This window comes from Nicotiana tabacum, chromosome 3 (genome assembly GCF_000715075.1).
Source record: "Nicotiana tabacum cultivar K326 chromosome 3, ASM71507v2, whole genome shotgun sequence".
In the NCBI taxonomy this organism is placed as follows: Eukaryota; Viridiplantae; Streptophyta; class Magnoliopsida; order Solanales; family Solanaceae; genus Nicotiana; species Nicotiana tabacum.
In genome coordinates this window covers 198,122,945-198,195,033 of record NC_134082.1, presented here as the reverse complement: position 1 = coordinate 198,195,033, position 72,089 = coordinate 198,122,945, and the positions used below count along the sequence as shown (strand labels likewise).

General features: G+C 38.8%; 1 protein-coding gene across 1 annotated transcript; it reads left to right on the top strand.

Moving 5' to 3' along the window:
* Nucleotides 1-25,190: 25,190 nt before the first annotated feature.
* LOC107817916 (light-induced protein, chloroplastic-like) lies at nucleotides 25,191-27,744 on the top strand. Its single transcript, XM_075250381.1, has 3 exons — nucleotides 25,191-25,759; nucleotides 26,907-27,102; nucleotides 27,198-27,744. The coding sequence occupies exons 1-3, from the start codon at nucleotides 25,305-25,307 to the stop codon at nucleotides 27,510-27,512; spliced, it is 966 nt and encodes a 321-aa protein (XP_075106482.1). The 5' UTR covers nucleotides 25,191-25,304; the 3' UTR covers nucleotides 27,513-27,744.
* Nucleotides 27,745-72,089: the final 44,345 nt, after the last annotated feature.

The window sequence follows — 72,089 nt, the reverse complement described above, 5'->3', positions numbered from 1 at the left end:
TCCCGAGGGGCTGGTACTGTTCTGAGATGTTGCCCGAGGGGCAGTTTTGTTGATATTGTGCCCGAGGGGCGAACTTCTATTTGTTTACTTACCTGTCAATTACTTGTTTTACTTGTTAAAAAGGGATTTTACTCGATTCTTCACTGTCTACTAGTTTTAAATGATTTTACTGCTTCGGTATAGAATGCCTTGTATTTTACGTGTTTTCTTACTTTCAGTCATTATTTATATTTATTACTCACTGAGTTAGAGTACTTACTTTAGTCCCTGCACCATGTGTGCAGATTTAGGCGTAGCAGGTCCTGCTCCTGAGTGTTGATCCTTCCAGTCCAGGCGGTGTTTCGGAGTCTACGAGGTAGTTGTTGGCGTCCGCAGCCCCCATGTCTCCCTTATCTTATTATTTCTAAGTTCTTCAAACAGTTGTACCAGATATTGTATTTAGTAGACTCGTATCAGGATCCTTAGTTACTCATGACTTGTGACACCCCAGTTAGGGTTGTGTCGAGTTGGAAATTCTGCTTTGTTATCTCTATTTCCACTAATTGTGCTATTATATCATGTTTGAACTATTCTTATGCTATTTAACTGCTTAAAAGGACGAAATATGTTAGACTGGCTAGCCTTGTCTTCATGAGAGGCGCCATCATAACCGGGGTCGGGGTTAGGGTCGTGACAACTCTACTTGACCCTACATGAACCCGGAACACACCTCGCGAACGCGTAGGCTTAATTGCTTGAAACTTCAAATGATTGTTGACTCTACGCGAACGAGATGCCCTTGTCGCGAACGCGTAGCCTTAAACTCATGAACCTTCGCGAACGCGGGAACTACATCGTGAATGCGAAGAACACCCAACTTCCCCTCTCAACATCCTTTCGCGAACGCGAGGGCCTTCTCGCAAATGCGATGAAAGAATTCTCTCCAACAAAATACCAGAAAATCTGCCAACTTCCAAAACCAAGAATTGGTCCGTTAACCACCCGAAACTCGCCTGAAGCCCTCGGGACCTTAACCAAATATGCCATCACATACCATAACATTAGTCAAACTTAGTCGAGCCTTCGAATCACTCAAAACAATACCAAAACACCAAATCATCCTCGGATTCAAGCCTAAGAACTTAGAAACTTTTAAATTCCACAAACAACGTTGAAACCTATCAAATCACCTCTAAATGACCTGAACCTTTGCACACACATCACAAATGACACTACGGACCTACTCCAATTTTCGGAATTCCATTCTGACCCCGATATCAAGATTTTCACTGCCGACCGAAAACTCCAAATTTCCAATTTCGCCAATTCACGCCAATTTCTACCACGGACCTCCAATTTACATTCCGAACATGCTCCTAAGTCCAAAATAACCTAACGGAGCTATTTGAACCATCAAAATTCACATTCGAGACCTTCTACACATAAGTCAATATCCGGTTGACTTTTCCAGCTTAAGCTCCTAAATTAGAGACTAAGTGTCTCATTCCACTCCAAGACCACTCCGAACCCGAACCAACCAATACGATACGATGAAATATAGCTGAGAAACATTTAAAGAAGCAGAAATGGGAGAAACGGGGCTGTAACTCATGAAACGACCGGTCGGGTCGTTACTAAGCCCAAACTATTTACCTTTTAATACCCATGCCCAAACTATTTAATGTTATTACCCATGTGACCCAGACTATTTACCCGGCCCACCTATTTCACATGGCCCTAGCTACCCACTGTCTTTAATGCCTGCTCTTTGTCCTTTAACACTAGACTAGAGAACCCAACCCACCTATTTCACCTGGCCCAAGATACCCACCGTCTTTAATGCCTTATCTTCGTCCTTTAACACTAGACTAGAGAAAAGTTTCCAAATCCCATAGCCAAAGCATGAGAACCCATATTTCACCCAGATTCGAGTTTTTAATTTTTTCTTCAGATTTCGTTCTATCTCTTCGTCTAGTAGTAATTTTTGTGTAATTTTTGCTTCTGAAAGTACATTTTAGTGAAAGTGGATTTTCAAAATCATAGAATTTTTGTGTTTTTCTTTGTACTTTTGTGAATCAATGTCTATGGGTTGTTGTTTTTACTATGGGTCGGAAGCATTGTGCGCGTAGATGGTGGCTCCGTGGACAAAATCATTCTTCAACCCAAGTAGCTGCTGGATCCGTTGCTTGAGCCAAGTCCAGTCCTAGTTTTTCATAAATTTCTGATTCTCAGTCTATGTTTAGTCGTATTCCTAGCAGTAGTCATGTTGAAAACACAATTGAAAATGTAGAATTAGAGGGTGGAAAAGGCAATAATATTAATGCTTCGTCAGTCGATGGAACTCCCTACAAGTCATTACCCTACACAAATTCCGAACCAGTTATAGCAGGTGTTGCTGTGAATGATAAGTGAAAAGGTAATGTTGTTGAGGATTCTGAGTTAGGGGAAAGCCGACTTGAATTCGTGCCTAAAATAGAGACTCAACCAGTAGATATTGATTGTAACGATGATTCTCAGTTAAAGAAGAAAAAAATTGGTGTCGCACACAAGAGGATAATTTTCTTAAAATTAGGATCTGTGCTTTTGAATGTATAGTACATTGTTATTTTTTGATTTTCTAGTATGCTTTTGTATTATATTATAGTTATAGTTAAGTTAATTCTATTTCTTAATTAATTTATATGATCATGTTTTGCATTGTTGAGATTCCCTTGTGCCTATAAACATAGTGTATGTATGTTATTTGATATTTTTTATAGTTATAGACAGTTGTTGAAATAACTCCGTACAATTATATACCCTGTTAGTATAGCTATATACTATCATATGCTTTTGGATCCTTTTTTAGCTGTCTTCGCTATTTTTTTTCCTTTAATATTATTAGTATCATACAATATCTTGAAAATACTTTATAGCTGCATACCTTTATTCTTTTTCTCTTTGTTCATATCTGTTATGTACTAGTAGTATAGTCATTTATAGCTGCCGAAAATTAGCTAGTAGAATTATATACCCTGTGTCACGACCCAAACCCCGCTCCGGTCATGATGGCGCCTCTCGTGAAGACAAGGCCAGCCAACAAACCCATATCACCTTTTCAAAAATAGTTAAACATTAATAAACAGTTTAAATATGATTTAATGATATAATTAACGGAAGCACAACCTGACACAACCTAACCGGGGTGTCACAAGTCACGAGCATCTACTAGGGTATAAATACAACTGAAAGCCTGGAGTGTACAAATACAAACTAATGAAATGAGGAGAGAGAAAAGCAGTGTTGCGAACGCCGGCAGCTACCTTGCTAAACCTTGATGACTCTGCCTCCGATCAGCCAAAACATACCTGAATCTGCACACAAGGTGCAGGGAGTAATGTGAGTACTCCGACTCAGTGAGTAATAATAATAAATAAAGACTGAAGGCAAGAAATCACGCAAAAACACAAGGTATTCAATACAGAAGCAGTAAAATCACTTTAAATAGTAAAGCAGTGAGAAATCAAGTGAAAATCCTTTTTTTCAACAAGTAAAGCAAGTAATTTACAAGTGAGTAACAAAAATGATAGAAATGTAAACGGCCCCTCGGGCAAAACATGTACAACAAACTGCCCCTCGGGCATAATATCAACAGAACCAGCCCCTCGGGCTCAATATCAGAGCAGTGCTAGCCCCTCGGGCTCAATATCAGAACAGTAACAGCCTCTCGGGCTCAATATCAGATCAGTAACAGCCCCTCGGGCTCACTCTCAGAATAGTATCAGCCCCTCGGGCTACCTCACAATCACTCATATCAGCCCCTCGGGCATAGTATCAATCACTCAGAACAATGGGTACTCGCGCTCACTGTGGGTGTGCAGACTCCGGAGGGGCCCCTTACGGCCCAAGCGCTATATCAAGCCACCTCGTGGAATCATCACTCAGCATATCCTCACATCACTCAAGCCACCACGTGGCATATAAAGTATCTCAGGCCCTCGGCCTCATATCACTCGGCCTCACATCACTCAAGCCACCACATGGCATATAAAGTATCTCAGGCCCTCAGCCTCATATCACTCGGCATATCCTCACATATGGCCCTCGGCCTCACTCAGTCCGGAAATCATCATAAGCCCCTCGGGCATTTGTAAAACAGTAGTTCTCAGCCCAAAATACCATTTAGAAATATCATTTAAGTTTTCAAATCTGCATAAAAGCGGTTGAATTTGTAAAACAATAATTATAAACAGGACTGAGTTTAAATATAAGTCAAAACAGTGAGGAAATAGTGATAAAAATTCTCGAAGGATTCAAATAATTGGCACGAAGCCCAAGTATGACAATCAGCTCAAATCATGATGATAACAAATAAGTTTCAATCAAATATGCGTAAAATCATCAATCGGGATGGACCAAGTCACAATCCCCGGCAGTAAAAGACCCCGCGCTCATCATCCAGCGCGTGTCTCACCTCAATATAACACTACGATGTGCAAATCCGGGGTTTCAAACCCTCAGAACATCATTTACAATCATTACTCACCTCGAACCGGCTAATCCTTTAGCTCGCGATGCCTTTGTCTCTCAAATCGACCTCCGAATCCTCGAATCTAGCCACAATAATTCGATTCAGTTAATAAAAATTATAGGAATTAATTCCAAATGAAATTCTACATTTTCCATTAAAAATCTGAAATTGCACTCAAAATTCGTCCGTGGGGTCCGCATCTCGGAATATGACAAAAGTCACGAAATATGAACACACATCCAATTACGAGTCCAACCAAACAAATTTTACCAAAATCCGACATCGGATTGGCTTTCAAATCTTAAAAATTCATCTTTATGGAATTTTAGAAAATTCCTCCATTTCTCTTCAAATATTAATAATCTAACGCCAAAAATGAAGATTTATTCATGAACTAAAATAACAATGGATTCAAGAACACTTACCCCAAGAATTCTCGTGATTTCTCGCTTAAAATTGCCCAAAACCCGAGCTTGGCAGTCAAAAAAATGACCAAAAACCGGACTGCTGAACTTAAAACTGTCCAGAATTTTGGGGTACTGTTCATACGTTTTTACTGTTCACGTACTGTTCACGTGCACTGTACATGGGTACTGTTCACGCAGGTGCAGTCACTGTTCACACGTGCGAAAAATGCAGAAACTGCCCAGAAAATTGCAGCTGCTTTTCTTTTCACTAAAAAAGCTCTAACTCCATCATACAAACTCGGAATTCGATGATTATTGTTCCTATGAATCACAAATAATAATACGAACATAGCCCTTCAGTCGAAACTCAATTCGGAGCTCATTTGCTCAGTTCAATACCTATTTCGCTCGTTAAACAATTAACCCATGCTTCGTGTCAAAAACCCAATCGCGGCTTGATGAAATTAGACCAAACTTTTTGGATCAGTCCTATAATTCATTATCAAAATTCCGGAAGTCTCGAAATCAAATTTCGATCTCTAGAACTAAAAATGGACCTTTGGATCATTACATGCTTATGCTTAAAACGGCAAAATCTTCCAAAACTCTTCCAAAACATATCCGAGCTTCATGGGACCCCGACCAAACATGCCAACACACCCCATAACATAATTCAAACTTGTTCCAACCTTCGGAACGCTCAAAACAACATCAAAACATCAAATCACCCTCGGATTCAAGCCTAAGAATTCCAAAACTTCCGAAATCCAAATTCGATCAAAAAGTCGACCAAACGACGTCCAAATGACCTGAAATTTTGCACACATATAACAAATGACATAACAAAGCTACAGCCACTCTCGGAATTCCATTCCGATCAAAATCTCACCTATCAACCGGAATTCACCAAAATATTAACTTTGCCAATTCAAGCCAAATCCTTCCACGGACTTCCAAAATGCACTCCGATCGCGCTCCTAAGTCATAAATCACCCAACGAAGCTATCCAAATCATAAAATTTCCAATCCGAGCTCATATACAAATAAGTCAACTCTTAGTCAAACATTTCAAATTCAAAGCTTTCAACTGAGACTGTTCCTTCAAATTCATTCTAATTTTTCCTGAAAACCAAAACCAACGATCTACATTAGTCATAATACGTTACACGGGGCAAGTCATGCCCGGGAACTGGCGATCAAAGTGCAAAAGTTCAAAACTACCGGTCGGGTCGTTACATCCTCCCCCACTTAAACACATGTTCGTCTTTGAACGTACCTAGAGCTGTTCTAAAATCCCACCAATCACTGAATAACCTCACCATACATTTAGCCGGGGGTTATCCCATGTCACCCTATCTCATATAGGTCCGATAACACCGTTTAACTAAAATTACACAATCCAATCTAGCCCATAAACCATAGAACCACATTTTCACTTCTGAAACCATCAATACGATCAAAACCTCACACCTATACTTTGAATAGACCCGAACTAGCTGTAGTAACCCATGCCTACAACCTCGAGAGCAATCCCATGATATACCATATAACTCTAACGCTCGCAGCAATAACTTCTATTCACAGCAGCTGCCCATAACAACCAAATACCGATAGAAAACCTCTTATCAGCTAAAGTCTCATTCCAACACTTTCATATACTGCCAACGATAAATGAAACACGCAATAAACCATAACCATTTCTCAGATCAACCATTCATGAAGCCATTTCTCCTTTGGCAATTACCATAGCAAATTTTTTTTTTGAACCGAACCTCGATGTTTACCCATCAAACATACTGAAATCGAATCCGTTTATTTTCATTAATGATCCCAACGATCTCCTCTGACCCAACACACTACCCTGGTGACATGTCACACCAATAAAGGCCTAAGCCACATCTAGTATAATACGTGCACCAATAAGCAACGGTCCGAACATACTCAAATCATGAGAATGACTCAAATAAAAGAGTTGTACCTCAAGCTCACCAGTACCACCACAACGCAAGGCTAAGAACCCGTCTCACATCATAGAATAGGACACACGAATCTAACCCGCAAGGTCATATCTCCACATAGCAACGCTACAATGCGCCATCCTATCCAAACACTGCTCCACATGGGACACCTCAAGTCACTATGCTCGAAATTGACAACTACGCACAATTTGACGTCTGGAACCAAAGCAAATCATTACACCAACGGTGAAACAAGTAACATATACCACGCAAACCCGATAGGACGTAACCGATACACCATTCACCGAGCAACACCCGATTACTCTTCCTGCTCGACTTCCACTATGAACCCCATTAGAACCGCACCATATGTGCCCATAACCAATAAATCATAATGTCTCACAACACAGAAAGGCAACTCATAGATCTCCCCAGATCACTAATAAGATCAATAACGGTCGAATCAACCTATCCCTCAACAATACAATTCGGGGCCAACCAAGCCGACTCGAGCTAGAACACGCATCCATATTGGCCTGCCGACGAACTCCTTACCAAAGAAGCCTAAAGTTGATCCTTTAACTACCATTACTCCTGCCGGAGCCATACGATACGGTGCCCGGCATCACATAAATACTGAAATCCACAACCTCGCCCGACGACATGCCCGGCCACAAGAAACACTTCCGGAAAGTCTCTCAACACCGGAACTGAATCAATGGTAGAAACCTCTGCACTGACATCTATCACGAAGGCCCAATTAAGAAAAGCAATCCTTCCCAGCTGTCCGTTGGGTCTATCAAATATAAACCACTCCACTAGAACATAACCCGACGCACATCGCCACTCAACCTTTAGCATTTCCAACCTAGCCCATAACGCAATAGTCCAGAATAACCCAACACTGAGACGATCAGTCTACATCTCCAACATCACATCCAAAATCTAACATACCAAGCAAAGAAAAATCCATTCGGGCCTCCAAATCTCGGTAGTCACTAAACAGTGCTGATACACACGATCTACAATCACAACATAGCCTTAATTTGAGAACTTCCGTCTCCACGTCCATATGGCACATGAATCACCATATCTTATCCCAATTTCGTCATCCGAATATATGCCACACCTCTAATACCCAATCATTCCACTATAGATATTCTAAAATTTCCTTGTGCCACCAAGCAAACCCGAATATCACCAGTCGATCTAAAAAGAAGGTGCCGCAATACTACCGAAGTGCTATCAACTTAATAACATTGCCCTTTTACTAAAACATAGACTCTCGTCAAATCATTTCCAATTAGCAGTACCATTTCTTAATCATCTGAGGCTACCTGCTGCCTTAGAGTTTTATGAACTTCCTTTCAGAACTGAACTGTAACTCATCTAGCCAAGAACTTCCATTGATCCCATCTAGAAGAAAAATCATTACATATCTTATGCTTCTCACACTCGGAGAAATTACACCTCTCCAACCACGGTAGAAATCAATAAAAACTCTCCCAATTCCATTTGCACAAATTCAACTGCCAGGACTGAATACTTCTAACTAGACCAAGCTAAGCAAGCCATCAAAACCCAAGAGAATTGTTGCAAAATAGCTGTAGGAACTCATTACCTCGAACACACACAAGGAATTAATCATATCCTTACCATACCGATTTGGTCTACTATCAAGATACCCCATCTATCTAAATTCCTTCTGATTCATCTTCAACTTGATATTCCTTCTTGTTGTAGCACCACAATTTCCTCAACCTAGGCTTATCACACGAAACCCAAGCATAAAGCTACACCGTCTAAGGCTCCTAAGCCGCTGAATACTCTTTAAGTGTTCCCCAAAGCCATTACCTTCACCTTCCCCATACTGATATATAGAGTCCCATAATTAATATAGAAAATACCACAAGTCTTGCCATCTTCCACTGAAAACTTAGTTTCTATCCATAAGTACAACTTAGAAGCCTCCAATTATTGCATGTAGAGTTTTGAACACAATAGGACCATTCTCTAGAGTCATCCACACTACTCAAACCGTAGTTAGATTGATTAAACGAACCAAACAACCTGTGTTTCATTAGCACACCGACACTGCAGAATGTGACCTCATTCCAATATAACTAAGCAACTTCTTGCCCTATGCACCGAGCATTCCTTACCAACCACAACTCAAGTCATTCCCCGATTCTCCTACACCCATAAAGCATAACATAGCCTTTATTGAAATTTCCTTTACTCGAGCCATAACTGATTCACAAATGCGCCTCGAATTGGGACCATTAGAGCACATAACCGTGCAATCAACTATTTAATAGCGGACTCCCCCACTTGGCTCAAAGCCATAGGTCAAACACACACCATAACTTATAACACATACGCTTTATTGCTGCCATAATACCATAGTGAGATTAACTCAATCCTTCATAAGCTCGTGGAACACAGACCATCTGGTACTTCATATCTTCTATAAATCTCGTATTTACTCTCATAACAATTAAACCCACTCTCTAAAGCGACCCAAATTAAATTCACATATATATTTCACTTTTAAATAGGATCTTCTAACAGACAACATAAAGATCACACAACTCCAGAACACTTTGCAGGAGATAACCCACCTGCTTCGCCTTAACTAACATTTATGTATACCTTCCAGCATCATAAACTGTACGCAGTCACTTAGTCTTCCTGAGTCTAAACTCATACCGCAACATGAATTTTTTTTTTTTACTTCACTCACAATTGGGAAACATGAAAAGATTCTTCACACGCCTATAACTCGGGGCTATACCTCGAATCAATATGGAATTCAAGTACCTAATAGTTCTTCTATCCTCCAGCAGACCCTTCGGTTCGTTTCCAAATCATATGGATACATCTCGCAGTACTAACATACTCATCACATAGTTACTCAACCGTCACTTCCACTAATAGGGACAATACCGAACATATAAGTTCAAAATACTTGCTCACACAATCAGCACCTCGGTGCTCAAGCCATAGGCAAATATCCGGCCTCAGGTCCTTCAGACTGGCCCAACATCAACTTACAGAGATCACACATCGCCCCTCGATCGGGAAATCACAAACCATCAAGGCACATCTGATACTGAGCGCTCATGCGCGCATACGAACGCGTGGAAGGAATTCAAAGAGTTACATTTCAAGCTGAATCAAAGGACACACGATAAGAATTCAAGAATGTGAAGTTTTCCTAAAGGTTCTGCAGCCTCTCGAGGATAAATACAGACGTCTCCGTACCGATCCGCGAGACTCTACTAAACCTGCTCATGACTTGTGAGACCTATGTAACCAAGGCTCTAATACCAACTTGTCACGACCCAAACCCTGCTCTGGTCGTGATGGCGCCTCTCGTGAAGACAAGGCCAGCCAACAAACCCATATCGCCTTTTCAAAAATAGTTAAACATTAATAAACAGTTTAAATATGATTTAATGATATAATTAACGGAAGCACAACCCGACACAACCTAACCGGGGTGTCACAAGTCACGAGCATCTACTAGGGTATAAATACAACTGAAAGCCTGGAGTGTACAAATACAAACTAATGAAATAAGGAGAGAGAAAGGCAGTGCTGCGAACGCCAGCAGCTACCTTGCTAAGCCTTGATGACTCTGCCTCCGATCAGCCAAAACATACCTGAATCTGCACACAAGGTGCAGGGAGTAATGTGAGTACTCCGACTCAGTGAGTAATAATAATAAATAAAGACTGAAGGCAAGAAATCACGCAAAAACACAAGATATTCCATACTGAAGCAGTAAAATCACTTTAAATAGTAAAGCAGTGAGAAATCAAGTGAAAATCCCTTTTTTCCAACAAGTAAAGCAAGTAGTTTACAAGTGAGTAACAAAAATGATAGAAATTAAACGGCCCCTCGGGCAAAACATGTACCACAAACTGCCCCTCGGGCATAATATCAACAGAACCAGCCCCTCGGGCTCAATATCAGAATAGTGCCATCCCTCGGGCTCAATATCAGAACAGTGCCATCCCCTCGGGCTCAATATCAGAACAGTAACAGCCCCTCGGGCTCAATATCAGATCAGTAACAGTCCCCTCGGGCTACCTCACAATCACTCATATCAGCCCCTCGGGCATAGTATCAATCACTCAGAACAATGGGTACCCGCGCTCACTGTGGGTGTGCAGACTCCGGAGGGGCCCCTTACGGCCCAAGCGCTATATCAAGCCACCTCGTGGCATCATCACTCAGCATATCCTCACATCACTCAAGCCACCGCGTGGCATATAAAGTATCTCAGGCCCTCGGCCTCATATCACTCGGCCTCACATCACTCAAGCCACCGCGTGGCATAAAAGTATCTCAGGCCCTCAGCCTCATATCACTCGGCATATCCTCACATATGGCCCTCGGCCTCACTCAGTCCGGAAATCATCATAAGCCCCTCGGGCATTTGTAAACCAGTAGTTCTCAGCCCAAAATACCATTTAGAAATATCATTTGAGTTTTTAAATCTGCATAAAAGCGGTTGAGTTTGTAAAACAATAATTATAAACAAGACTGAGTTTAAATATAAGTCAAAACAGCGAGGAAATAGTGATAAAAATTCCCGAAGGATTCAAATAATTGGCACGAAGCCCAAGTATGACAATCAACCCAAATCATGATGATAACAAATAAGTTTCAATCAAATATGCATAAAATCATCAATCGAGATGGACCAAGTCACAATCCCCGGCAGTAAAAGACCCCGCGCTCATCATCCAACGCGTGTCTCACCTCAATATAGCACTACGATGTGCAAATCCGGTGTTTCAAACCCTCAGAACATCATTTACAATCATTACTCACCTCGAACCGGCTAATCCTTTAGCTCGCGATGCCTTTGTCTCTCAAATCGACCTCCGAATCCTCGAATCTTGCCACAATAATTCGATTCAGTTAATAAAAATTATAGGAATTAATTCCATATGAAATTCTACATTTTCCATTAAAAATTCGAAATTGCACTCAAAATTCGCCCGTGGGGTCCACATCTCGGAATATGACAAAAGTCACGGAATATGAACACCCATCCAACCACGAGTCCAACCAAACAAATTTTACCAAAATCCGACATCGGATTGGCTTTCAAATCTTAAAAATTCATCTTTATGGAATTTTAGAAAATTCCTCCATTTCTCTTCAAATATTAATAATCTAACGCCAAAAATTGAAGATTTATTCATGAAATAAAATCACAAGGGATTCAAGAACACTTACCCCAAGAATTCTCGTGATTTCTCGCTCAAAATTGCCCAAAACCCGAGCTTGGCAGTCAAAAAAAATGACCAAAAACCGGACTGCTGGACTTAAAACTGTCCAGAATTTTGGGGGTACTGTTCATACGTTTTTACTGTTCACGCGTACTGTACATGGGTACTGTTCACACCGGTGGGGTCACTGTTCACACGTGCGAAAAATGTAGAAATTACCCAGAAAATTGCAGCAGCTTTTCTTTTCACTAAAAAAGCTATAACTCCATCATACGAACTCGGAATTCAATGATTCTTGTTCATATGAGTCACAAATAATAATACGAATATAGCCCTTTAGTCGAAACTCAATTCGAAGCTCATTTGCTCAGTTCAATACCCATTTTGCTCGTTAAACAATTAACTCATGTTTCGTGTCAAAAACCCAATCGCGGCTTGATGAAATTAGACCAAACTTTCTGGATTAGTCCTATAATTAGACCATATTGGTATCATATGGTAATATGGACCTTTTCTTCTACCATATTGGTGTCAAACATTTCAAATTCAAAGCTTTCAACTGAGACTGTTCCTTCAAATTCATTCTAATTTTTCCTGAAAACCAAAACCAACGATCTACATCAGTCATAATACGTTACACGGGGCAAGTCATGCCCGGGAACTGGCGATCAAAGTGCAAAAGTTCAAAACTACCGGTCGGGTCGTTACACCCTGTTGGTATAGTTTTATACCGTATTGGTATCATATAGTAGTTGTAATATTTTTAGTTATTTTAGTTGCATTTTTAAGTGAATTCTATTTCTAAAATTATTTTATATGAACATGTTTTGTAGTGTTGGGATTTTCTTGTGCCTATGGACATAGATTATAAACCAAAAGTCGATTGGGATACCAACTGCCATGTTATTCGTCAATTGAAAGAGAATTTATTAAAGACGCAACTTCGGATGTTTAAGAAAACATGCTTTAAATATTTTTTGAATCTGCCACCAGTTATTGTGCAGATTCGGGTTATGCACCATTTGCTTATTAGAGAAGTACATCATGAGGTGAAAAATGAGATGCGGTTTGTAGAGAGTGATTCTAAGTTGCCCTTTGATTTGGGTGAATTTGCACTTGTTACTGGGCTGAAATGTAAGGGTGACACAAGTATAGATAGCGTAAAAGAGAATAGATTGATTTCAAAATATTTTGGGACTGCATCCGTGACATTGGCTCAACTAGCAGACTGTTTTACGAAGAAGAAATGGGAAACAAATATGCGTTGAAGATAGCAGTTCTTTATTTTGTGAACAGCTTCTTACTTTCTCAACTCAAAACAAAGGTTATTTTACGGTCTTACATTGACTTAGTTGAGTGCGGTGATTTTAATAATTATCCCTGGGGTATAGATGTTTATAACGCTACAATCGACTCGTGTTCCAACAAGTTTCAAGATAAGCCTTCTTTTTATAGACTCGATGGCTTCCTGTTGGCTTTACAGATTTGGTTGTATGAATGCTGCCCAAGTTTGGATGGTCACTTTGCTGATCATAATGGAAACAAACTTCCACGAATTTTGAATTGGGCGTAGTCATGGGTCAAATACCGAATGAGCGAGTTGCTTTGCAAATGTCTAACTTGCAACGCGAGCAGGTAATTTTTTCATATTTTTATTGCCTCTCTTAATGTTTTGGTACAGTAGTTTAGTCACGGATAGTTGTAGAAATATCCCAGATTAATGATATACTTTGTTGGTATACATGTACACCATATTGGTATCATATGGTAATATGGATCATTTCTGCTACTTATACTTTTGTTACTACTTATAATTTTAAATTTCTCATTCTTTTATTGCATCTTTTAATGTTTTTATACAGTAGTTTACTCACAAGTAGTTGTAGCAATATCTCATATCAATGATATACTCTGTTGGCATATATGTATACCATATTGGTATCATATGGTAATATGGACCTTTTCTTCTACTTATAGTTTTATTGGTACTTATACTTTTAATTTTCTCATACTTTTATTACATCTTTTAATATTTTTGGTACAGTAATTTAGTCACAGTTAGTTGTTGCAATATCCCAGAGCAGTGATATACTTTGTTGGTATACATGTATACCATATTGGTATCATATGGTAATAGGGATCTTTTATCTTTCCATACTTTATAATCATTTCTATTTCTAACTAGTGTGCTTAATAATTGCAGCTAAAGAACATCACCCAACTAAAGCTGAGAAGCAACTATTTGATGTGTGTGGTCTAAACTTTGAAATTGAAGTTGATTGCACTAGCAACGCCTAATAACTTTCAGGTTTTTGGCACTCAATTGCCAAAGACACAAAGTATGCATAAAAGTACTAGAGGTGATTCCGAACCTACCAATGGCGAGGTAACGAAGGAGTTATAAGTTTTGAAGCTTTTGTAGAGACCAGGTTTGAGGAGGTGCTTGCAGCTATTGGTAGGCAGTCTATGAAACCAGAGGAAAATTCAGCGGTATTAATCTTTTATATAATATAATGCTATAGTATATTGTTCAAAGATGCAAAATATGCTTATAGGATACTATTTCATTCTTTACTTTTAGTGCACATAGTATTCTTGTAATATACATAATAATAAAATTGGTATTTTCTCATTTTCAGCATAAGCAACAGGATAATGATCCTTACTTTCGTGAGATGCATAATAATTATGACCAGTTTGAAAGGGGCCACGGTGGGAATGATCTTGTAGTTATTGGAGATAGCACGCCCAAAGCGCCTTCTATTATGTAAATTACAAATTTGATTTTTTTTTGCTGTTGTTTTTTGAAAATAGTACTCTTGCTTATACTTTTATATGTTTATTGTCTGGTTTTGGTGGGGTTGGTCGAGATGGAGGTGCCAGTGGTGTCAATGTGAAGAACGTCACATCAAGGCATGACGTAGTTAATGATGATTTGCATTCTGGTAAAATGTTGTATATGTAATTTTTTAATTCTTTTTTTATTTATTTAACTCTATGTATTTGTGCGTTCACTAACCTTTTTAAACTTTTTTCAGCCCCCTTCGTAAATGAGCATGATCTTGGCTTGGATTCCAACTTTGAATTGTCCGCATTTGCAATTGATCAAATCACTGCCATTACACAACAAGCAAAATATAAGCACCCATCTTTATTTAAATAGTGATGCAGATAATGCTTTTATGTGTTCAGCATCTCGGGTTAATGGTGTTGGTCAAGTGGATGTTGGTGGTAATAATGTGAATTTGCCTTCTAGTAATATCTTCTATATATAACTTTTCATTTTTTTTTAAAAAATATTCTTAACTTTCTATATTTGTTGATTCACTAGCATTTTCTAATTTAAGCTTCATGTCGACACGGAGGTGATCTTGACTTGGATTCTGATTTTGAATATACTGATTCTCAACTTGATCTAATTGCTGCCATTACACAAAGAGGGAGATGTAATGTAAATCAATCTGGAAATAAATTGACAACTCGTGATGTAAATAAGTGTAAACCTGATCAGCCGGTATCAAGAACTATTGTCCAGACACAAACATATATTAAAACAACTCCTGCAGTTTTCACACAGAGAAGGCGCCCTGCAGCTGTAAAACATTCGCCGTATAGGAATAACTAACAATCTGGTGTTAGTGCAGGGGGATCCTCGAAGGTTATCAAAGGAAGATTTTCATTTGTAAATGACATTTCAGTGGTTGTTGATTATAAGCTTACGACTGCATTCTCAAACTTTGTCGAAGCAAACATGCAATTGGGATAGTGCCTATTCATTTTCATGTACTTTTGTTTTCATGTTTTCTTAAATTTTGTTGATATATTTCTTATCCATATCTTCTTTTATACGAAATAGGGAAGTACATTTACCTGGTGATCAAAAGTTGGACCCTTATTTTGACTTTGAAGTTGAACAGATTGATGATAAGATATTTTTTCATATATTAAACTATTCCGGTAGGCCGCTGTCTAGTTCGGTATGTGTACTGCTTTTTATTTTTGTTGTTGTAGTATTTCATTCATATTGTTAGTGTTAGTCATATTTTCTTCCTCTCTTTTTTGCAGCACTTGAATATTATATTCTACTACCTTAGGAAGAAGGCGAAATATGGAATTAATATGCCAATCAAAGTCACAATTACAAATACTCTTTTTAATAATAGTCATTCAAAGGGTTTTTACCAAATTCGTAAAAGGTGGGAAACAAGATCATTTGATTGATAGATCAGACGATATCATGGAGTACATGTAAGGATTTAGGATGTATTGCAACACTCCATGGCACCAGGTTTATCATGTCCTCTTTTCAATTAATTTGGCAAAAAAGTGGCATTGGATATCGGGGTGTGTATCATTCTACAAGAGATATTTTTACATATATGACTCGCTACGTATTCGAAAGCCCAAAAAAGCTATTCAAAAGGTGGCAGAGGCATATGATGTGTTGATCCCCCTGTTTCTACTTAGCATTGAATTTTATAACCAAAGAAGTGACATTGTAGTACAAAATGGTCTGCACATGGGAAAGGAGTTGACTGATCCTTTTGAGATTGAACTGATTACAAATCTTCCAACACAACAAAATTCGTAAGAATAGTTATTTTTTTTACTTTGCTTTCCTCATTAATATTAACATTTTTCACTACTAATCGATTTTTATATTCTATTCATTTATTTTATTTCAGAGATTGTGGAGTATATGTTCCGTGCTTTGCTGAGTATATTATTGAAGATCTTCCAATCCCTGTTGTCAATTTTGATGTAGATGGTCTTTGAGCTAGGTTTGGTATACTGTTGTGGCACTATGGGAGGAACAAGAAGTTGCATGGCGAATCAAGTGAATTTGAGGCTCCAGTGGCAACAAAAAAGACTCGTAGAAAGAACTGCAAGAAGTAGTATAGGTGTCTTTATGGTTTTAGTTAATCGTAGCATGAAACATTTGCAGGATTTTAATAGTTTTTGGTGAAGTATGGTATTTTTCATTATTAGATTGTAAAAATGCTAGCTTTTAAAAGTGTTTTTAACGAATACAATTGTAATAGTATTATATGTTGCTATAACTGTTTTAATGTTGAAATTTATCTTCAGTTTGTTTTATTAGGCTTTTCTTAGGCTTCTTCCATAAAGTTGTTGGTTTATTATGGGTGCCTTTCGGATACAGAATTTTGTCAGCACTTGAAGTCAAGTCATTAGTGCAGAACATAGTTGTTATAGCAGCACAGTTAGTTCCTACTCCTACTGCCATTTGTAGTAGGAGGAGCATTATTAGTTCGCTATAATACACCAGCAGAAGCGTGGGGTAGTTATTTTGAGATACCCGTTTGTTTATTAAATGGATAGAGGATTGTAATTATTTAGTGGGTAGAATTCTTTTATGAGTAAAGAAGGGTAAATAGTTTCACTTTTGTAGGTACTCATGTCTTTTCCCCACTCCAGAGGGATGAAATTCAGCCCGCCAGTGCCTTTAAGTACCTCATACACAAAGTCAGGTAAAAATAGCACGGGCTAGCTAGTTTTCGGACTAGTAATTGAAAAATAGCCAGCGTTTGCAAAGTCTTTAAAAATAGCCACTATTTTGCTGCAACACAGAAAGTTCCAGCATAATATACTGGAGATTGGTGCACCTGTGTATGAACTTCCAGCATATTATGTTGGAACTCCAATACACGAAAAGTTCCAGCATAATATACTGGAGATTGGAACACCTGTGTATGAACTTTCAGCATATTATGTTGGACCGGTATATTATACTGGAACTCCAGTATATTATGCTGGAAGTTCAGTATATTATACTGGAAGTTGCAGTATAATATACTGCTACTCTTGTATATTATGCTGGAATATTTTCTGGATTTTGAACAGTGTTTTCGTTCAGATTTATCTTTATACGAAAAGTGACTAAATTTTGATTACTTTTGAAACTGTGGCTATTTTTCAATGACCACTTGTAAATCTGGCTATTTTTTAATTTCTCCCCGAAGTATGAGCCTTCCATCAGCTCTCAGCCCTTCCCATTGGGGAGAAATTCAAAAATAGCCAGATTTACAACTGGTCGTTCAAAAATAGCCCAGTTTCAAAAGTAATCGAAATTTAGTCACTTTTTATGTAAAGATAAATCTGAGCGAAAGCATTATTTAAAACCCGAAAAATACGCCAGTATATTATACTGGAATTCCAGCATAAGTATGCTTGAACTCCAGCATATTATACTGGAGTTCCAGGATAAGTATGCTGAAACTCCAGCATAGTATGATAGAGTTCCAGTATAAGTACACTAGAACTCCAGCATAATATACTGGGGTTTCAGCAAGTATAATTGTCCAGTAAAATAAACTGGAGTTTGGAGAACCGGTGCTCCAGTCTCCAGTATATTATACTGGAGTCGGCAAAGTATACCGGTCCAGCATAATATGCTGGAGTTCATACACAGGTGCACCAAACTACAGTATATTATGCTGGACCAATCTCTGTTGCAGCAAAATAGTGGCTATTTTTTATTGACTTCATAAACGCTGGCTATTTTTGAATGATCAGTCCGAAAACTGGCTATATCGTGCTATTTTTACCTTTCCATTGTATTGTAGGATGTATACCACATTGAAGTCTATGCTTCCAAATATACTCCAGGCCCAAAGTGCTAAGGTTTGGTTTTACTTTCATCTTCTTTTTTCCTTTCTTTTGGGTATGTTTTGGTTGATATTATTAAAAGAAACAATCACAAATTTATTTTATATTTTAATTTTTAGGATGAGTGTCTAACGAGTTATTAAATAGAGTTCGTGCATTGAGCAAGTTTTTACGTCTCTGAGTTAGTAGTTTTTCTGTTTATATATATTTCTGAGTTGCGTTAGAAATACTAGAAACAAGTTATAAATGGCAATTCTCACGGAACTTTGTTATCCATATTTGTTGCATGGCTCTTTCTAGTTGGAGGTAAAAAATTAGTCGGTGTTTACGGCAAAGCACGAATGCAAAATATGCATCTTGTATATGTATATTTTTATTTTTTAATTAGAAAAAATGCATAAAGTACCCATTAAACTTGTCAGGAAAAATCATTTACACAACAAAACTTTACGGGTTTCCTAACACCCTACTATTCTTATCTAAACTAAATTTAATACCCCATTGAGTGATGACCTGTCATGAAAAGTGTAGTTCATTTCGTAGATGCGCGTGAGGCAAAAAAAAATAGCTGAAAACTAATTTACTTGTCGAGGTGTCACTTCCCTATTGAATACTCTAACTAATTAAACTTAATACTAATTTTTTCTCTTTTCTTATTCATTTTTCTTTTCTTTTTCGTTTCTTTTTCTCTTTCTTCATTTTAACAGAACCATTGTCACCCTCTTCCTCCCCATTTTTTGAAACTAAGTCATGATTTATTTTTTGCTTCTCTTTTTTTTTTCTTGTTGAATCCCTATTCCCACTCCTCTATTTTCTCCTCCATATTCGCCATATTCACGTACCTCTGATGTGGTGGCTGCCGTCGGTACTGGCATTAACATCGGCTTCCCTATGCACAAATCTGATACATTCCGGTTCAGAAAATTAACTGCTATACAATAATAAGGATTAGAATTTTTTTAATAGTATTTGAAGAAGATAAAGAAGAATGTTATATATTATGGTTAATTTTATATAAATACAGAGATAGAAGGAGATAGCGGAAAATTTTTCCAGAATCGCCATACACGGATGTCACGACCCCAATCCCCGGTCGTGATGGCGCCCAACACGATGCTAGGCAAGCCCGACCAATTCGTCACTCACAATCTCTTATGTAGAATTCATTACCAATTAATAGGATTTAATGCCAAATTAACATGATTATAACTCTGTAGCAATAGATAAACAATACGGAAAATCCATAAAATATCAATATAAATCTTACCGATCTGGTGTCACGAGCCAAGAGCCTCTAATACAAGTCTGTGTAGCAACCTATACATAGAGTTGTCTAGAATGCGAAAAATAAAGAGGATAAAGGGAGAAATCGGGTCCTGCGGACGCTATGCAGCTACCTCGATGACTCCGGAATAAGCTGAACAGCAGCAGAAAGCTCAAACTATGCCTCCGGGATACCTGTATCTGCACACATGGTGCAGGGAGTAAAGTGAGTACTCCAACTCAATGAGTAATAGCAATAAATAATGACTGACGAAAAGAAAACTCGTAAAACACTACGCAGTTCTATATTGAAACAGTGAGAATATCAAAAACAGCAACTGAATGAAGAAGTCAGTTAAAAGTCCTTTAAGCCAATATCATTTCATTTACTCCTCACGATAACCGAATTCATATTTGTACTGTTGCAACGTGCAGCCCGATCCATATATATGTTGCGGCGTGCAGCCTGATCCAAGAATAGTCGACTGCGCTCACTGAGGGTGTGCAGACTCCGGAGGGGCTCCTTCAGCCCAAACGCTATACTACTGCGGCGTGCAGTCCGACCCATATAATATACTACTGCGGTGTGCAGTCCGATCCATATAATATACTACTGCGGCGTGCAGTCCGATCCATATAATATACTACTGCGGCGTGCAGTTCGATCCATATAATATACTACTGCGGCATGCAGTCCGATCCGCATAAATATATATATTGTTGCGGCGTGCAGCCCGATCCATAGCATATCAAATACCCTCACCATGGGGTTCTCGACCCCTCTCAGCCAATATAGACTTGGCCTCTCGGGCACACTGAGATAATACGGGGTTCTCAACCCACACGTTACTCTCATTAGGATTTAACAATTTCTAAAGCTGGTTCATATTATGTTTATCAGTTAAGAACATGACTGAGGGTATGATTTCGACAAGAAAAGTGAGGTCAACCAATACAAATGCCCCCTAAGAGTTCTACAGATTGGTACAAGGCCCCAAACATGGCAACTAGCCCATAATATAATGATATTAATTAAGTCTCAGTCAAAAGTACAGTAAAGTCATCAAACGGGATGGACCGAGTCCAAATCCTCAGTAGTAACAGACCCCACTCTCATCATACAGCGTGTGTCTCATCTCAACATAGCACCACATTGTGCAAATCCGGGGTTTCAAACCTTCAGAACATCATTTATAACCATTACTCACCTCAAGCAGGCCGAAATCCTAGCTCGCTACTCCCTTGCCTCGCAAATCAACCTCCTCGAGCGTCGAATCTGATCAAAACCACAACGAATATGTCGCATTATGCTAAAGAGACAATACCCAATCGAAAACACTCGAAAAATATCAAAATTAACGAATTTGACAAAATCCGAGCCCCAGGCCCACGTCTCGAAACTCAGAAATTTTTATGTCATCGGGTTCCTTATCTTGCCGTGAGTCTATACATACAAAAATCTCACAAATCGTACCACAAATGGCCCCTCAAATCCCAAATTTAGAATTTCAATTTCAAGCCCTAATTTCTTACAATTTGGCTATATTTTCATGAATTTCAAGGATGATTTCACAATATAATCATGTATTTAGTTCATAGGACTTACCTCCAATCACTTCCCGTCAAAACCCCTTCAATTCCCGTCCAAAAGCACTCAAGGTTGCTCAAAAATGGTGGAAAAATAGGTTTGGTTCGCAGATGAAATATTTTTAACATTCTGTCCGGGTAATGTAGCTAACCCTATGTGATCGCAACACCTTCTATGCGATCGCATAGAGCAAAATTGCTTTGCACTGACTGCTGCATTTCTGCAGCATTTTCCAACTTCAAAAATTCCCGTTAGCAATCCGAAATCACCCCGAGGCCCCCGGGACCTCAACCAAACGCACAAACATATCTTAAAACATCATCCAAATTTTCTCCAATCATCAAAATACCTCAACTAATACTAAAATCATCTAATTACATCGAATTCAAGCCTAAGTTCTTTTAAAGCTTCTAAAACACGCATTCGATCGAAAACCCAACCAAACCACGTCCGAATGACCTGAAAATTTGCACACGCATCCCAAATCACTTAACGAAGCTACAACAACTCTCGAAATTCCATTCCGGCTCTCAGATCAAAATCTTACCTATCGACCGAAAATCGCCAAAATACTAACTTCGCCAATTCAAGCCTAATTCTACACCGGACCTCCAAAATTACTTCTGATCACATTCCTAAGTCACAAATCATCCCCCGAAGCTAAACGAATCATCGGAATCCAAATCCGAGTCCTCTAACACATAAGTCAATGTCCGGTTGACTTTTCCAACACAAACCTTCCTTAAAGAGACTAAGTGTCTCATTTCTTATCAAAACCACTCCAATTCAACTCGTCCACATAAGCATAACAAAATAGGTAGTGGGGAAAATGGGGCGGTAACTCACAAGTTGATGGGTCGGGTCGTCACAACGGAACACCCCGGTGGTGATTTGGTTAATGGTAATTACTGGTGAGTGGTGATCCATTTTGTCTTTTTTGATTACTTATTCTCCAAACATTTTTCTTTTTCTCCCATTTTTTCTTTTACTATATGATATTTGGGATGTGGATTTAGAAATTGAGTCATGGATTTAAGTTGGAATAATTTTAATACATGATTGGAGAGCTTGAAATATCATTTTTCATACAAAAAAATTTCTCTTTTTTTCTCTTAGATCTGGGTGTGTGGGTATTCTTTTTTGAGATTGATGGGAAGGAAAAATGGTCAAATTAAAGGTGCTAAAGTGGAGTAGTAGGGGAGGTGGTTCTGATTTTTCAGAGATAGAATTAATGGGTTTAAGGAAGGTTATGGCTGTGACTGCCTTCCATGGTGGTTGGGTGCGAAAATAATGATGAAGGAAGCTGGAGAAGATGAAATGAAAAAAAGAGTGGAAAAAGGAAAGACAAAGTAAAAATAAAAAAAAGAAAATAGTGCAGTATTTGATCCATGGCGCGTGTTAACACATCCCACCACAAGACTGGTTTGGTATTTTGAAGGATGTATAAAATTTAGTTTAGATAAGAATAGTGGGGTGTTAGGACACCCGTAAAGTTAATGTGTGTATTTTTCGAACAAGTTTAATGGGGTTTTTATGCCTTTTCTCTTTGATATATTATACAAGTTTTATCATCTCTAAACATAGGCTTCCAGTGACACCAATTACAAGAATATAATCAAAATAAGGGATTCAACAAAGTATATCCAACTACAAGGGATATTGGTAAATATTAAACATATCCTCAAGGATTATATTCCTGGCGTAAGGATGAATAAGGAGGATGCATGGGGTTTAATTTCTTAAGCTTTCAAGATATTAAAAATATTGGAAAATGAAACTTGAGTTGCTTGTTTGAAAGGATAAAAAATGAATTTTAACAACCGTATCAATCATGCCCCCCCCCCCCTCTCTCTCCTTTTTTATTTATTTATTATAAAAGCCCTAAGTGGATTAAGAGGAATTAACTCCATGTCTAGTAAATCAATGCTCATGCATCACGTGATTGTTAATTCACTTAGACGGTTCGAACTATTACAATGAATGGTTGCCATTCATTATCTTATGTTTGAATCATACTTAATAGTTTGATAGTTTTGAAATATAGATACCGGTTATTTTATATTAATAATGTATATTTTACATTCTCATGATGTAATTTAAACGCTATATTAATATGTCGTTTGCATTTATATTTCGAGAAAAAATTATACTCTTAAATCCTAAATCTTGTCATGCTATTAATAAGATTTTCGGCCAACACATGAGTTAAAATATCCTGTGCAATTCATCTTCTCCGCCACTTAAAATGTCCAACTTTATGGGATAAATAAAACCAAAATAAAATAAAATAAGAAGAAGCCAAATTGAGAGACATAAAAGTAAAATAAATTATTGAAGTCAAGAAAATAAAGGAGAGGAAAATAAAAGAAGAGAAACTTCTAGTGTTTTTTTTTGTTGGATATCAATGTTTGGTTTGCTGCAATTGGACAAAATTTTCATCTTGCTCACATCGCTTTACTTGTTATTTTCATGCTCGCATTTCCGCCAAACACACAGAAAGTTGTTTTCATCTGACTCTAGAAGAGCACAGTTACGTGTCTAACTATCATTCCATCACTTTGTTGTCTCGAAACCCCAAAATACCCCGCTTGATAATATCAGAGATTCAGAATATTAAAACTAAGAAAAATTACCACAATCATACCGAACTAATAAATGCACATAATATTTTTTTTCATAAAGAAATTATGGTTTAATAATGATAGAATAATATATAAATTATTATCGGAATCAAACACTTTAAAATATTATTTAGAGTATGAGTTCACCATCAATAAAAGAAATACATGTAAAATCTTAATCTTATAAATGGGATGTGAAAGAATAACATATAAAATACTTTAGTTATCCCTATTTGTGTAATGTAGTTCAGATTTCGAGAGTCAAATGAGTTTTTCTTTGATCATAATTTTTTAATCTGTCATTCAATATTTTTAAATTATTAATTAATATAATTTATAGTATTTTTATGTAGTTTTCAAATATATAAATTTTACTTTAAAAACTTAAGAATTCTATGTTTTAATTCATAGTTAAAACTAAAATCTTGACTCTCAAAATTTGAATTGTATTACTTAAATTGATATGGATGGAGTAATGTAATTATTTTAAAGGTTTGTATTACCTATAAAGATATTCATTTAATTATTTATTATTGACTCTTAATATTGTATTTACCAAATTTGGTTTGCACATTAAGTACCAAGTAAGTCCGTCTTTTGTTAGTATGAGGTTCTGTGATTGTTTAGAGGTAATATCGGACTGAAATATGATCTAGCTACAGTTTTGTAATTCCATCTTTGGTGATGAATAAAATAATTTAGTTACAAATTTTTTTGGGAGAATTATCTAAGTATATACAATTTGAGATTGGCACCTAATGTCTTTCAAAACCTATATGGATATTCTTTTTTTGTACTGTACTTCTGTCTGAACTAATACTAAAAACTTGTCATATTAACAGAGTCTAAAATTTACACAATACTTATTTACGAAACAGATATCAGAGTAAAAAAACACAAATATATCTCAATTAATTTTACACCGGCTGAGAAAGTGTAAAACAAAATAAAATTATTTAAGGAGGGCAGATACGTCTCTTCACAACAGCATAACCAAAGGCCCGAGACTCATATAAACCGCATCATACAGTAGCAAGTAACACTCTTTCCATCGACCTTCCCCTGTTTTCATCACTCATTTGTTCTCTCAATTTTCCTCAAAATAATGGCTTCCATCTCTTCTCTAAATCAAATTCCTTGCAAAACTCTGCAAATTACATCCCAATATTCAAAACCCACCTCAAAAATCTCAACTTTTCCCATCACCTCCACAAATTTCCCATCAATTTCAGTCAAAGAATTCACAAACCCAAAACCAAAATTCACAGCACAAGCCAAGAACTACGACAAGGACGACGAGTGGGGTCCAGAAGTGGAGCAAATAAAGCCAAGTGGAGGAGGAGTAGCGGTAGCAGAGGAAGAACCGCCAAAGGAGCCGAGCGAAATCGAATTGCTGAAGAAACAGTTGGTTGATTCATTTTATGGAACCAATAGGGGTTTGAGTGCTAGCAGTGAAACTCGTGCTGAGATCGTGGAACTCATCACTAAGCTTGAATCCATGAACCCAACTCCTGCTCCTACCGAGGCGTTGCCTCTTCTCAATGGCAAATGGATTCTTGCGTAAGTTCCTGTTTTCACCTGCACCATGAAAAATATACTTTTTTTTCCATTTATATATGTGGTCCATATTGCTATGTGTGAAATGAACAAAAATAATTTCTCAAACTACAATATTGTCAGAAAGAATTTCTTTTTTCTTTGTTAAGCTGGAATCTGGAATTCTTTTGGGAAAACGGAGAATAACTTTTTTATCAACTTTTGTTGATTTTATGAAAAATTCTCGCTTAATTGAAGGGGTAGTTTAAGGCTGATGAATCTTTTGGATGAATTACTTTAGTAGTAAGGATTGACTCACATGACTAACTGTTTCACTAGCTTGCAATTTTTTTTTAGTTATTACATGTTGTGTATGTTGATTATTGTGCTCTAAGCAATCGGATTCTTTTGTTAAATAAAAACTATCATAGTTCATTTATTCAGCAATCGAATTTGAGTTAACATTCCTGCCTATCTGGAACACAAAGGAAAGATAATAAAAGGTTTTGGTACCTTGAAAACTAGAAGTATCCGGAGCCTCAGAGAAACAGTGAAGTTGTCTCCGCGTGACCTACAGGTCATGGGTTCGAGCCATGGAATTAGTCATTGATGCTTGCATCACGATAGTCTGCCTACATACACCCCCTCGGGGTGCGGCCCTTCACCGGTCCCTGCTGAACGCGGGATGCTTTGTGCACCAGAAAACTAGAAGTATCCCTAATACATATCAAGATTTTAGTGATAATCCCTTCACTGCCGTGTTCGACAAAGGTTACTTAGAAGTTTTTGATTTATGGGTGCTAAATACCACGGCTAAATATACCTATTAAAGATATTACTGCGACCATATATGTTGCCATGACCATACATCAAATCAAACATACATCCACCCCTAATTTTAGAGTGTTTTTGAGATGCAGCAAAATTGAAGGAGATTATAATAGTTTGATGTGAAGAGACTAATTTTCTTTGAGAATCACTTTCTAAGGGTGGCATCTTTTCACCACCATCACTGTTGGCTTGTTGATTTGTAGCTAATCATTATCTTTTGATGAAAACAAGGACATTCTTTAGTGCACTAAGAATGTTAAATGTTCTTTCTTCATTGTAAATGTAATATACTCGCGCTTGTTGGCATGAACACTTGGAATTGTATACTGGAAAACTGCAGGTACACATCTTTTTCTGGTCTGTTCCCCTTGTTGTCAAGGGGCACACTGCCTCTGGTTCGCGTCGAGGAGATTTCCCAGACCATCGATTCTGAGACTTTTGCTGTTCAGAACTGTGTCGTCTTTGCTGGACCGTTAGCTACAACTTCCATTACTACCAACGCCAAATTCGAAGTCAAAAGTCCTAAGCGTGTCCAGGTCATTATCTTCTTCCACATTTTTCTAGTCTAATCATCATCCCTCATACTTGATCATCATTTTGGTCTCATGTTATACTGTGTTTCGTGGTTCAGATTAAATTTGATGAAGGCATAATTGGAACACCCCAGTTGACGGATTCTATTGAGCTGCCTGAGAATGTCGAATTCTTGGGACAAAAAATTGATCTAAGCCCTTTCAAAAGCTTGATTAATTCAGTCCAAGACACAGCTTCTTCAGTAGCCAAGTCTATTTCCAGTCAACCACCAATTAAGTTTCCTATTTCCAACAGCAATGCACAATCTTGGCTGCTGACAACATACCTGGATGATGAGCTTAGGATTTCCAGAGGAGATGGAGGCAGTGTATTTGTGTTGATCAAGGAAGGCAGTCCCCTCTTGAAGCCTTAAAAAGACATTTTCTTGAAGTTGTGTATGATGCTAACTAGTATAGAAGAGCAAAATATAGAAAGGAAAAAATAAAAGATGATGTAAACTAAAAATATGTATTTACATTGAAAGATAAAGCTATAGATCTGCTTGACCTCATGATTTGTAACTATTGAGGTTTCCTGGTGTATCAAATATTGGAAATATATGGCTTGAAAGAATTAGCATATGAACTACGCTGGAATTCAATCAACTTTGGAAGCCTTTCTATGGCGATTTACTTTGAGTGAACCATTAAAATAGTTGATTGAATTCCAAAGTTGGTTTGCGGCCTTAAAGGATTATATAGCTTGTTTGGCCAAGCTTTTTTTTGGCCACAAGTACTTTTTTGGGTCAAAAGTATTTTTTTTCCTAAAATTGAGGTGTTTGGCCAAGCTTTTAGAAGAAAAAAAGTGTTTTTTAGGAGAAGCAGAAGCAGTTTTTGAGAAGCAGAAAAAAGTAGTTTCTCTTCAAGAACACTTTTTTGAGAAGCACTTTTGAGAAAAATACACTTAAAAGTAGTTTCTAAAAGCTTGGCCAAATACTAATTACTGCTCAAAATTGTTTTTCAAATTAATTAGCCAAACATAAGCTGTTTCTCACCAAAAACACTTTTATGAAAGATACTTTTGAGAAAAACACTTTTTAATATAAGCGGATTTTAGAAGTTTTGCAAAATATGCTATTAGTATAGTGGTAAGAGTGTACTTGTAAGAATGTAACACGTTATGTGAGAGTTAAGACATAGGAGTTTAAATTCTGTCACAAACAAAATGTTGATATTTTAATAGAAAGAATAGAATGTTGGAAGATTATATTAGCATTTTTTTTTGGTAACTCTTATATTAGCATGTTGTTGTTGTTGTTATATTAGCATGTTGGAAGACTTGAAGTTGAAGCGAGTAGAATTTGTTCGGGAGAGATGTTTCCAATCTTTTCAATGCATGGATAAATTTTTTATTAAGAACCTTAGAAGTGGAGTTGAAAAACATATATTATTATGCTTGAAAAAGTTAATATCGTTTGTGAGAACCACATCATAGTATTTAAATTTTAAAAATTGATTAAACAAAAACGAATCGCTTCGGAATGTCCCATGGGAAATTAATAAAAAAATAGCTTAATTAACAAAAATGTGATTTTTTATCAAGTAAGTTCAATCTATATATATATATATATATATTAAAGCAAGAAAGTTACCATATATAATTGACATTATGGTTAAGCCAAGTGGCAAGCTAATAAATATCAATAGTATATGGTAACTTTATTCTATATTTGACTATTTATAATATAATATAATATAATATAATATAATATAATATAATATAATATAATATAATATAATATAATATAATATAATATAATATAATATAATATAATATAATATAATATAATATAATATAATATAATATAATATAATATAATATAATATAATATAATATAATATAATATAATATTTGAATTTATAAATAAAGTTCTAAAATTCGAATTTAAATTAAAAATAAAATCTATCTTTTTTTATCTTGTTATCAAACTTAATTTGGTTAATGATCATGTGCAATCATGTTAGGAACTTTTGTTATTTTTTATAATTATTTAAATACTACTTCGCCTCTAGCAAAAAAACAAAACTACTCCATATAACTATAAAACTCTTTTTAAAATTCTATAAGTATAGTTCTTTGAAACACTGTAGCTAGATTTGAATAAAACGTAATTCTTTTAAAATAAATGTAATATATAGGGTACACGTCTATGTTTATCTAAATAACAAAAAAGAGTTTACAAAATCAAATAAAAGTTTACTTACATGTATAATAAAGTAAACATACATGCTGGAGAAAGAAACATCACAAAATCAAACAATAATTAAAAAGAAAAAAAGTTGTTTCTTTTTTCTTATTGAAGAATATTTGTTTGAAGAGTTAATTTGCACAAATGAAAGAATATTTAGCATTATTCTTATACTTCCTACCAAACGACCCCTCAATTTCTTTGTGATGGTTAATAAACAATAACCAAAGCCATAATTTCATTTCAGAGCAAAAAAAAAAAAGTCAACCCACTCGATAAAAATCATACTCCTAGTTATGACTTTGTTATATAGAGCTATGACAATCCTTTACTAGTCTATGGTTTTAAGTCCTAGTCAAAATAGTTATTTTAAGGCCTATAGCTAGTAAAAATTGCACGGGTTTTAAGTCCTCCTTTGTCTTCTTCTTCTTCTTCTTCTTCTTCTTCTTCTTCTTCTTATGACACTTCAGTTCATGAGATGATTGCCATAAGTATGTTTATCAGATTATTTAAAAATAAATTATAAATAATTACGTAAGTTAGTAAACAACAATTTGTGAATATTTCCACGTAATTCTGTCCTTTTCACGTTTATTGTTTTCAAAATTTATGATTTAGATATTGTTGGCAATCTGATTATTTTATAGTAGCAATACACTATGAAAGAATAAGGTGATTATTTATCTAGTATGTTAGAAAACTTTTTCAAAAACTTCAGCTTATATAGTGCTGAAGTTTTTACAAATGAACTAAATAATTTTAGCATCTTCTAGTGAAGTTTTTGAAAAAGCTTTATGACAAAACTAATGAAACCAGGACAAAAAAACTTCAGCTTATATAGTGCTGAAGTTTTTACAAATGAACTAAATAACTTCAACATCTTCTACTGAAGTTTTTGAAAAAGCTTATCCAGGACAAAAAAACTCCAGCTTATTTAGTGCTAAAGTTTTTATAAATGAACTAAATAACTTCAGCATTTTCTACTGAAGTTTTTGAAAAAGCTTTATTACAAAACTAATGAATCCAGAACAAAAAAAACTTCAGCTATTTTAGTGCTGAAGTTTTTACAAATGAACTAAATAACTTCAGCGTATTGCCTTTGCTACTTTAGGCCCGTCTACTAGAATGCTGAAGTTTTGCGTGATTGTCTTTGCTACTTCAGCCCCATATGCTGAAGTTACGCGAAAAAGTGGGTACGCTTGCAAATATTTTTTGCAAAGCAGACACAAGTTAAAACGTGACCCAAAAAGCGGGTATAGATGCAAATCCCCCAGTGGGTAATATAGCCAGAATTGGTGTTGTTATCGTTGACCAACTGGAGAAAGTTTTAACTTTTCTGGCCCGGCACCTAGTGTTTATTTAGTGAACCCTAAAATAAATGAGATACTGGAAATCAAGGCATAAAAATAAACAGAAAAAAGGGAAAGAGAAAACTAAATCAAGCTGTGTTTGCTCAATGGTAATTAGCCTAAATAGAGAATGAAGTGTTATAAGTTGTACACTGTTAAGTGCAGGCCTCAAATTTCACCAAGGATATTTTTTCATAAAAATTGGTCGGGGCGCCCTATTTGGTCGCCCCCATTTAACCTATACCCATTTTTTTAAAAGTTTTAACTTGTACTAACTTTTAAACAACTTTAGTCCCTTTCTCATCCTCCTTCTCCTCCTTTGTTTTCTTCTTCTTCTTCTTCTTCTTCTTCTTCTTCTTCTTCTTCTTCTACTGTTGTTGGTGCTGCTATGAAACTTCAGTTCATGGGATGATTGCCATAAGTATGTTTATCAGATTATTTAAAAATAAATTATAAATAATTACGTAAGTTAGTAGACAATAATTTGTGAATATTTCCACGTAATTCTGTTCTTTTCACGTTTATTGTTTTCAAAATTTATGATTTAGATACTGTTGGCAATCTGATTATTTTATAGTAATAATATACTATGCAATTAAAGGGTCATCACCTGTTTTAGAAAGCTTTTTAAAAAACTTCAGCTTATACAGTGCTGAAGTTTTTACAAATGAACTAAATAACTTCAGCATCTTCTGCTGAAGTTTTTGAAAAAGCTTTATGACAAAACTAATGAATCCAGGACAAAAAAAAACTTCAGCTTATATAGTGCTAAAGTTTTTACAAATGAACTAAATAACTTCAGCATCTTCTGCTGAAGTTTTTGAAAAAGCTTATCCAGGACAAAAAAACTACAGCTTATTTAGTGCTGAAATTTTTACAAATGAACTAAATAACTTCAGCATCTTCTGCTGAAGTTTTTGAAAAAGCTTTATGAAAAAACTAATGAATCCATGACAAAAAAAACTTCAACTATTTTAGTGCTGAAGTTTTTATAAATGATATAAATCATTTAATCATCTTATCCAGGACAAAAAAACTTTAGCGTATCGCCTTAGCTACTTCAGGCCCGTCTACTAAAATGCTGAAGTTTTGCGTGATTGTTTTTGCTACTTCAGCCTTGTATGCTGAAGTTACGCGAAAAAAGTGGGTACATTTGTAATTTCTTTTACAAAGCGGGCATAAGTTAAAACGTGACCCAAAAAATGGGTATAGATACCAATCCCCTCTTCTTTTAACTCATTCTCCATATTCGTGGGATAATTCCTTCCCTATAATTTGTTTTGTAAAATATTAGGAACAAATAAGAATTGGGTATATTATGTCATTTCGATATTCCTCTTATGTTGCTTGATCTTGGAAATTGAAGTTATTTTAAATAGATTGGAGAGAAAATGAAAGGAAGTTATTTCAATGTGAGGATAGATAGGCTGTGGCATTTGAACAAATGGTCCTTTTTAAGTGCCACTACTTCAATTTGTCTTAGTAGGTTAACGGGAATAAATATAAAAATAAGAAGAATTAACCCAAATAGTCGCTCATCCAATCACCTAAATTAAAAATAGCCGATGGAGGTATAATATATACATAATTTTTATAATATACGTGTATAATTATGTATAATCAACATATAATTTATGTATATGGCTAAAAAAAGTAAACAATAAATATCAGCGGCTATTAGTGGAAAGATCCCCACAAAAGTCCATGAAGCAACTTATCCAAATAGGTCGAGCAATTCCAAAGGAGAAAATCTCACTTTATACCTATTAAGCTGTCACGATCCAAAACCGACTCGGTCGTGATAGCACATATCATGAAACTAGGCTAGCCGACACATTTCTAAAATAGTTCAACATTTCATTTAAAGCTTAAATAATACCATTTCCAACTGAAATTTCCATAAAAGATGTAAAGTCAAAACCAAAATAAAAGTGGAAAATAAAATGCCTGACCTCATGTGTCACTAGTCATGGGAAATACTACATCTGTTTCAAAACATAACTAGACCAAAATAGTCTGAAAATATCTAAAATATACTAGAAGGTAGATAAAAAGGGGAGAAAGGCGGGACTGCGAACGGCAGGCAACTACCTCACTATCTCCGATGAAATCCGCGTCTGGAACAGTCAACAGCCGCTACCGTAGCCTGAGACACCTGGATCTGCACACAAGGTGCAGGGGTAACATGAGTACACCAACTTAGTAAGTAACAAGTCCAAACTATGGACTGATAGGTAGTGACGAACTAAACCTCAATAGGTATCACAATTAGTCTGTACAGTAAAGTAGGCATGCTTGCAGATCAAGTATTCAGCTCAATAGTAAGTAAATACAAATCTGAACAGTGTGAAGTATAAAGCTCAGCAAATCTCTAATGTACCAATGCACAGAAAGCATGAAAATGTACCATGTACCTCCACTCTCAAGTGCTCGACCGCTCGGTACTATATATAGCCATTCGGCCCAGGGAAGATCCATCCCGGAATATATACACATCACTGACAACAGTCACCCAGTACCGAGGAAGGCCATTTCAGCCCTATGGAGAAGATCCATCTCCAGGTATAAGTACTTCGGATAAGATCCATATCCAGGGAATATCCATCCCTCAATAATATCAACTGCGCTCACTAGGGGTGTGTAGACTCAGGAGGGGATCCTTTCAGCCCAAACGCTATAACAAGCCCACGAAGGCATAATCAATATTCTGCTGCGGTGTGCAGCCTGATCCCATACTGTCAATCATAATCAGGCTCTCAGCCTCACTCAGTCATCACTTTTAAGTCTCACACACACGGGCTCACAGTGCCATAATACTAGCCCGAAACAATGATATGATGTGCCAAATGATAACAACTAAGACTGACATAATAGGATATTCATGAACAAGACTGAGTATAGAGTATCGATGAAACTAATGATATGACAGCAAGAAAGAGTCACTAAGCAGTGCCATGGAATGATCCAGGCCGCAATTCTCACGGTGCACGCCCACACCCCTATCACTTGGCATTTGTGTCACCTCAATATCAATCATAGAACACATAGTTCGGAGTTTCGAACCCTCAGAATCAAGTTTGGAAGCATTACTTACCTCAAACCAAGCCAAAATTCTAACCCGTGATGCCCTTGCCTCTCGATTCGGCCTCCAAATACTCCGAATCTAACCAAAATCAGTATATTATCATCAATATATGCTAAAGGAATGAAACCTATACGAAAATTATCAAATTAGACCAAAAATTTCGAATTTGGCTCAAACCTAACCCCCGGGCTCACATCTCAAAATCCGATAAAAATTACAAAACTAGAAAGCCTATTCACTCACGAGTCTACCCATATCAAATTCACCAAAATCCGACGTCAAATGGTCATCCAAATCCCTAAAATTAACTCTCTAATTCTCCTCCACTTTTCCCCCAATTTTTACCCCAAATTTCCAATTTAGATGTTAAAAATCAAGATACAATCATGGAATTTAACCAAAAACAAGTGAAGAACACTTACCCTAATCACTTCTCTAAAAATTCCTTCTAAAATCGCCTTCTCCCGAGCTCTCTACTGAATTTTGAAATTATGAACTAAAACCCTCATTTTTTTGAACTTAAACATTCTGCCTAGATATCTTCCTCTTTGCGAAGCACAAGCTGCCTCAAGCCAAAAGTCCCTTCTTCGCGAACGCAAGGACACACTCGCAAACGCAAAGACCACTCTTCTTGACCCTACGCGAACGCGGAACACCTCACGAACGCATAGGCTTAATTGCCTGAAGCTCCAAATGACTGTTGACTCTACGCGAACGCAATTCCCTGGTTGCGAATGCATAGCCTTAAACACATGAACCTTCACGAACGTGGGAACTACATCGCGAACACAAAGAACACCCAGCTGCCCCTCTCAACATCCCTTCATGAACGCGAGAGCCCTCTCGCGAACGCGATGAAGGAATTCTCTACAACAAAATACCAGAAAATATACCAACTTCCAAAACCAAGAATTGGTCTATTAACCACCCGAAACTCACCTGAGGCCCTCGGGACCTCAACCAAACATGAAATCACATCCCATAACATCATTCAAACTTAGTCGAGCCTTCGAATCACTCAAAACAACACCAAAGGACCCTCGGATTCAAGCCTAAGAACTTAGAAACTTTCAAATTCCACAAACAACGTCGAAACCTATCAAATCACCTCCGAATGACCTGAAATTTTGCACACACTTCACAAATGACACACGGATCTACTCCAATTTTCAGAATTGCATTACGACCCCGATATCAAGATTTTCACTGCCGACCGAAAACTCCAAATTTTCAATTTGGCCAATTGAAGGCAATTTCTACCACAGACCTCCAATTTACATTCCGAACACGCTCCTAAGTCCAAAATCACCTAACGGAGCTATCTAAACCATAAAAATTCACATCTGAGACCTTCTACACATAAGTCAACATCCGGTTGACTTTTCCAACTTAAGCTCCTAACTTAGAGACTAAGTGTCTCATTCCACTCCTAGATCACTCCGAACCCGAACCAACCAATACGATACGATGAAATATTGATGAACAACACATAAAGAAATAAAAATGGGGGAAATAGGGCTATAGCTCATGAAACAACCGGCCGGATTGCTACATCTTCCCCCTCTTAAACAAAAGTTCGTCCTTGAACGAGTTTAGAAACATACCTGAAACCTCAAACAGGTGTGGATATCTACTCTGCATCTCTCACTCGGTCTCCCAAGTAGCCTCCTCCACGGGCCAACCTCTCCACTACACTTTAACTAATACTATATCCTTTGATCTCAACTTTCGAACCTGCCGCTCGAAAATAGCCACAGGCTCCACATCATAAGTCAAATCACCATCTAACTGCACCGTGCTGAAATCCAAAACATGATATGGGTCGCCAATATACTTCCAGAGCATAGAAACATGAAATACCGGATGCACACTCGACAAGCTAGTTGGCAAAGCCAGCTCATAAGCTACCTCCCCAATCCTCTGAAGCACCTCAAAAAGCCTAATGAACCGAGGACTCAATTTTCCCTTCTTCCCAAATCTCATAACACCCTTCATGGGTGAAACCTTCAGTAGAACCTTCTCCCCAGCCATATAAGGCACATCTCGAACCTTCCTGTCAGCATAACTCTTTTGCCTTGACTACGCCGTACGAAGCCACTCCTGAATCACTTTCACCTTGTCCAAAGCATCCTGTACCAAGTATGTACCCAAAAGCCTAGCCTCGCCCAGCTCAAACCAACCTACCGGAGATCTACATTGTCTCCCATATAAAACCTCATATGGAGCCATCTGAATACTCGACTGATAATTGTTGTTGTAAGCAAACTCCGCGAGCGGTAGAAACTGGTCTCATGAACCCCCAAAATCAATGACACAAGCACACAACATGTCCTCCAATATCTGAATAGTGCACTCGGACTACCCGTCCGTTTGAGGGTAAAAAGTTGTGCTCAACTCAACCTGAGTACCAACTCTCGTTGTACGGCTCTCCAATACTACAACGTGAACTAAGTACCTCTATCTGAAATGATGGAAACTGGGACACCATGCAGGTGAACAATCTCTCGGATATAAATCTCAGCTAACCACTTTGAAGAATAGGTAGTACACACAGGAATGAAGTGCGCGGACTTGGTCAGCCAATCCACAATCACCCAAATAACATCGAACTTCCTCAAAGTCCGTAGAAGTCCAATTACGAAATCTATGGTGATCCTCTCCCACTTCCACTCTGGAATATCCATCTGCTGAAGTAAGCCACCCGGTCTCTAATGCTCATATTTCACCTGCTGATAATTGAGGCACCGAGCTACAAATCCCACTATATCTTTCTTCATTCTTCTCCACTAGTAGTGTTGTCTAAAATCACGATACATCTTCGCGGCACCCAGATGGATGGAATACCGCGAGCTGTAGGCCTCCTCTAGAATCAACTCCCGAAGCCCATCCACATTGGGCACACATATTCGGCCCTGCATCCTCAATACTCCGTCATCACCAATAGTCACATATCTGACATCACCGTGTTGAACTCTGTCCTTGAGGACAAGAAAATGAGGATCATCATACTGGCGCTCTCTAATATGATCAAACAAGGAAGACCGAGAAACCACACAAGCTAAGATCCAACTAGGCTATGAAATATCTAACCTCACAAACCGATTGGCCAAAGCCTGAACATCAACCACAAGAGGCCTCTCCCCAATAGGAATATATGCCAAACTGCCCATACTCACCGCCTTCCTACTCAAAGCATCGCCCACTATATTGGCCTTCCCCGGATAGTACAAGATAGTAATATCATAGTCTTTTAGCAGCTCCAACCATCTCCGCTGCCTTAAATTGAAATCTTTCTATTTGAACAAGTGTTGTAGGCTACGATGATCAATAAACACCTCATAAGACACACCATAAAGATAATGCCTCCAAATCTTCAATGCGGAAACAATGGAAACCAACTCCAAATCATGAACAGGGTAGTTCTTCTCATGGGGCTTCAATTGACGAGAAGCATAAGCAATCACTCTACCCTCCTGCATCAACACACACCCAATACCAACTCAAGAAGCATCACAATATACTGTATAAGAACCTGAAGTTGATGTCAAAATAAACACTAGAGTTGTGGTCAAGGCAGTCTTGAGCTTCTGAAAGCTTGCCTCACACTCATCCGACCACCGGAAAGGAGCACCCTTTTGAGTCAATTTGGTCAAGGGTGATGTTATAGATGAAAATCCCTAAACAAACCGACGGTAATAACCCGCCAAGCCAAGAAAGCTGTGAACATCTGTGGCTGAGGATAGCTTGGGCCAACTCTGAACCACCTCTATCTTCTTCGGATCAACCTGAATACCTTCACTGGACACTACATGCCCTAAGAAAGCCACTGAACTGATCCAGAACTCACACTTAGAGAACTTTGCATAAAGTTTATCCTCCCTCAACCGCTGCAATACAACTCTCAGATGCTCAGTGTGCTCCTCCTGACTATGCGAGTACACCAGAATATAATCAATGAATACAATAACAAACGAGTCGAGATAGGGACGAAATACATTGTTCATCAAATGCATGAATGTTGCTGGGGCATTGGTCAGCCCAAAAAATATCACAAGGAACTTATAATGACCGTATCGGGTTCTGAAAATTGTCTTAAGAATATCTGAGTCCCTGATCTTCAACTGGTGATACCCTGTCCTGAGATCAATCTTGGAGAACACCCTCGCTCCCTAAAGATGGTCAAATAAATCATCAATACGAGGCAAAGGATACTTGTTTTTGATTGTGACTTTGTTCAACTGCATATAATTAATGAACATCCTCATCGTGCCATCCTTCTTCTTCACAAATAGAACAAGCGCACCCCAAGGCGACACACTAGGCCGAATAAACCCCTTATCAAGGAGTTCCTAAAGTTGCTCCTTCAACTCCGTTGGTGCCATATGATACAGTGGAATGGAAATGGGCTGAGTGCTCGGCACCAAATCAATACCAAAGTCAATATCCCTATCCGGTGGCATGATTGATAGGTCTGTAGGAAACACATCCGGGAAGTCCCTCACTATTGGAACAGAATCGATACTAGGAGTCCATGCACTGAAATCCCTCCCAAAGACCAAATAAGAAATACAACCCTTCCCAACCATCCGCTAGGCCTTCAAGAATGAAATCACCCTAATGGGAACATAATCTGATGAACCTCACCACTCAATCCGTGGCACACCAGGCATAGCCAAAGTCATTGTCTTAGTATGATAGTCCTAAATAGCGCGACACAGAGACAACCAATCCCTGCCTAGTATCACATCAAAATCGACCATACTAAGCAATAAAAGGTCTGCTCGGGTATCCAAACCCCCAATAGTTACCACACAAAACTGATATATACGATCCACAACAACAGTATTGCCCACTGGAGTAGATACACGAACAGATGAAATAAGAGACTCACGGGGCGTATCCAAATAATAAGAAAAATATGATGACATATATGAAAAAGTGGAACCAGGGTCAAATAATATAGAGGCATCTCTGTGGCAGACTAAGACAATACCTATAATCACAGCATCTGGTCTGGCTGGGAGGGCATAAAAACGGGCCTGACTGCCACCTGACTGGCCTCCCCCTCTAGGGCGACCCCTAGCTGACTGAGCTCTAACCCGAGCTAATTGGGCAGGTGGGGAAGTAACTGGTGCTAAAGCTGAAGGCTGACTCCTCTACTGGGATGAACCTCCCATAAGACGGGGATAGAATCTCTTGATATGACCCAAATCTCCGCACTCGAAGATACCTCTCTCAGCAAATGGTGGTGGGGACTGAAGGGAGCCCCGAGCACCGGGATACCTACTAGAAGAACCAGGCATAACTGAACCCTAAGCTGATGGTGCATGAGTCAAACTCTAAGATGGGAGGGCACTGAGAGATGAGTCACCCTGATGTAAACTATGAGAACCATGGCTAGTTGATCTACCACGGTGACCCAAACAAGCTGACTGAGCATGTCTGAATGGACGACCTCTGCCGTGCTAAAATTGACCTCTAGAAGGAACCCCACCAAAACTACCAGATCCCTGAGGCCTCTTGGCCTCCCTCTTAACTCGCTCCTAGCGGCGAACTGACTCTATCTCTCTGGAAATGTCAACCACCTCCTCAAAAGAAGCGCCAGATACCCTCTCTCTGGTCAAGAAAATTTGTAGCTGATAAGTGAGGCCATCAACAAACCTTCTGATCCTCTCCCTATCCGTGGGAACTAGCCAGATAGTATGACGGGCCAACTCAGTGAACCTCATCTCATATTGCATCATGGTCATATCCTCCTGACGCAACTGCTCGAACTGCCTGCGCAGCTCCTCTTTGTGGGAATGCGGTACATACTTCTCCAGGAAGAGAATGGAGAACTAATGCCAGGTAAGAGGTGCTGCACCAACAAGCCTACGCCTCTCATAAGCCTCTCACCAAGTGAAGGCAGCTCCAGAAAACTAAAAAGTAGTAAATGAGACCCCACTGGTCTCCAGAATACCCATTGTACGTAGAATCCTCTGACACTTGTCCAAGAAACCTTGGGCATCCTCGCCCTCTGCACCACTGAAAGTCGGAGGCTGAAGTCTACCAAACCTCTCCAATCGACGTTTCTCGTCATCAGGCATAACTAGTACAACAAAATCTAGAGCAGGTGCAACCGGTTGGGCTGGTGGTGCCCCTGGTGTCTGCAGTCCCTGAACAACCTGCTCGGGTGAATGAGCGACAGGAGTCTGAGTGCCTCCTCGGCCTCAGAAATAGCTGTCGTAGAAGAAACTGGGACCGCCTGAGCAAGACTAGTGCACACGGTCAAGATTTGAGCCAAGGTCTATTGAAGTCCCGGAATAACAATAGGCACAGTCGGTGTCTGAGCTGGTCCTGCTGGAGCATCCCCTGCTCGAACCTAATCATGAATTGGGGCGGCTGGTTGATTTGCAAGTGCTTCCCTAGTTGCTGTGTGGGCTACACCCCTACCCCTACCATGGCCTCGACCGCGACCTCTAGTAGCCCCAAATGGTGGTACTGGTGGTCGTCTGTCCTAACCGGTAGCACTTGTCCTCATCATATGTGAGAGAATAAAATAATAGAAGTTTAGTTACTAGAATCAATAAATTTGCACGACAAGAATTCAAGAATGTGAAGTTTTTCCTAAAGGTTCTGCAGCCTCCCAAAGATAAGTACAGACGTCTCCGTATCGATCCGCGAGACTCTACCAAACCTGCTCATGACCCGTGAGACCTATGTAACCTAGGCTCTGATATCAACTTGTCACAATCCAAAACCGACCCGGTCGTGATGGCGTCTATCGTGAAACTAGGCCAGCCGACACATTTCCAAAATAGTTCAACATTTCATTTAAAACTTAAACAATACCATTTCCAACTGAAATTCCCATAACAGATGTAAAGTCAAAACCAAAATAAAAGCGAAAAATAAAGCGCACGACCTCGGGTGTCACTAGTCATGAGCAATACTACATTTGCTTTGAAACATAACTAGACCAAAATAGTCTGAAAATATCCAAAATATACTAGATGGTAGATAAAAAAGGAGAAAGGATAGACTGCGAACGTCAGACAACTACCTCACTATCTCTGATGAAATATGCGTCTGGAACAGTCAACAACCGCTACCGTAGCCTGAGATACCTAGATCTACACACAATGTGCAAGAGGTAACGTGAGTACACCAACTCAGTAAGTAACAAGTCAAAACTATGGACTGACACGTAGTGATGAACTAAACCTCAACAGGTATCACAATTAGTCTGTACAGTAAAGATCACTAAAAGTCAACAATTAGTCTGTACACCAACTCAGTCAGCAAGAAAGAGTCACTAAGTGGTGCCATGAATGATCCAGGACGCAATTCTCAAGGTTCACGCACACACGCCCATCACTTGGAATTTGCGTCACCTCAATATCAATCATAGAACACATAGTTCGGGGTTTCGAACCTTCAGAACCAAGTTTGGAAGCGTTACTTACCTTAAACCAAGCCAAAATTCTAACCCGCGATGCACTTGCCTCTCAATTCGGCCTCCAAATGCTCCGAATCTAACCAAAATTAGTATATTATCATCAATATACGCTAAAGAAATGAAACCCATACAAAAATTATCAAATTAGACCAAAAATCCCGAATTTGGCTCAAACCCGACCCCAGGCCCACCTCACGAAATCCGATAAAAATTACAAAAATAGAAAGTTCATTTGCTCACGAGTCTACCCATATCAAATTCACCAAAATCCGACGTCAAATGGTCATCCAAATCCCTAAAATTAACTCTCCAATTCTCCTCCACTTTTCCCTCAATTTTTACCCCAAATTTCCAATTTAGATGCTAAAAATCAAGACACAATCATGAAATTTAACAAAAAATAAGTGAAGAACACTTACCCCAATCACTTCTCTGAAAATCCCCTCTAAAATCGCCTTCTACTGAGTTCTCTATTGAATTTTGAAATTATAATCTCAAACCCTCGTTTTTTTGAACTTAAACATTCTGCCCAGATGTCTTCTGCTTTGCGAATGCAGTAGTGCCCTCGCGTTCGCGAAGCACAAGCTGCCTCAGACTAAAAGTCCTTTCTTCGCAAAAGTGAGGACCCACTCACGAACGCGAAGACCACTTTTGTGATGACCCGGCCAATCGTCTCATGAGTTACCCTTTTGTTTCCCCTATTTCAGCTTCTTTATGCTTCGTTATCCGTATTTTTGTGGTATCGGGTTGGTCGGATCGAGTCCGGAATGAGTTTAGTGAAGTTTGAGACACTTGGTCTCCTTTAAGAATGCTTAAGTTGGAAAAGTCAACCGGATGTTGACTTATGTGTTAGAAGGCTCGGAAGTGAGTTCTGATGGTTCGGTTAGCTTCGGGAGGTGATTTTTGACTTAGGAGCACGATCGGAATGGGTTTTGGAGTTGTAGAGAAGATTTAAGCTTAAATTGGCGAAGTTGATATTTTGGCGGTTCCGGTTGATAGGCGAGATTTTTATATAGGGGTCGGAATGGAATTTCGAGAGTGTCAGTAGCTTTGTTGTGTCATTTGGGATGTGTGTGGAAAATTTTAGGTCATTCGGACGGGATTTGATAGACTTTTTGATCAAAAGCATAATTTAAGAGTTCTTGGAGTTCTTAGACTTGAATCCTATGTTAAATAGGTGATTGATGTTGTTGTGAGCATTCCGAAGTTTTGAACAAGTTTGAACGATGTCATGGGATGTGTTGGTACAATTGGGTTGAAGTTCCGGATAGGTTCCGGGTAGGTTTCGAGATGTTTTACGCCAAAAATCATAGCTGTAGTAGGTCCAGAAGGGTTGCAGGCCTCGGAACCCACCAATGCGATCCGCACAAAAAGGAGTGCGGCCGCGGTATGTGCCGTGCGGACTGCACAAAAAGGAGTGCGGTCGAGGTAGGTGTTGTGTGGACCTCACAAAATGTTGTGCGGCCGCGGTGGAGAGCATTTCACTGGTCCTACTTCGGAAGCGCATATATTTTGATCTACAAGTAATTTTGAGATGATTAAAAAACGAAAGTTGTAGACCTTCTTGTCTAGTTTCCAGAAAGATAAAGGTATCGTAATTTGGACATCTGTAGCGAAAGTTATGGCCAAAATACTAAAGCTTGTCACTATAGAGGAAGCGTGTACGGCCGCAGTCGTTTTTGTGCGGACCGCACTGGCTTTGTGCGGTCCGCGAAGGTGGAAATCTATGGGGTGCTCTATAAATACGAGGTTTTGGGTTTTATTTGATATTTTGACCTACAGAGCTCGGATTTTGGCGATTTTTCGAAGGTTTTTCAAGAAATTCATCGAGGTAAGTGATTCTAACTCAGATTTGGCTAAAGTACATGAATCTATCATTGAATTCATCATTTAATTCATGATTTGGGATGGAATTTGAGAAGAAAATTGTGAAATCTTTCAAAGATGTAAAATGATGATTTGAAGGACCAAATGGTATCGGAATTGTATAATTTTCATATGGTTAGACTCATGAGAGTATAAGGATTCTAGTTTTGTGAATTTTGTCAAATTCCGAGATGTGGGCCTGGGGCTCGGGTTTTAGTAATTTTGGAAATCGTGCCCTTTGTTGATTGTTTTCTCTTGGGCTTTGTTCCCTTAGCGTATTGTGGCGTATTCGTTCTGATTTTGGATAGATTCGATACGCGTGAAGGCCGATTCGAGGGGAAAAGGCATCGCGAGTTAGAGATTTAGCCGGTTTGAGATAAGTAATGATTGTAAATAATGCTCTAAGGGTTTGAAACCTTGGATTGCACATCGTAGTGCTATATTGAGGTGAGTCACACGCTTGATGACGAGCGTGGGGTCGTGTACTATTGGGGATTGTGACTTGGTCCGTCCCGATTGATGATTTTACCGCGTATTTGACTGGAACTTATTTGTTATCATCATGATTTGGGTTGATTGCCATATTTGGGTTTCGTGCCAACTATTTGAACCCTTCAGGGATTTTTATTACTATTTTCTCACTGTTTTGACTTATTAATTGAAGTCAGTCATGTTATTTTCTACTGTTTTACTACTCAGCCACTTTTACTTCGTTTTGAGACTTAAATGATGTTTTGGGCTGAGAAATACTATTTTACTAATGCCCGAAGGCCTTGTGAGTAGTTTTGACTGAGTAAGGTCGAGGGCCTAGTTGCGAGGAAATACTGATACAGATTTGAGGCCGAGGGCCTGAGATATGTACGCCATGAGGTGGCTTGTTGTTATTGTTTATGAGGCCGAGGGCCTGAGATATATACGCCACGAGGTGGCTTGACTGTTATGAGGCTGAGGGCCTAGATTTGATGTCACGAGATGGCTTGATATTGCGCTTGGGCCATAAGAGGCCCCTCCCGGAGTCTGTACACCCTTAGTGAGTGTGGGTACCCTTTGTGATGTGAGATTGAACCCGAAGGGCTGGCACTGTTCTGAGATTTGAGTCCGAGGGGCTGATATTGTTCTATTTGAGCCCGAGGGGCTGGTATTGTTCCATGTGATTGCCCGAGGGGCTGGTACTGTTCTGAGATGTTGCCCGAGGAGCGGTTTTGTTGATATTGTGCCCGAGGGGCGAACTTCTATTTGTTTACTTACATGTCAATTACTTGTTTTACTTATTAAAAAGGGATTTTACTCGATTCTTCACTGTCTACTGGTTTTAAGTGATTTTACTGCTTCGGTATAGAATGCATTGTGTTTTACGTGTTTTCTTACTTTGAGTCATTATTTATATTTATTACTCACTGAGTTGGAGTACTCACTTTACTCCCTACACCGTGTGTGCAGATTCAGGTGCAGCAGGACCCACTCCTGAGTGCTGATCCTTCCAGTCCAGGCGATGTTTCGGAGACTACGAGGTAGTTGTTGGCGTCCGTAGCCGTCATGTCTCTCTTATCTTATTATTTCTAAGTTTTTTAAATAGTTGTACCAGATATTGTATTTAGTAGACTCGTATCAGGATCCTTAGTTACTCATGATTTGTGAGACCCCGGTTAGGGCTGTGTCGGGTTGAAAATTCCGCTTTTTATCTCTATTTCTGCTAATTGTGCTATTATATCATATTTGAACTGTTCTTATGCTATTTAACTACTTAAAAGGACGATATATGTTAGACTGGCTGGCCTTGTCTTCATTAGAGACGCCATCACAATCGGGGTCGGGGTTAGGGTCGTGACAAGTTGGTATCAAAGCCTATGTTACATATGTCTCATGAGTCATGAGCAGGTTTAGTATAGTCTCGCGGATTGGTACGGAGACGTCTGTTTTTATCCTCGATAGGCTGCAGAACCTTTAGGAAAAACTTCATATTCTTAGAATTCTTGTCATGCGAACTTCTTGGTTCGAGTACCAAACTTCTTTCATTCTATTCTCTCACAGATGGTGAGGATGCGAGCTACTGGATGAGGTGGGCTACCACCAGTGCCACTAGTTGAGACCACCAGAGGCCGCAGACGCGGCATAGGTAGAGCGGCAAGGGTAGCACCTGTTGATCCACCAGCTGCCCCAACTTAGAATTAGGCTCCAGCAGCACCAGTTCAGGCACCAGCTATGCCCATTGTTATCCCAGGTCTACAAAAGGCCTTGGCACAGATCTTATCAGTTTGCACTGGCCTGGCTTAGGCAGTTTCAGCCACCACAGCAGCAGCTACTTCACAAACCGGGGGAGGCAATTAGACCCTCGTTGCTCGCACACCTGAGCAGGTAGTGTAGGGACTTCAGATGCCGGGGGCACCTCCACCCCAGCCGGTTGCACCAGATCAAGAGTTTGTTATGCCAACTATGCCGGATAATGAGCAGCGTCATCTTGAGAGGTTTTGCAGACTCCAACCTCCGACGTTCAGTGGAGCAGAGGGAGAGGATGCCTTGGGTTTATTGGATAAGTGCCAGCGGATGCTCCGTACAGTAGGGATTCTCGAGTCTAGTGGTGTGGCATTTACTACCTTTCAGTTTTCTAGGGCTGCCTTCACTTGGTGGGAGGCGTATGAGAGGCGTAGGCCTGTGGGAGAAGCACCCCTCACTTGGCAGGAGTTCTCTGTTCTCTTTCTGGAGAAGTATGTGCCACAGTCCCGCAGAGAGGAGCTGCATAGACAGTTTGAGTGGTTGCAACAAGGGGATATGACTGTGTCACAGTATGAGTCGAGGTTTCCTAAGTTGGCTCGTCATGCCGTCTGGATGGTTCCGACAGATCGTGAGAGGATCAGGAGATTTGTTGATGGCCTTACTTATCATCTCCGTATTCTTATGACCAGAGAGAGAGAGTGATGGGTGCTACGTTCGAGGAGGTGGTTGATATTGCCCGTGATATTGAGACGGTTCGCCATCAAGAGCGAGAGGAGAGGGAGGCTAAGAGGCCTCGAGGATTGGGTAGTTATAGTGGTGCTCCTTCGATGGGCCAGTTTCAGCATGGTGGAGGCCGTTCTTTCAGGCATGCTCAGTCAGCCCGCCTGGGACATCGTGGGACATCTTCAGGTCATGGTTATCGTGGATCTTAGCAAGGCCAGTCATCACTCAGTGCCCTCCCAGCTTAGAGTTCATCTCGTGCCCCATCAGCTTAGAGCTCTTCTATGCCGAGTGCATCTACTAGTCACTCCGATGCGAGGGGTTCCCTTCAGTCCCCTTCTCCAGCACCTGTGAGTTGTTATGAGTGTCGCGAGATTGGCCATATGTGGAGGCAGTGTCTTTGTTGGGTTGCTAGTTCGTCTCAGCAGAGGGGTCATCCCTCGACTTCTGGTCCAGTTACTTCACCACCCGCCCAGCCAACTAGGGGTGGAGGTCAGGCAGCTAGGGGTCGCCCCAGATGGGGAGGTCGATCAGGAGGTGGCCAGGCTCGTTTCTATGCACTCCTAGGCAGACCCGATGTTATTGCTTCAGATGTTGTTATTACAGGTATTGTTTCAGTCTGCCACAGAGATGCCTCTATATTATTTGATCCCAGTTCCACCTTTTCTTATGTGTCATCATATTTTTCTAGTTATTTGGGTATGCCCCGTGAGTTTCTTGCTTTACCTATTCATGTATCTACCTCGGTGGGCGATACTGTCATTGTAGATTATGTGTATTGGTTATGTGTGGTGACTATTGGGGGTCTGGAGCCTGAGTGGATCTATTACTATTGAGCATGGTGGATTTTGATGTCATTTTGGGCATGGATTGGTTATCTCTGTATCATGCTATTCTGGACTATCATGCTAAGACAGTCACATTGGCTATGCCAGGTGTACCACGGATCGAGTGGCGTGGTGTGACTGATTATGTTCCTAGTAAAGTGATCTCTTTCTTGAAGGCCCAACGTATGGTTGAGAAGGGTTTCCTTTCATATCTTGCATTTGTGAGGGATGTCGGAGCTGAGACTCCCAGCATTGATTCTGTCCCAATTGTGACGGATTTTCCCGATGTGTTTCCTGCAGTCCTGCCGGTCATGCCACTGGATAGGGATATTGATTTTGGTATTGACCTGGTGCCGGGAACTCAGCCCATTTCTATTCCGTCGTATCATATGGCACCAGCAGAGTTGAAGGAATTGAAGGAGAAACTTTAGGAGCTCCTAGATAAGGGGTTCATTCGGCCTAGTGTGTCACCTTAGGGTGCACCGGTTCTGTTTTTGAAGAAGAAGGATGGCACAATGAGAATATGCATTGATTATAGGTAATTGAACAAGGTAACAATTAAGTGCAAGTATCATTTGCCTCACATTGATGATTTATTTGACCAGCTTCACGGAGCGAGGGTGTTCTCCAAGATTGATCTCCGTTCAGGTTATCACCAGTTGAAGATCAGGGACTCGGATATTCTTAAGACGGTTGTCAAGACCCGATATGGTCACTATGAGTTCTTGGTGATGTCTTTCAGGCTAACCAATGCCCCAGCAGCGTTCATGCATTTGATGAACAGTGTGTTCCAGCCTTATCTTGATTCGTTCGTTATAGTCTTCATTGATGATATTCTGGTGTATTCACGTAGTCAGGAGGAGCACGCGGAGCATTTGAGAGTTGTATTGCAGAGATTTAGGGAGGAGAAGCTTTATGCAAAATTTTCCAAGTGTGAGTTTTGACTCAGTTCAGTGGCTTTCTTGGGGCACGTGGTGTCCAGCGAGGGTATTCAGGTTGATCCGAAGAAGATAGAGGTGGTTCAGAGTTGGCCCAGACTGTCCTCAACAACAGAGATTCGCAGTTTTCTTGGTTTGGTAGGCTATTATCGCCAGTTTGTTCAGGGATTCTCATCTATCGCATCGCCCTTGACCAAGTTGACTCAGAAGAGTGCTACATTTGTATGGTCAGACGAGTGTGAGGAGAGCTTTCAGAAGCTCAAGACAACTTTTACCACAGCTCCAGTGTTGGTTTTGCCATTAGCTTCAGGTTCATATATCGTGTATTGTGATGCTTCGAGAGTTGGGATTGGTTGTGTGTTGATGCAGGAGGGTAGAGTTATAGCTTATGTTTCTCGTCAGTTGAAGCCCCATGAGAAGAACTACCCCATTCATGATTTAGAGTTGACTTCCATAGTTCACGCATTGAAGATTTTGAGGCATTACCTGTATGGTGTATCTTGTGAGGTGTTCACTGATCATCGTAGTCTTCAGCAGTTGTTCAAGCAAAAGGATCTTAATTTGAGGCAGCGGAGATGGTTGGAGTTGCTTAAGGATTATGATATCACTATATTGTACCATCAGGGAAAGGCCAATGTGGTGGCCGATGCTTTTAGCCGAAAGGCAGTGAATATGGGGAGTTTGGCATGTATTCCAGTTGGGGAGAGACCTCTTGCAGTTGATGTTCAGTCATTGGCCAATCGGTTTGTGAGATTAGACCATTCGGGGCACAGTCAGGTATTGGCATGTGTGGTTTCTCGGTCTTCATTATATGATCGCATCAGAGAGTGCCAGTATGATGATCCGCATTTGCTTGTCCTTAAGGACAGAGTTCAGCATGATATGCTAGAGATGTGATCATCATTGATGATGGGGTGTTGAGGATGCAGGGCTGAATTTGCATTCCCAATGTGGATGGGCTTCGGGAGTTGATTCTGGAGGAGGCCCATAGCTCACGGTATTCCATTTATCCGGGTGCCGCGAAGATGTATCAGGATTTAAAGCAACACTATTGGTGGAGAAGAATGAAGAAAGATATTGTGGGGTTTGTATCTCAGTGTCTCAATTGTCAGCAGGTGAAATATGAGCATCAGAGACAGGGTGGCTTGCTACAACAGATGGATATTCCTGAGTGGAAGTGGGAGAGAATCACTATGGACTTTGTTGTTTGACTTCCACGAACTTTGAGGAAGTTCAATTCTATTTGGGTAATTGTGGATCGGCTGACCAAGTCCGCGCACTTCATTCCTGTATGTACTACCTATTCTTCAGAGCGGTTGGCAGGGATGTATATCGGGGAGATTGTTCGTTTGCATGGCATTCCGGTTTCTATCATTTCAAATAGAGGTACTCAGTTTACTTTGTAGTTTTGGAGAGCCGTGCAGAGAGAGTTGGGTACTCAAGTTGAGTTAAGCACAGTTTTTCATCCTCAGACAGACAGGCAGTTCGAGCGTACTATTTAGATATTGGAGGACATGTTGCGTGCTTGTGTTATTGATTTGGGAGGGTCCTGGGATGAGTTCCTACAGCTTGCAGAGTTTGCTTATAACAACAGCTGTCGCACCTCCTTTTTTTTCCCGCGCCCGCGGGGCGCGTGGGGAGTTTTCTCCAATTAAAGGACAGTCGAAACGGGATTTGTTTATTTGTTTCAGAGTCGCCACCTGGGAATTTTGAGGCGTCCCAAGTCACCAATTATAATCCCTTAATCGAGGAGAATATGACTCTGTTTATTTTTTTTCCGCGAACCAGAAATCCTGAGTAAGGAATTCTGTTAATCCGGAAGAAGGTGTTAGGCATTTCCGAATTCCGTGGTTCTAGCACGGTCGCTTAACTGTTTTTATTATTGGCTTAATCAACTTGATTTTATTAAATATTGATGTTTTCTGATTTTACTACTGCTTATAATTACTACGATTGAAACCTTCTTTGAATCGAATTACGCGTACGTATATTCGTGTTATAAATTAAAAATGCGGAATTGTGTCACGCGTACGTGTACACAATAATTTTTTATAATATATTAAGCAATCATTTCTCCGAGATTGTTTTGAATCAAGAATATTTATTTTTCTTGAATAGTGAACCGTACATCTCGGGTTTTTTATGAAATTGATTTAACGCCTTTAGAAAAATCCTTTTATTAAATATTCGCTCGAAATTGCGCGTACGCATAATCCGAAGTTTTGTTTCTTTAAAAAGTATAATCAGGGTACGCGAACGTATCCCTAATTGCGCAACATATTTGTAATGATATTATGAAATTTTGAAAAAAAATGTTTGTTATATCACGAAAAATCTTGTTTTAAGATATTCTTTAAATTTTTGGAAAATAATCCACAATTTATTAAATATCGACCATTGATTATAATTTCCGAATATAAATCATATTCATTCCAATTATTCAAATTCAAAAGACAGAATAAAAATATGATTAGTACTAACTTTAAAACAAATGTGACATATATAAATATGCCAAAGAATAAATTGCATATGAAACCGAAAATAAATAATTCATAAAGGAAGGAAATATTTTCCGGGAATTTTCATGATTATTTAATGCAAATTCTATTTTTAATTACCATTGATTTAAGAAGTTGCCATTTATGTATATACAAATCAACTTATTCTCATATGCTCGTTTTAATCTTAATAGACCTAATTATTTGGTCACTTTGTTTTATGAAAGTAGATAAGCATCAAATTTATAGAAAAGGCGTTATTATGCAAGTTAATTCAACAAAATTACCTTACATATAACCTAACTGTTTGGCGTAAATATTCATAACGTTTTAACATCATGATGAGCTATACCAACTTACTTTACTCATATGATTATACCTGTCATCATACCATATAATAACTTATACCAACCTAAACAAAAAAATCATATTTGTTACAAGATATTCTACTAATGTAACTTCTTAATCATTACATTCAACTAATGGTATTATGGGATGTAATCAATGGCCCATTTTTATGCCTCACTCCCTGTTTTGACAATTCACATATATCTATACCAATGAGATTTCGGAATAGCTAACATTATTACAAAACTTTATATGAATTTCAAAATAAGACAATTTAACTCATAGCTATCAAATTGAATTCACTATTAGTTAACTAACATAAAAATGAAATTAGAACTAATGAACTTGGACAATTGGAAAATAACATTTCAATTCAAGCTTCATTGACGGGTCATGCTGAAATCTCTTTCCGACTTAAAATTTAAAAGACATATACCTGAAAATGGAGGTAGAAGAAGTAAGTTTCAGCAGTTACAGCAGTAACAAATTCAGTAGAATATACTGATAACATAGTAAATCTGATCAAGAATAGGATTCGAAGAGCCCAGATGCACAGTAAGATACTTTGAAAGACACTTCAGATTTTAACTGAACAGTGGAATCACATAAAGTTGAACAGATTCAACAAAAGAACATCATTTCAGATTTCAGTTTTTTTTTCTTTCTTCAGTTTCAAATTCAGTTTGTTTCTGATTTTCTGTTTCTGCTGCTGTATCTGTATGTGAGTGTGTATGTGAATGTTCTATTTTCTGTTTCCTTCCTTTAAAATCTCAGCCCTCAAAATCTCTTAAAAAATTCTCTCTTAAAAAATTTCTCTGTCTGTTAAAAAGCTCTCTGAAAATTCTGTTTCTCTCCCTTAAAATTCTGTCTTTCTTACTCAAAAATTATGTTTTTTCTCTCTTAAAAATTCTGTTTTCTCACTCAAAAATTCTGTCCTTTAACTGTCTGTCCAGCTCCTGTATTTATACAGGGCTGGTCCTAGGCAATTTAAGTGCTTCTTGGACCCCCTTCTTCTTTTTAAAAACAGAAAAACCCATTATGTAAAACCTTTTCCCTGATTTTCAGCAGCCCATTATCCCTTGTTCCCCATTAGTATTATTAACTAATAGCAACTAACATTACATTATAATATACTAGTACTAACACCCTGTTTTTTACTGCTCATTCCCAGAAATGCCCCTGAAATCCTAATGTTATTACTGAAAACAAAATCAGAACCTACAGCAAAACAGATTCTAAAATCTGTACAAACTTAGTTATCTCCTGATTTACAGCTATAACCAATCCTATTAACTTCCTAACACAATTGCATTTGACCAACTTTTGCAAACTTGAATTCAAACTGGATATTTCAGCAATATTATACTGAATTCAGAACTAACAACATATTACTGCAATTATCAAACCAATTCAGACTGGACTTAATACTGAACTAGAATCAAACACACACAGGATCATTGTCAATACTGACAATGTCCTGAAACTTTAATGTTCAGACAATAACATATACAACATACATTTGAATTCACTGATTCACAGACAATCATGACTTAATTGACGAGCATTAATCAATTGACTATTTACAACATTTGTCAATAATTAGTCTAAAATAATAGAAGCAGACTGTTTTAGTCAACATTTTCAGAAATGAAAAAATTCGTAATATAATTAATCGACGAACTTAATCGAGTCGATTACACACATTGTAAATAACCATAACCAACAGAAACAATTCACATTCGGATTAAATAGACAGAAATGACAGAATTGATCAAAACAAATATGAAAAATTAACAAGCTATTAATACGGACAACAATACACATAGAATACACAAAAATAAATAGAAAAATACCTCTGAACTTTAATCAGACTCGATCCCAACTCAGCTTCGGATTTTTGTTTGAAATCAAACAGACCTTAGTCGAAGTATTTTCCACTGAAAATACTTCGACTAAGGTCGATTAAACCTCAATCTTTTACTTGAAATCGGAAAAATTCCAAGATTGGAAATTTTTAAGGTTTCAGGTTCTTGGATCTTAAATCCGAACATTTCTAGGCAGATTTGCAGGGAACCAAACATGATACGAGGGTGTGGGTAGCCTAGGGGTTATTTGGTGTTAGTTTGAAACGGATCTAAGTCTGTTTTTGTTTGGTCCGAATCTTCAAAAGAAGATTCGAGGAGTTCCGAACTGATTCGAACCAAACAAATGATAGAACCATATTCAGGGTGACTAGGTGGAGCTGTGGTGTCGATTTGGGACTGTTAGGTCTAGATCTGAACTTGGCTCGAATCTTCAAATTAAGATTCGAGAATCTCTAGGGAGATTCGAACCAAGCTGGTAACATATTCGGATAGAGGGTGTTCATGGGGTCCTAGGGTGTTAAGTTGGTGACCGGCGGCGTTGATGCCGCCGGGTTTCAGGCGGTGGAATCCTAGGGCGGCTAGGGTTAAGAGTGGGGGTTTGGGACGATGATGAACAGGAGCGGAGAGGGGGGGTGTTTAGTTAGGGGGCCGGGTAAAGGGTTACGGGTTTATATAGGGGAATGATGGGTGGATATGGACCGTTGGATTAGGAAGGATGGATGGCTGAGATTAATTCATTAAATTAAACGACGTCGTTTGGTTTAAAGTTGGGGTCGGACTGAATCGAGTTAATGGATCGGGTAACGGGTTACGGGTAAGGGTAATGTATCTTGTCCGTTGATTGAATTTGATCGAACGGTTTCTTGATGAGAGGTGACCAAACGACGTCGTTTGGTATTAGCTTGGGACTGGGTCAGACTTGGCTGTTTGGATTGGGCTGTGGGGGGGATTTAACGTTTTGGGCCTGGATTTTAATCCAGGTCCAATTTTGTATAACTTGTGCTATTTTTTTATTTTATTTTTTATCATTATTTTCTAATTTCATAATTAATTAACAAAAATCTTAATTAAAAATTATAAAAACAAAATTACCTTTACAAAGATATTAATTACCTTTTTAACAACTATTAACACATAGACAACATTAATCACACAGTGGAACATTAAAAATAGAACAAAATGCATATTTTTATGATTTTATTTAAATTATCTCTTAAATGCATAATTAAATCCTATATGCATGCAATATGTATTTTATTTTATTTTTATTTTATTATGACAAATATAAACATTTACGGACATAATACAAATATTTAACACCACGGAAATTCACAAATTACACAGTAAAAGAAATTTATTTTGATTTATTTTGGAGCAATTTTTCGTAATGCAAAAATCACGTGCTCACAGCTGCCCCTCTTTGTGCGGAAACTCGAAGAGTTTTCGTGCAAAGATAAAGTGAGCGGATACGAGCGATTTTTGCCCGTTCGAATACTCCGTGGGAAGCATTTTTAGAAAGATTTGACCGAACCTCTGCTTCAAAGGTTTCCTACATATCCTTGGCTATAAAGGAATCAGGTCAATGTAGTTCGGGAATTTTTGGTAGCTGGGACTACCGTGGGACTGTGATGTTACTGCTGTTTCGTGCTGTTTTTACTGCTTACTGACCTCCTTATTACACCTTACTTTAAAGGAAATACAAAATTAAGCTAGATTATGGTACAGGAATTATAAAAATCTTATCTAGATCATGCCCTTGTTTCTTGTTGTCTTGATATCTTGGTGAATCTTGGGCATTTGGCTTATTCCGTATTCCTCTTGGAACTCTTTGTTGTTTCTTGCTGGGGATTCTGTTGGACTCCTCTGCTTTATTGATTCTAAGTGTGCTCCTTTCTCACATGAGTGGGCTTTTGGTTTCAACACTTCAATTGCATTCCATCGTTCTTCAGGTGGGTGCCTTGACTGCTTCTTTTCTTTCTTCATCCTCATTTTCCAGGTGGACGCCTGACTTCTTCTTTTCTCATCCTCATTCTCCAGGTGGACGCCTGACTTCTACTTTTTCTTTATCCTCATTCTCCAGGTGGACGCCTGATTTCTTCCATTCTTTGTCCTTATTCTCCAGGTGGACGCCTGACTTCTACTTTTTCTTTATCCTCATTCTCCAGGTGGACGCCTTATTTCTTCCATTCTTTGTCCTTATTCTCCAGGTGGACGCCTGACTTCTTCTTTTTCTTTATCCTCATTCTCCAGGTGGACGCCTGACTTCTTCAATTCTTTATCCCTGTTCTCCAGGTGGACGCCTGACTTCTTCTTTTCTTTGTCCTCATTTTCCAGGTGGACGCCTGACTTCTTCAATTCTTTGTCCTCATTCTCCAGGTGGACGCCTGACTTCTACTTTTTCTTTATCCTCATTCTCCAGGTGGACGCCTGGTTTCTTCCATTCTTTGTCCTTATTCTCCAGGTGGACGCCTGACTTCTTCTTTTTCTTTATCCTCATTCTCCAGGTGGACGCCTGACTTCTTCAATTCTTTGTCCTCATTCTCCAGGTGGACGCCTGACTTCTTCTTTTTCTTTATCCTCGTTCTCCAGGTGGACGCCTGATTTCTTCAATCCTTTGTCCTTATTCTCCAGGTGGACGCCTGACTTCTTCTTCTTTACCAGGTATTTCCAGACACAAATATTGTATTTGCCCCTGTTTTAAATCAAAGAAAACTTCGTTAGTTTAAAGCAGGGTGGCTGGTTGTGGTATTCTTGCCGATGGTGATGTTTCTCTTCGTCTTTCTTTATTGCCTTGGAATGATTGAAAAGACTGTTTTGTCTTTGTAATTGATCCTTGACTATAGGATTTCCCTCTGTGTGTTTTCCTTCAAAATCTTTCAACTATAATCATGTGCTTCTTTTGACTTTGCTGATCCTCTTTTGATTTCATCTTTCTTACACCCGTACTTTTATCTCCCACCTTTCGTGGCTGTATTTTGTAACCTTGAATCTTGGTAGTATACCTTGACATTCTTTCTTATTTGTTTAGAATAAAATTTATCTCAAAGCTTGGAGAAAGTAAGATTATTAGTAGCGAAATACGCTGATTTCGACAATTATAGAATGAAAAGAAAAATCCAATTTTTGGATGACTGTTGGAAAAGGAATAAAAGACTTATCTGATTGGAATTACTGGCACCAATGATCAGGGTATGCATTTCGGATTAATCAACCCAGTCTTTTAATCAATCTCCTTTCAATTGTCTTAAGGAGTTTTCATTGATCAATTTTCCTCATTTTTCACTTCTCTACTTCCCTTTCGCCTTATGGTGCCTGCGAAGGTTTTCACCAATAAGACTCTCTCATTTTACTTTTCTCTCAACTTCCGTCGCCTTATGGTGCCCGTGTGGGTTTTCACCTATAAGACTCTCTCATTTTTACTTTCTTTCCTTGTTTGTACCACTTCATTTGCTTGCATCAGCATTTTTCTAAGATTGATCGAAAGGTCTTTTTGGTATAAGGTTAGGAATGGAAAAGGTATTAAAAGCTAAATAGCTGTGGTATGGGTTTAAAATTACAACTCTTGGAATCTTCTCTTATTTCCAATACAATTCCTGCCCCAGTCTCTTGATTGGGGTCTCTTGATATTTCTTTTCCGTGCACATTGTGCATGTTGTGCACCCTATGACCGAGCCGTGAGGCGCCTACGTATCCTTCTTTGAGGAATCAGGTCAAACGTAGTTCACTCCATAATAGTGAAGATTTTTTTTTATTATTTTTTTTTATTTTTTTTATTTTTTTATTTTATTGATTCCAAGAGAGGTTAGGAAAGAAACAAGTATGGCTCAAAGGGGAAGCAAATGGTATAGTGTTTGGACAGCAGAATAAATTGCCTTTGTCATTTCAATCTTTGAAATAGTGCTAAATACAAACATTCAAAAGTTATGCATAATATCTCTTTACCGCGTCAGAATTGATCGCCATATCTATGCATTTGCCTTCAATATCTGTTAAACATAGTGCACCATTCGATAATACTCTGGTCACAATGAATGGTCCTTGCCAATTCGGAGCAAATTTGCCTTTTGCTTCAACCTGATGTGGAAGAATGCGTTTCAGCACATGCTGACCTACTTCGAACTTCCGGGGACGCACCTTTTTGTTGTATGCTCTTTCTATTCTTCTTTGATATAATTGACCATGGCATACTGCGGTCAATCGTTTTTCATCAATCAAATTTAACTGTTCTAGACGGGTTTTGACCCATTCATCATCATCAATCTTTGCTTCGGCAATGATCCGAAGGGAAGGAATCTCAATTTCTACAGGAATTACTGCTTCGGTGCCGTATACCAACAAATAAGGAGTTGCTCCTACTGAAGTGCGAACAGTAGTGCGGTATCCCAATAATGCAAAGGGTAATTTTTCATGCCATTGTTTTGAACCTTCTACCATTTTCCGCAGTATCTTCTTTATGTTTTTGTTGGCTGCTTCTACTGCTCCATTCGCCTTGGGCCGATATGGGGTAGAGTTACGATGTGTAATCTTAAACTGTTGACATACTTCTTTCATTAAGTTTCTGTTAAGATTAGCACCGTTATCCGTGATGATCACCTTCGGGATTCCGAATCGACATATGATATTTGAGTGGACAAAATCGACCACAGCTTTCTTGGTCACTGATTTGAATGTCTTGGCCTCAACCCATTTGGTAAAATAATCAATAGCTACCAGAATGAATCTGTGTCCATTGGATGCTGCCGGTTCAATTGGTCCGATCACATCCATGCCCCAAGCAACGAAAGGCCATGGTGCCGACATTGTGTGCAACTCGGATGGTGGAGAATGAATCAAATCTCCGTGTATTTGGCATTGATGACATTTGCGTACAAAACTGATACAATCTCTCTCCATGGTAAGCCAATAGTAACCAGCCCGTAGGATCTTCTTTGACAACACATATCCACTCATGTGGGGTCCGCAAACTCCTGAATGTATTTCAGCCATGACAGTTGTAGCTTGTCTGGCATCTATGCATCTTAATAATCCAAGATCTGGTGTTCTTTTATACAAAACTCCTCCGCTTAAGAAGAATCCATTTGCTAATCGCCTGATGGTCCTCTTTTGATCTCCTGTGGCTTGTGCGGGATATATGCTCATCCTGATATATTCCTTGATGTCGTGGAACCATGGTTCTCCATCAAATTCTTTTTCAACCATATTGCAATAAGCGTGCTAATTGTGGATTTGAATATGTATTGGATCCACATAAGCTTTGTCTGGATGGTGCAACATTGATGCTAGAGTAGCCAATGCATCAACAACTTCATTATGGATTCTTGGAATATGTTGGAATTCCACTGATTGAAACTGCTGACAAAGATCATGTAGACATTGTCGGTATGGTATGAGCTTCAAATCTCGGGTTTCCCATTCTCCTTGAATTTGATGTATCAAAAGATCCGAATCTCCCATGACTAAGATTTCTCGGATACCCATGTCTGCAGCTAGCCTTAACCCCAAAATGCAAGCTTCATATTCAGCCATATTATTGGTGCAATAAAATCGCAATTGAGCCGTAACAGGATAGTGATGCCCTGTTTCAGAAATGATTACAGCTCCTATTCCTACTCCTTTCATGTTGGCGGCTCCATCAAAGAAAAGTTTCCAGCCAGGTTTTTCGATTTGTTCCACCTCGTCGATATGCATTGTTTCTTCATCAGGAAAATAAGTCTTCAACGGCTCATATTCCTCATCGACCGGGTTTTCGGCTAAATGATCGGCCAGTGCTTGAGCCTTCATTGCAGTCCGAGTCACATAGACGATGTCGAATTCCGTGAGCAATATCTGCCACTTTGCAAGTCTTCCCGTTGGCATAGGCTTTTGAAAAATGTATTTCAAGGGATCCAAACGAGAAATGAGGTAAGTAGTGTAGGATGACAAATAGTGTTTCAATTTTTGAGCTACCCATGTTAGGGCGCAACATGTCTTTTCCAGATGAGTATACTTAACCTCATAAGCTGTGAACTTCTTGCTAAGGTAGTAGATGGCCTGTTCTTTTCTGCCAGTGAGGTCATGCTGCCCCAATACACAACCAAATGAATTTTCCAAAACCGTCAAGTAAAGAATCAAAGGTCTTCCTGGCTCTGGCGGGACCAACACGGGTGGGTTTGATAAGTACCCTTTTATTTTATCGAACGCTTCCTGACACTCATCGGTCCATTTGATTGCAGCATCCTTTTTTAACAATTTGAAAATTGGCTCGCAGGTTGTTGTGAGCTGAGCAATAAACCTACTGATATAATTTAACCTTCCCAACAAACTCATTACTTCAGTTTTGTTTCTTGGGGGTGGCAGTTCTTGGATGGCTTTGATCTTTGATGGGTCTAGCTCGATGCCTCGTCGACTGACTATGAATCCCAGCAATTTTCCAGATGGAACTCCGAATGCGCACTTGGCAGGGTTAAGCTTGAGGTTGTACCTGCGAAGTCTTAAGAAGAACTTCCTCAAATCCCCAACGTGGTTGGTCTGATGCTTTGATTTTATGATTACATCATCCACGTATACCTCAATTTCCTTGTGTATCATATCATGAAACACTGTGGTCATTGCTCTCATATAGGTTGCTCCGGCGTTCTTCAAACCGAATGGCATTACCCTGTAGCAATAAGTTCCACATGGTGTGATGAATGCCGTCTTTTCTGCATCTTCTTCATCCATTAGAATTTGATGATATCCGGCATAACAGTCCACGAAAGATCCTATATCATGCTTGGCACAATTGTCGATCAAGATATGGATATTGGGTAATGGGAAATTATCCTTTGGACTTGCTTTGTTGAGATTGCGATAGTCGACGCATACTCTAATTTTGCCGTCTTTCTTTGGCACAGGAACGATATTAGCTAACCAAACAGGATATCGAGTGACTCGAATGACCTTTGCTTCCAATTGTTTGGTGATTTCTTCTTTAATTCTCACACTCATATCAGGCTTGAATTTTCTCAACCTCTGCTTGACAGGAGGCACTGTTGGATCGGTGGGTAATTTGTGGACCACTAAATCAGTGCTCAAGCCCGGCATGTCGTCATACCACCATGCAAAAATATCTTTGAATTCTATGAGTGCTTTAATTAACTCCTCTCGGATTTTTGGCTCGAGATGGACACTTATTTTAGTTTCTCGGACATTACTCGTGTCCCCTATATTGACATCCTCGGTATCATTCAAGTTAGGTTTGATTTTTTCCTCAAAGTGAATTAACTCTTTACTAATCTCTTCAAAAACCTCATCTTCATCATATTCTGATTCATAATCACAATATGTTTCTTGAATTAATATTTCGGAATCAGATTGATTTTTAAGACTGGGCTGAAGATTCCTCATGCATGCCATATCACTAGAGCCAGCATAAAAAGAACTGTACAAAAAGAAGAAAAAGAAAAGAAAGCTATTAGGAATGATAATAAAAAGGAAACTGCTTTTTATTGGATAATGAAAAATAACAAGGTTTTGCACGCTTCAAACCAACTGTAAGATAAATTTTGGGATTACAACCTTGAAATATCCCAAACAAACTGAAAAAAATCAAAATAAACTACCAAGAATCCTTTCGAATTGGGAGAGGAGTGGCTTTCCAATTATTGAGCTTTGTTTTTGGTCCAACGAATTGAACTTCTGCGTTGCTACACCCTTCTCCGTCTTCCAGCATATTTACATCACTAAACAATTTCTCGAACCTTTCAATTAATTCCTCCTCAGGATTGACCTGGGATTTAGGAATTGTTGTTATCGGGCGATTTTTAGCACCAGTCTTGACAAAAGACTTCAACAGCTGTGGTACTGGTTTTGGAAGAACCCATGCTTGGTGTTTCAACTTCCTGGCTCTCATCACGTCATTGGCGGTTGGTGTGAATCCTAAACCGAATGTTCCCCAGTTCTCGGGGAGAGATACTGGTTGTACAATTCCTTGCAAAGATAAGCCCAGACCTTTGCCGGGTATAAAGCCATTCTTCAGCATTTCATAAGCTACCATGACTGATGTAGAGGATACCTTTGGATTCGCAAGGTATTTTCCTTCTGGAATTTTCTCTACCGACACTGTGTCTGACACTTGGTATACCCATGGTCCTTGGTCAATTTCTGCTCCCTCGACTGGTACAATGGTGCTGTTGTGAGCATTTAAATTTTCTTCTCCATGCACGACTATTTCTTGATGGTCCCATTCAAACTTGACAACCTGATGTAATGTTGACGGGACTGCTTTAGCAGCATGGATCCATGGTCGACCCAACAACAAGTTGTAAGAAACAGTCATGTCCAAAACTTGGAATTCCATTGTGAATTCAACTGGCCCTATAGTTAGTTCCAACACTATGTCGCCAAATGAATCTCTACTTCCACCGTCAAATCCTCGTACGCAGATACTGTTCTTTTGAATCCTCTCCTCTTTAATTTTTAATTTGTTTAAAGTGGAGAGAGGGCATATGTTTGCACTGGACCCATTGTCGACCAATACCCGGGTTACTACGGAGTTTTCACATTTCACGGTGAGGTAAAGAGCTCTGTTGTGCTCGGTACCTTCCACAGGTAATTCATCATCAGCAAATGTAATCCTGTTCGTCTCAAAGATTCTGTTGGCTATTTTGCCCAAATGATTTACAGAGATCTTTTCAGGAACATGAGCTTCATTCAGGATTTTCATCAATGCCAGACGGTGTTCCTCTGAATGGATCAGTAATGATAACAATGAAATTTGAGCGGGGGTCTTCTTTAATTGATCCACAACAGAATAATCATGGAGCTTCATTTTTCTTAAAAACTCCTCCGCCTCTTCTTCCGTCACAGCTTTCTTCGTGGGCATTGGATTGTTTTTAGTTTTTCTCAACTCTTCGGGAGTAAAACATCTTCCCGATCGAGTCAAGCCTTGTACCTCACACACTTCTTCCTTGATTTCTTTGCCTTTGTACATTACGGTCACCCGTTCATAATTCCATGGGATGGCTTTGTTGTTGATGATTGGCAGCTGAATTACAGGTGCAATAATAACCCGATCTGTACGTGCTCCTTCCACAATTACGACGGGTTTGTTAGCAACCCCTGGTACTATCACATTTGTCCTCTCTTGTTTTGCGGCAACTTTGTTCGATGATCCCTCATCGACTATCATAGACGGTTCACCACCATTCTTGTTATGCTTAGACACCGGCTTCTCCTCCATTAACTGCTTATCTGGCTTGGTTTCATGAGACTTGATCATCATGACAGTTTGTGACGGCTTCTTTGTCTCCCCATCAGCTTGTATGATTTCTATCATATTAGCCTCTTGATGGGCTGGCATTGGATTTCTATTGATATTTGGAGCTTTGGGGGTTTGAACCTCGATTTTATTAGTATAAATCAGCTCTTGTATTGCATTTTTCAAATGCCAACATTTCTCTGTATCATGACCTGGTGTACCGGAGCAATATTCACAGCTAATGGTGTAATCCAGATTCTTTGGTGGAGGATTGGGTAGCTTGGATTGTATTGGTCTCAACATGTCTAACTGTCTCAGCCTGTGGAACAGACTAGTGTAAGACTCTCCCAATGGAGTGTAAGTTTTCTTTTTCTGTTCCCTTTCTCCCCTGAATGCTGGTCTAGGCCTGAAACCTGGTCCGGGATAAGCTCGGGGGTAGGTATTTGGTGTGACAGGAGCACGCCAATTGGTGTGAACAGGTGGCTGATTGTATGCTTGAGCGTGGTTAATGGCGAAATGAGGCTCTGAAGGGTGATAGTAATGTTGGGATGAATCATGGTGGTAAGCTGATTGGCGAGGTCGTTGCTGATTATAGTAAAGCGGTGAACCCCTGGGTCCTGGCCAAATTCCTGAATCAACTACGGTTGCTTCCTCCCTCTTCTTTCTTCCGATTCCTCCTACCCCGCCTTGAATAGCTTGAGTAGTTGCTTTAATTGCTGAATAGCTCATGATTTTGTTTGTCTTGAGGCCTTCTTCTACCATACCTCCCATCTTCACTACCTCGTTGAATGATTTTCCAACCGCTGAAACCAAGTGGGCGTAGTAAGTTGGTTCCAAGGCTTGGAGGAAGTAGTCTACCATTTCGCTCTCCTTCATAGGAGGATCCACTCTTGCCGCCTGTTCTCTCCACCGAAAACCATACTCTCTGAAACTTTCATTGTGTTTCTTCTCAAATTTGGTCAAAGATAATCGATCTGGGATGATTTCCAGATTGTATTGGAAATGGTATGTGAATGCCTGTGCCAGGTCATCCCAGGTGTACCATCTTCCATGGTCTTGGCGTGTATACCACTCCAAAGCTGATCCGCTTAGACTTTGACTGAAGTAAGCCATCAATAATTCATCCTTTCCCCCAGCTCCTCGCATCTTGCTACAGAAACCCCTTAGGTGGGCTACTGGGTCGCCGTGCCCGCTGTATAGGTCAAATTTGGGCATCTTGAAGCCAAATGGCAATTGTACATTAGGGAATAAGCATAAATCTTTGTAGGCTACACTGACTTGCCCACCTAATCCTCGCATGTCTCGGAACAACTGTTCTAGACTTTTGACCTTCCTGAACATCTCTTCTTGTTCAGCATTTTTGGCTGGCTTGTTAATTTCGGTTGGGAGATCAAACTGAGGAGCAGGTGAATTGATTTCGGAGGCTTTGAAGGTGGGCTCCGGGGGTAATATTGGTTGTCTTGGGCCTGAAATGTAGGCTCACTAGGAGATTTGTGAAATGTAGCAGGGGGAGGTGCTACAAAAACAGGAGTCATAGGTGGAGGAAGGTACGGAACTGGTTTTGGAGGTGGAGACTGTGGTGTCTGAGAGGTGGTGCCTCGGTAGTGCTGATAAATGGGGAAACTTGGGGATAATTCAGTGGTGATATTATCCTGAGTTTGGATTATTGATGGAGCAGGGTTATTTGGGTAAGATGGGGGCAACTGTCCTGTAGACCAAGCTTGATACATTTCTGCCATTTGCTGCTTGAGCTTAAGCATTTCTTCTTTCATTTTCCCGACATCCATCTCTTCTATCTCCATACTTGTGTCAACATCTGGGATAGACATACTTTCGGGTATTGGTCCTTTTGATCTTGTGTGATAGTGATAATATGCCAGTATACTCTTTAGAGAAACTAACTGGTTGAATTCTGAAAATGGACAAACTTGTTAGTTTCGAGAGTTTAACACATATATAATCACACGTTGAGATGCAATGCTCCTAGACAAATAATCCCTTTCTATTATGCATTCGCTCGGTTGCTTGTATCGTCCCAGCTTTTGAAATTTTTTATTGTTATTCACTTTTATTTATTACAGATATCTTTATCGTGGTGGTCGACTCTTAGAGATTGCCTATGTATTATGTCAAACATGAATCAGACCTTGCGTAGTTCGGACCAAAGTCAATCATGTTTATTTATTACACAAAGATGGAATTACATTCGAAAACTTTAAGAAAATAGCTTGAAACACACACACTTAAATCAGAATAAAAGATACAATTCATAACATCTCACAAAATGCCCCACTTTCCACTTTTGTTCTCTAATATTGGATTATCTGCTCAATGTGGGGCTTGACCTGGATGGCCTCCCAGCGTACGATACATCCTTTCCAACTCTATTGCTAGATGACGAGCAAAAGTGGGCGCATGCTCTATAAACCTTTCATAATCCATTCCTTGGCAGTTTACATAACTTTGAGATGTGAAGACTGCCAAGTCGTGGACTTGTGCCCTGAAACCTTGGAGACGTTGGTCTTGGTCTTGCAATTGCTGCTGACGAGTGGTGGCTATGTCTCTGACACGGTTTTCACGATCTAAAGTTGATTCTAATAGAGCTCGGAGTCTGGCCTGCTCTAATCTTGCTTGTGATCTTTCCCTGTCGAGGTCTGCTTGTTGGTATTCTCTGTTGCATCTTCTTGCCTCTTCTAGTTGTGCACGAAGCTGGTCTTCTGATCGCATCCAATAGTCTTTTTCCTTCTTGAATTGAGCCTTGTCTTTTTCGGATTGCCTATCCTGGCGTTCCTTGTTAGATCTGGCTTCTTCATTTAATTGTTGGATCCTTTCTTTTGCTTTGCTCAATGCCCTTTCGTTTTCTGCAAGAATGGAGTCAAAATCTTGCATTTTTTCGAAGAGACTGGCGATGGTTTTTTGATCTTTCCAGCTTCTCTTTGGCGTTTCAGAGACTCTTTTCATTTTTTGGAATCTAGCATGAAGATTTTCATTCTCACAAGCTAGACTCTTTTTCTCGCCTTTGGCTTCTTGTTCTTGCAAATCTTTCTCCAAACTGAGGCTTCTTAGATTTTCTTTTAGGGCATGGATAGTGGCTTTGTACCCTTTTTCTTTTTCTCCCCAGATTAACCGCTCTTGGATTTTATCATTGAAATTTTGAACATGGGGTCTTTTTGTTGGCCTTTTTAGCTCAGGTTCCGGTGCATCATCCACGCGGGACCGCTTTTCGAACCACCTTGCATATCCAGGATTTATCTCACCCTTGGTAGCGTCTAGGACTTGAGTATCACTTTTCAAGTATCGGCACCCATTCCACATCTGCTGAAGTAGAGCTTCGGGAATAGTGGCTTCTGGGTGTAATTCGATTACTTGCATACTCAAATCTTCCTCATCAGGAACTATTTGATATCTCCCTAGTTGCCTTAGGACTCTTAGTGGTGCATATGGCTGAATGCTTCTCAATCCCAATAGTAGTAGATAACTATTTGAGGTTGACATATGTATTACTTCTCTCATCGGGAGCCATCCCAGAGTCCATTCAATTTGATTTGCCGTTAAAGCCTTTAGATGAGATACCCATGCTTCTATCCCTTCTGGAGCTTGGTAATTTTTTGTTCTTTCCTCATAGCTCTCGATGCAATTAGCTCTGTTCGACCCATACTGTATGATCTTGGGTTGTTGTTGGAGATGTTCAATCACCCACATTTGCAACAAAATTTTGCATCCTTCGAAAACCTTCGCCCCTGATTTGCATAAAGTCAAAGCCCGATAAATATCTGACAGAATGATGGGGACAAGGGTGTGATTTTCTTTAGTGGTGAGGATTTGCACAATTTTTGCGGTGCGAATATCGATTGTTCGCTCTTTATTTGGGAAGACCATGACTCCTAGAAAAGCCACCATGAAAGCAAATCGTCGGTGTATCTGCCAAGTGTCTTTGTTTTGCTTATTAGTAAGGCCTTTCTCATGAATTTCGAACCCATCTGACTTTCCAAATCTGGAATACAAAAAGTTGAAGGAACAACATCCATTGATGACATTGCTTTTCCTAATTTGACTGCTGATGTTCAGAAGACCGAAGAATCGATGTATTGAAGGAGCCTTTGTGAATATCAAGCTTTGATTTCTTAAACTTCCGTCAAAACCAACATAGCCAGCTACCTCCTCTAATGTAGGAGTAAGCTCAAAGTTAGAGAAACGAAAAACATTGTGTACCGGGTCCCAGAAAGTTACTAATGCCGTAATCAGATCATCCCGAGGCTTAATTTTCATAATGTCCGTGAGATTTCCCAAATGCTTGACGACCCATTTTTGACCGTCTTCGCCTAAATCATACCACCACATTTGAAGCTGACATAAAAATTCCTCCGTACTTGTGGATGAGGGGCTTTGTGTAGTGCTCATTTTGTATCTGAAATTTAATTTTAATAAAGTCAAAATTTATACTAAAATCATTTTCGAAATTTTTTCTTTTATTTTTAAAAAAATTAAAACTATATTTTTTCGAAAATTTTAAGGCAACCCATTTTATTCCTTGCTTCTTACCATGATTTTATTTAAGCTGGTCAACAAGCATGTTCGAGGCAAATGAATGCACAAGTAGCAAGTAGGATGCATCATGATGGTCTTTTAGTTTTTGGGTTCACCTGTCCTAGACAGACCCAACCCCTGTGTTGAGTCTCCAAGGGCAAATGCATATGATGCAAATATTCGTTCCTACTAGGGATCCGGTACATGGCTGAGTTATTCTAAGTGTAAAACCTTAGGTTGATTGTTCTAAACCTGGCTTACCCAAACGGACAGTTTGAGCCGAAGCGGGGGCAACGTACCGGGAGCACGAAAGTCTGCCCGGCCTAGTTACTTGTCCCAACTCCGTCTTATTTGGTATGACTTTAACAGAAAGGTGGGTAACGCGCACGTGTACACCATAAATTCAGAAGACTCAGAAAGAAGGGGGTTTCGTAGCAGTTATATATATGCACAATTCAAATAATATTAAAGCGGTAAAAAAAATATTTAGCATATTAGCATATAAACAGTTGAAAATTATATAGTAAGTAAAGCCAATAAAAACAGATATTTTAAGCTCGAATTCTTTAAACCCTGAACCTATGGTTCTGGGTTAAAATAACATGTTATTCCCCAGCAGAGTCGTCAGAGCTGTCGCACCTCCTTTTTTTTCCCGCGCCCGCGGGGCGCGTGGGGAGTTTTCTCCAATTAAAGGACAGTCGAAACGGGATTTGTTTATTTGTTTCAGAGTCGCCACCTGGGAATTTTGAGGCGTCCCAAGTCACCAATTATAATCCCTGAATCGAGGAGAATATGACTCTATTTATTTATTTTTTCCGCGAACCAGAAATCCTGAGTAAGGAATTCTGTTAATCCGGAAGAAGGTGTTAGGCATTTCCGAATTCCGTGGTTCTAGCACGGTCGCTTAACTGTTTTTATTATTGGCTTAATCAACTTGATTTTATTAAATATTGATGTTTTCTGATTTTACTACTGCTTATACTTATTACGATTGAAACCTTCTTTGAATCGAATTACGCGTACGTATATTCGTGTTATAAATTAAAAATGCGGAATTGTGTCACGCGTACGTGTACACAATAATTTTTTATAATATATTAAGCAATCATTTCTCCGAGATTGTTTTGAATCAAGAATATTTATTTTTCTTGAATAGTGAACCGTACATCTCGGGTTTTTTATGAAATTGATTTAACGCCTTTAGAAAAATCCTTTTATTAAATATTCGCTCGAAATTGCGCGTACGCATAATCCGAAGTTTTGTTTCTTTAAAAAGTATAATCAGGGTACGCGAACGTATCCCTAATTGCGCAACATATTTGTAATGATATTATGAAATTTTGAAAAAAAATGTTTGTTATATCACGAAAAATCTTGTTTTAAGATATTCTTTAAATTTTTGGAAAATAATCCACAATTTATTAAATATCGACCATTGATTATAATTTCCGAATATAAATCATATTCATTCCAATTATTCAAATTCAAAAGACAGAATAAAAATATGATTAGTACTAACTTTAAAACAAATGTGACATATATAAATATGCCAAAGAATAAATTGCATATGAAACCGAAAATAAATAATTCATAAAGGAAGGAAATATTTTCCGGGAATTTTCATGATTATTTAATGCAAATTCTATTTTTAATTACCATTGATTTAAGAAGTTGCCATTTATGTATATACAAATCAACTTATTCTCATATGCTCGTTTTAATCTTAATAGACCTAATTATTTGGTCACTTTGTTTTATGAAAGTAGATAAGCATCAAATTTATAGAAAAGGCGTTATTATGCAAGTTAATTCAACAAAGTTACCTTACATATAACCTAACTGTTTGGCGTAAATATTCATAACGTTTTAACATCATGATGAGCTATACCAACTTACTTTACTCATATGATTATACCTGTCATCATACCATATAATAACTTATACCAACCTAAACAAAAAAAATCATATTTGTTACAAGATATTCTACTAATGCAACTTCTTAATCATTACATTCAACTAATGGTATTATGGGATGTAATCAATGGCCCATTTTTATGCCTCACTCCCTGTTTTGACAATTCACATATATCTATACCAATGAGATTTCGGAATAGCTAACATTATTACAAAACTTTATATGAATTTCAAAATAAGACAATTTAACTCATAGCTATCAAATTGAATTCACTATTAGTTAACTAACATAAAAATGAAATTAGAACTAATGAACTTGGACAATTGGAAAATAACATTTCAATTCAAGCTTCATTGACGGGTCATGCTGAAATCTCTTTCCGACTTAAAATTTAAAAGACATATACCTGAAAATGGAGGTAGAAGAAGTAAGTTTCAGCAGTTACAGCAGTAACAAATTCAGTAGAATATACTGATAACACAGTAAATCTGATCAAGAATAGGATTCGAAGAGCCCAGATGCACAGTAAGATACTTTGAAAGACACTTCAGATTTTAACTGAACAGTGGAATCACATAAAGTTGAACAGATTCAACAAAAGAACATCATTTCAGATTTCAGTTTTTTTTTCTTTCTTCAGTTTCAAATTCAGTTTGTTTCTGATTTTCTGTTTCTGCTGCTGTATCTGTATGTGAGTGTGTATGTGAATGTTCTATTTTCTGTTTCCTTCCTTTAAAATCTCAGCCCTCAAAATCTCTTAAAAAGTTCTCTCTTAAAAAATTTCTGTCTGTTAAAAAAGCTCTCTGAAAATTCTGTTTCTCTCCCTTAAAATTCTGTCTTTCTTACTCAAAAATTCTGTTTTTTTCTCTCTTAAAAATTCTGTTTTCTCACTCAAAAATTCTGTCCTTTAACTGTCTGTCCAGCTCCTGTATTTATACAGGGCTGGTCCTAGGCAATTTAAGTGCTTCTTGGACCCCCTTCTTCTTTTTAAAAACAGAAAAACCCATTATGTAAAACCTTTTCCCTGATTTTCAGCAGCCCATTATTCCTTGTTCCCCATTAGTATTATTAACTAATAGCAACTAACATTACATTATAATATACTAGTACTAACACCCTGTTTTTTACTGCTCATTCCCAGAAATGCCCCTGAAATCCTAATGTTATTACTGAAAACAAAATCAGAACCTACAGCAAAACAGATTCTAAAATCTGTACAAACTTAGTTATCTCCTGATTTACAGCTATAACCAATCCTATTAACTTCCTAACACAATTGCATTTGACCAACTTTTGCAAACTTGAATTCAAACTGGATATTTCAGCAATATTATACTGAATTCAGAACTAACAACATATTACTGCAATTATCAAACCAATTCAGACTGGACTTAATACTGAACTAGAATCAAACACACACAGGATCATTGTCAATACTGATAATGTCCTAAAACTTTAATGTTCAGACAATAACATATACAACATACATTTGAATTCACTGATTCACAGACAATCATGACTTAATTGACGAGCATTAATCAATTGACTATTTACAACATTTGTCAATAATTAGTCTAAAATAATAGAAGCAGACTGTTTTAGTCAACATTTTCAGAAATGAAAAAATTCGTAATATAATTAATCGACGAACTTAATCGAGTCGATTACACACATTGTAAATAACCATAACCAACAGAAACAATTCACATTCGGATTAAATAGACAGAAATGACAGAATTGATCAAAACAAATATGAAAAATTAACAAGCTATTAATACGGACAACAATACACATAGAATACACAAAAATAAATAGAAAAATACCTCTGAACTTTAATCAGACTCGATCCCAACTCAGCTTCGGATTTTTGTTTGAAATCAAACAGACCTTAGTCGAAGTATTTTCCACTGAAAATACTTCGACTAAGGTCGATTAAACCTTAATCTTTTACTTGAAATCGGAAAAATTCCAAGATTGGAAATTTTTAAGGTTTCAGGTTCTTGGATCTTAAATCCGAACATTTCTAGGCAGATTTGCAGGGAACCAAACATGATACGAGGGTGTGGGTAGCCTAGGGGTTATTTGGTGTTAGTTTGAAACGGATCTGAGTCTGTTTTTGTTTGGTCCGAATCTTCAAAAGAAGATTCGAGGAGTTCCGAACTGATTCGAACCAAACAAATGATAGAACCATATTCAGGGTGACTAGGTGGAGCTGTGGTGTCGATTTGGGACTGTTAGGTCTAGATCTGAACTTGGCTCGAATCTTCAAATTAAGATTCGAGAATCTCTAGGGAGATTCGAACCAAGCTGGTAACATATTCGGATAGAGGGTGTTCATGGGGTCCTAGGGTGTTAAGTTGGTGACCGGCGGCGTTGATGCCGCCGGGTTTCAGGCGGTGGAATCCTAGGGCGGCTAGGGCTAAGAGTGGGGGTTTGGGACGATGATGAACAGGAGCGGAGAGGGGGGGTGTTTAGTTAGGGGGCCGGGTAAAGGGTTACGGGTTTATATAGGGGAATGGTGGGTGGATATGGACCGTTGGATTAGGAAGGATGGATGGCTGAGATTAATTCATTAAATCAAACGACGTCGTTTGGTTTAAAGTTGGGGTCGGACTGAATCGGGTTAATGGATCGGGTAACGGGTTACGGGTAAGGGTAATGTATCTTGTCCGTTGATTGGATTTGATCGAACGGTTTCTTGATGAGAGGTGACCAAACGACGTCGTTTGGTATTAGCTTGGGACTGGGTCAGACTTGGCTGTTTGGATTGGGCTGTGGGGGGGATTTAACGTTTTGGGCCTGGATTTTAATCCAGGTCCAATTTTGTATAACTTGTGCTATTTTTTTATTTTTTTTTTTATCATTATTTTCTAATTTCATTATTAATTAACAAAAATCTTAATTAAAAATTATAAAAACAAAATTACCTTTACAAAGATATTAATTACCTTTTTAACAACTATTAACACATAGACAACATTAATCACACAGTGGAACATTAAAAATAGAACAAAAATGCATATTTTTATGATTTTATTTAAATTATCTCTTAAATGCATAATTAAATCCTATATGCATGCAATATGTATTTTATTTTATTTTTATTTTATTATTACAAATATAAACATTTACGGACATAATACAAATATTTAACACCACGCAAATTCACAAATTACACAGTAAAAGAAATTTATTTTGATTTATTTTGGAGCAATTTTTCGTAATGCAAAAATCACGTGCTCACAACAGCTACCAGTTGAGTATTCAGATGGCTCCATATGAGGCTTTGTATGAGAGGCAATGCAGATCTCCAGTTGGTTGGTTTGAGCCCGGTGAGGTCAAGCTATTGGGGACTAATTTGGTACAGGATGCTTTGGAGAAGGTGAAGGTGATTCAGGAGAGGCTTCGTACTGCGCAGTCGAGGCAAAAGAGTTATGCTGATAGGAAGGTTCGAGATGTGTCCTACATGGTCGGCAAGAAGGTTCTGTTGAAGGTTTCACCCATGAAGGGTGTTATGAGATTTGGGAATAAAGGGAAATTGAGTCCCTGGTTCATTGGGCCTTTTGAGGTGCTTCGGAGGATTGGGGAGGTGGCTTATGAGCTTGCTTTACCACCCAGCTTGTCGAGTGTGCATCCGATATTTCAAATTTCTATGCTCCGGAAGTATATCGGGGATCCATTTCATATTTTAGACTTCAACACGGTTCAGTTAGATGATGATCTGACCTATGATGTGGAGCCAGTAGCTATTTTGGGTCGTCAAGTTCGGATATTGAGGTTAAAGGATATATCTTCAGTGAAAGTGCAATGGAGAGGTCGGCCCGTGGAGGAGGTTACCTGGGAGACCGAGCAGGAGATGTGGAGCAGATATCCTCACCTATTCGAGGCTTAGGTAAGTTTTTTGACTCGTTCGAGGATGAACGTTTTTTTAAGTTGGGGAGGATGTGACAACCCG

Bases quoted from the DNA above. Each gene is read 5' to 3' on its own strand.
- LOC107817916 (XM_075250381.1), top strand. From the start codon at position 25,305: ATGGCTTCCATCTCTTCTCTAAATCAAATTCCTTGCAAAACTCTGCAA. The intron at 25,760-26,906 runs GTAAGTTCCTGT...GGAAAACTGCAG, and splicing joins AATGGCAAATGGATTCTTGC to GTACACATCTTTTTCTGGTC. The intron at 27,103-27,197 runs GTCATTATCTTC...TTCGTGGTTCAG, and splicing joins AAAGTCCTAAGCGTGTCCAG to ATTAAATTTGATGAAGGCAT.